The 72,089-nt window shown below is 38.8% G+C and overlaps 2 protein-coding genes across 3 annotated transcripts; one reads left to right on the top strand and one right to left on the bottom strand.

Moving 5' to 3' along the window:
* Positions 1 to 29,876: 29,876 nt before the first annotated feature.
* prdx2 (peroxiredoxin 2) lies at positions 29,877 to 35,956 on the bottom strand. 2 transcript variants are annotated; one of them, XM_039772617.1, is made up of 6 exons: positions 35,829 to 35,956; positions 34,521 to 34,638; positions 34,151 to 34,304; positions 33,557 to 33,679; positions 30,613 to 30,743; positions 29,877 to 30,249 (listed from the first exon to the last, which is right to left on the bottom strand). In XM_039772617.1, exons 2-6 carry the CDS (start codon positions 34,621 to 34,623, stop codon positions 30,164 to 30,166), a joined length of 597 nt encoding a protein of 198 aa, XP_039628551.1. In that variant the 5' UTR covers positions 34,624 to 34,638; positions 35,829 to 35,956; the 3' UTR covers positions 29,877 to 30,163. The 2 variants fall into 2 exon arrangements, with proteins under 2 accessions (XP_039628551.1, XP_039628552.1); XM_039772618.1 differs by having other exon boundaries at positions 35,836 to 35,932.
* A 2,181-nt stretch (positions 35,957 to 38,137) lies between these two features.
* Positions 38,138 to 70,601, top strand: rnaseh2a (ribonuclease H2, subunit A). Its single transcript, XM_039772616.1, has 9 exons — positions 38,138 to 38,218; positions 41,241 to 41,380; positions 45,307 to 45,378; positions 47,765 to 47,891; positions 49,715 to 49,802; positions 51,043 to 51,180; positions 52,628 to 52,712; positions 56,291 to 56,414; positions 70,124 to 70,601. Exons 2-9 carry the CDS (start codon positions 41,254 to 41,256, stop codon positions 70,275 to 70,277), a joined length of 915 nt encoding a protein of 304 aa, XP_039628550.1. The 5' UTR covers positions 38,138 to 38,218; positions 41,241 to 41,253; the 3' UTR covers positions 70,278 to 70,601.
* Positions 70,602 to 72,089: the final 1,488 nt, after the last annotated feature.

Genomic DNA, 72,089 nt, shown 5'->3' with positions numbered 1-72,089 from the left:
ACTGCACACCGATGATACTGGGCATGGGATTTGAATCCAGGATGGCAGACCTGAGAGGCAGCAGCACTAATCACTGTGCCACCCTGCAGCTGCTTAATCCAATTCAGGGACACAGAGGGGCGCAGACCCTTAGCATTAGGTATTAGTTAGTGGCCAGTTCTGGACAGGGTGGTAGACCACCACAAGTCCAGCTCATCTTGGAACTGTCAGCTAAGCAAACCTGCAGACGTACTGTAGGAGGAAAGCCATACAAAGAGGGAAAACATGCAGACTCCATACAGACAACAACCCGCCGTGGGATTTAAACGCAGAAACACCAACCACTGCGCCTCTCTAATTAATAAATGCAAAAGATTTCAACATTGCACAGCATATTTGACAGGTGACTTACAACATTTTTTGGCTGGCAAATTGATTTGCTCAAAGTCACACAGCGTCAGCAGCAGGATTTGAACCCACAGCCTCATGGGTAACAGCCCCAAACCTTAACCACTACACTAGATACTCGGTGTTACCCTGAGGGTAAGTTTAGCCTTTACAGAAGATCAACATAGAAATAAAACAATTCTAAACCGACACCATTTGAGTGTCTCTCCTTGGTCAGTCACACTCTGTTAAAGATGGTGACTGCAGCTCAAAAAACTGACACACCGTGGGACTGGAGGACAACAAGACAGAAAGTCAAAAGAAGACTCGGAAACGGTCAATCAAAACCAATATGCACTCTAACAAGAGTAGGTGAGGCTAAAACAATGTGTGGTGTGCCTTGGTTTAAGTGCTGAGGCCAGCGGGACTGCTCTAATATCGGAGGGCCGATTACTCCACAGCCGGAGACCCCTAGTGGTGCAGCAGTCTAACGTAGCCTCGACACTTCTTGAGACTGCGGGATTCAGTGTTTGGACACTAAAGTGTCGGTAAGGTAAGGGGAGGCTGAGCCATGTCGTAGAAAGGACCATTTTAACAGGAAGCCATCTTTAAAATTCTTGTGCCTTTCTTTCCCTTTGCCACCGACATGGGCTTTTGAGGGCACTGAAAACGTACTTTGTGTTAAATTAACTGGATATCATTTGAAATTAAGTATTTTAAAATATTTTTTGATTCATAACTGAATAGCACCAAGTTGAGTGACGTGTACGGTATGGAGTGGGTTCAAGATTCAAAAGCAATGCTCAGCTAACTTTTATTTTTACATGAGTCGCTAACATTCAGACGCACGCACAGATGACCAACCAAATATAAAGTATCAAGTCAAGTCAAGTTGGGGAGCATCCACTGGTACAGCACGTTCCCGCTCCCACTACACGACGAAACAGCTCGGGATCCTGGTTGGCAACCCCCCAGGCAGACACACGGTTCAGTCCCACCCTACGGAATTGACCCTCTATCTGCCGCAGCCAGGTGTAACGTGGGTGACTCCTTGGCCTGGTCCAGCCACTCGGGTCCCCAACAATGAGGATCTTACGAGCCGGATCACCCTTGGGTAATGGTTCCACATGGCTGTAGTGTTGTAATTGGCACTCCCTCACAATGCAGGTCATGTGCCTCATTCGGGACTTCGTGAGCAACACAAAGTCAGACCAACGGTACCCAAGGACCCTCTGAAGAGACACCAAAGGAGTCCAGTCTTCATCTCAAGTCACTGGGTAGCGGCCATGTCACACAACCATATAGCACGACAGGAAGCACCAGGACTCTAAAGACTTGGACCTTCGTCCTTTTGTAGATATTGGGAGCGCCACACACCGCTTTCCAGTGACCTCATGACCCCCCCATGCTCTCCCAATCTGTCTACTGACTTCATAGGAAGTCACCAGAGACATGAAGGTCACTTCTGAGGTAAGTAAACCTCTCAATGACGAGGTCTACACTCTCTCCGCAGACAGACACACTGCTGATGGCCGCGCCCAAGAGGACATTAAAGGCCTGGATCTATAAAATATACCACACAAAGAAACTTCTGCAGCTCATCGTCGTGTTCATCTCTCGCTCCACTTTCCACTCTCTCCTTTCTAACTGCCTGTTCATTATCCACTTTTAATTAACAGTCCAACAACTGGTAACACAGAACGCCCTAAAGAGTCTGGTGTCACAAACAGGAAACCAACAGACGAGGCCTCCCTCTTCCATAGGGACAGTCTCGTGAGCCCCCCAGGGCAATTAGCTATCTAGGCGGACTTGTTACGTTTGATTGTTATCTGGGAGGTGTCCCGGCCTCTCCTAATTGTTCTTCAGGGAGTTCCACACGCGTACCTTGAGTAAAGACTTCTTTCTTTTATCCTAAAAAAAAACAGACATTCAAAGACTGAAGCGCCACTCTTTAAACTCAACATTAAATGTTTCTACTTTCACATTATATACACTCCTGCGGTGGGCTGGTGCCCTGCCTGGGGTTTGTTTCCTGCCTTGTGCCCTGTGTTGGCCGGGATTGGCTCCAGCAGACCCCCGTGACCCGGTAGTTAGGATGTAGCGGGCTGGATAATGGATGGATTATTTACACTCCATGGCCACTTTTAGGTTCCTTCGGTTTTAAACCCAGATAGTTACTGTGGCTCCCTCTGCCTCTAAATAACAAAGTGACCCGCTTAAGAAGTTTTCTTTTTCGTCTGACCAAGACATACGAATATGGCATGATTATTGGTGCCACATGGGACGGTTCCAGCTGCCCTGGCAGGATTTCCTTGTATTACAGTCTAGAGTACAAGACAATAACCTGTAGCGGTGCTACTTGAATGTGAAACTGCAACTCCCAGCAGTCCCTGCAGTGGCTCTGATTGGTCTTCTGCTGAAGTGAATCTCAATTTCTGCTGTGAAAATGAAGGCACTTTCTAAATAAACAGGATTCTGAAAAATTAATTCCTGCATTTATTTCTAGTAGGATTGACTACAAAAAAGTTCGATCCTGCAAAAGTTCGCTGACGACACTGCTATCGTGGGATGCATCATGAGCGGGCAGGAGGAGGAGTATAGGAACCTCAATCGGTTACACGGCAAATTGATTAAAATGCGTATCAATAGACTCTGCTGACACAGTTGGTGGTGATGGTGTGGAAGATGAAGACATTAACTTACAATATCACGAAGAATATCGACAACCGTTAACACCGTCCGGTCTTCCATTACTGTTGATAGTAGGTCGTATCGTAATGTTATTGCGCAATTTATGTCTGAGTGATGGGCTATGCAATTGGACAAGATTAGTTGGATTGAAAATTGGTCGAACAATTCTGAAATTTTAACAGGCGACAAGAAAGGTCATGTAGTTCATCTTCAGGGGATAACTTCAGACACCAAAGGAGATCTCGATGTGCCATTCGTATTAAAACGTTTACAGTTTCCCGTTAGAATAGCTTTTACAATGACAATTAACAAATCACAGGGACAAATATTGAGTTGGTTTATTTATTAGAGAGAAAGAAACGAAATTCACTTGTGGGCTGTTCCATGTTGCGTTGTCACGATGGAAGTCCAAACACGGAATCAAAATTCAATGCGATCTTGAAGAAAAGTTCTTTCCAAATATTTTTTTAACTGAAGTTTTAAAGTAAAAGTGAAAATAAAGTGTATGTAACATTCCCCATGAAAAATAACAATCTCTTTAAATTGTATATCCGGTTAACCAAACCCGGGGGTTGGTGAGCGAAGCGAGCAGTGGGCAGAGCCCCCTAGTCTGTCCATAAATCAATTATTGAACTACGGCCAGTTGACAATATGGAGGTGAGGAGAGTCGACAGCATCAGCTATTTCAAGAGTGCATCACCTTCACCTAGAAAACTGAATTTTGATGCTTGTGATTATAGATTATCAAATCTTCCTAATCCTGGAAAGTAAACCCGTGAAGAGTCCAAAGTCAGTTGTAGGAAAGGAAAACATGAAGACCCAGTCACTCCCGACAGTTAAGTTTCTGTCATTCCCATCATCCATTCCAGAGCCTGAATAATCAAGTGTAGGATCACGCAGGCCAGAGCCTGTCCCAACTGCAATGGGTGGCAGGCCTCAAACCACAGACTCCGGAGTTGTAAATGAGCAGCTCTAACCACTCAAACTCAATGTCTTCATATCTTTACTGGGACATCAGAAATAATAAGGAAGCAAAGGTGCTGCAGAGGGTCGCCCTCCATAACCTTACCCTTTACACGGCCAGTTAAATTGCCATATAATGTACAGTTTTGTATAAAATAAACATTGATTTATGAACTAATCAGCCATCAATGAGAAAATAATATAAGATGGTAGGCAGCTAAGGTATAAAACCCTAAAGAGCATCAATAAACTGCCTACACAGTCATTCTCCATTGAATGTTTGCAGTGCCAACATAATCTCTCTATTATAAATGGAAATCCTGCAACGAGATGAGACTTTTAAGATGAGATTTTGTCAAGTCCTGCCAGATGAGACTTGGCCATGAGATTTTTTTTTCCAAGTCCCGCCCTCCTCTCAGCCACGCCCACGGTCCTCTCACCTCTCATTGGTGTGAATGCTTTTGTCAGACTCAGTCCCTGCTCTCTCAGCTCTTGTCAATTTTTATGTTTTCCTCACTTCAAGTTCCCAATTAAAGAAGACTCATTATGTCCAAAATTATTGAAGAATTAAATCCCAAAGAGTTATCAAGAAAAGAAATGAGTACACGGGCAATCCTAGCACCGAGAAATGATGAAGTCAAACGGATTAACGACAAAAATGTCAATCGATTACACGGCCAATTGTTTAAATGCGCACCAATAGACTCTGCTGACACAGTTGATGGTGATGGTGATGGTGTGGAAGATGAAAACAACTTACAATATCACGAAAAATATCGACAACCGTTAACACTATCTGGTCTTACAACGCACGAACTACCGTAGAAAGAAGGACGTATCTGAGAAAGATAATGTAGTTCATCTTCAGGGGATAACATGAGACACCAAAAGAGATCTCGATGTGCTAGTCGTATTAAAACGTTTACAGTTTAGCTTTGGCAAAGACAATTAATAAATCACAGGGACAAACATTCAAAAAAGTAATTTTATTTAATAGAGAGAAAGAAACGAAATTGAATCACGGGCAGTCATACGTTGAGTTGTTACGATGAAAGTCCAAACATGGAATCAAAATTCAATGCGATATTGAGGAAAAGTTAATTCCAAAAAATTGTTTTTACTGAAGTTTTAAGTAAGTTTAAAAATTATTTGCATGTAAATTTCAAACCCAAACAGAACGAAATCGTATTACACAACGAATAACTCTGATGCAACATGAAACATAATTTACTTTCAAATTGTTATGTTTTACTATTTTTTACTATGGTTAATTACTCAGTGTATTGTAAAATAGTTAGGTCTATTATGCATATGTAATAATTCCCATGAAAATAACAATCTGTTTAAATTCTACATCCCCAGTCCCCATACAAAGCGGCTAGCATGTAGCGCAGGCCCGGGGGTTGGCAAGCGAAGTGAGCAGGGGGTAGAGCCCCCTAGTCTATTTATATAAAAGTCAGTGTTTGTATGTATGTGTGTGTGTGTGTGTGTGTGTGCGCGTGCGTGCATGTGTGTGTGTGTGTGTGTTTGTGTGTGTGTTCCAGCATCACATCCGAACGCCTGGTGCGATTTTCATGAAACTTGGTCCACATGTTTCTCATTGAACACCTAAAAATACTGTAGGGTCAAGTCAACCCAAAACCACCACCTTCTGGGTTTGTGATCTTGTGGTTTTCTGTGCGTGTTATCATCCAGTTGACAATCTGAACAACCACCAGAGGGCGAACTGGTGGTGACTGTCAGCACTCTTTATGTCTGAGTGCCACTACTGCGCCCGCCTGTTGCTTTTGAAATTAAATCAAGTTGGCCCGTTCTGTTAAGATGCCCTCCAGATCAACACAAAGCTAAAGTTGAAGTATTACGTGTGTGAAGAGGAGGATGGACATGGCCATTATTGCAGAAAAGCAACTGAGCGGAATGATGGTGAAGATACAAAGAATGGGTTCACCTTGCTGAAAAATCCATCAATGATGTTACTGCATAGTTGTGTAGTGTCACTTTCATAGGGAACACAACTCACACTTTGACCTGCCACCACCTCTCTGGAGGCTGAAGTTATATTTTGAAATATTCTTTTACCTTTATCATTTTCTTTAAAGAGCCCAAGGAATAAAGAGCAGAGTGGGGGTTGCCTAGTCTTTTTTTCCATGTAGGTCTTCTTCATATGAATTCCCCTTTGTCTTCTCATTAAAGACTAAACGCAGGCCGTGTTGGGTCCCGAGTCAGGACAGCAGGAGGCCACAAGCCACAAGATACGCCCGTGACGTCAGACACGTAGCGTGAGAACACACCTTCTCTACCCCGTTTCCATTAACCCACAGCAGACCACTTGGGAAAACAAAACGACAGTTGTAAGCCGCTGACAGCCAGGCAGTCGGCAGACATGACGAGTCGTCACTGCTCAGTGGCGTCAAACGGCTCCCCGGTCTGAACTACTTCAAGACTGTATCATCTGCACATAGAAAATTGAATTTTTTTATGCTTATGATTATACATTATAAAAATCTTCCTAAATCAGTTTGAGAGTCACAGAGAGTGGAACCCATCCCAACACCACAGGACACAATGGAGGAAATTCAGACTGGGCAGATCTAGTGTGGCAAACGAAACAAATGTGTGTGTGTCTGGGGATGGAGGAGGACAACCAGAGCATCAGAAGGAAAAAACACAGAGACACAGAGAGAACATACAAACTCCACATGGGCAACAACCAGTGGGAGGGATTAGACTTGTGATGTGTGGATGAACAGGGCAGCTGCACGAGTCATTGTTCACTACTCTGATAGATAGATAGATAGATAGATAGATAGATAGATAGATAGATAGATGTGAAAGGCTATGATAGATAGATAGATAGATAGATAGATAGATAGATAGATGTGAAAGGCTATGATAGATAGATAGATAGATAGATAGATAGATAGATAGATAGATAGATAGACTTGAAAGGCACTATATAATAGATAGATAGATAGATAGATAGATAGATAGATAGATAGATAGATAGATAGATAGATAGATAGATAGATAGATAATCCCATTATTTCTGTACAAAGGATGTGACCTCCCCAGTAGGGGTTGCTCAAGACCCCATTTTCAGTCGTGTAAATCTGAGTGGCTTGTTTGATGTTCTCCATCCTGCAGGGGTCCTACCCGAACAGCACCAGGGATTAGGACCCTAGGAGGGCGTACCGTGGAGCACTGGGCTGTAGGAGCCATATCCTAAAACGCCGTCCTTCACTTGGTCTAGAGAGCCTGAAGTGGGAGGCTGCAGTTGGACCTTTGCTCCATTAACAGAAGGAAATCAAAAAGTGAGAAGGAGGAAATGTTCCTGTAGTGGATAGGTGGGTCAGCCAACCCATGGGGCAGTCAGGGTCTTTCTCCGTCTAGGTGGCCCCTGATAGCATAGTCTTGTGTTGTTTTAAGTTGATTTTGTCCTGCCTTATATGCACAGTATACACACATATAGATCCACATGTACAAATAAATATTAAACAGCGCATTCAGGAAGTATTCCTACCCTTTCCCTTTTGTCACACTGGCCGCCATTGCTTCATCCAGGAGAGCACTACATGTTGGTGGTGGTTGAAGTGGCTCCACACTCTCTATGAAAAGCACTTTGAGTAGTGAGAAAAGTGCTATATAAATGTAATGGATTATTATATTATTATTATTTTGCAAATTTATTAAAAATATCACAATTTTCTGACCCTTTACTCAGTACTTATCTGAAGAGCCCTTCGGCATCAGTTCCTGCCTGGCATCTTCTCAGGTCTGACATGATCTGCTTCACCCACCTGGATTTGGAGATTTTCTGCCATTCCTCTCTGCAAATTGTCACAAGCTCTACCAGGATGGATTTAGAACTGTTGCTGGTCAACTCTTTTCAGGTCATTCCAGAGAGTTCATTCAGAACATTTATAGAGTTCCAGTCCAGTGTTGTCTTTGGCTTGTGCTGCTGGAGGATGAATCTTCAGTCCTGTGTCAAGTCCGCAGTGCTCTGTTCAGGTTTTCAGGAAGGATATCTCTGTAATTTGCTCCATTGAGCTGTCACTTGACCACATTTAGTCCTTCAGTGTCTAATGCTGCCACCTCCATGCTTCTTCGTTGGAATGGCCAGTTGTGCAAGTGATGACCAGTGTCTGGTTTCTTCCAAACATGACACTTAGAACTGAGGTTAGTCTTGGTTTAATCAGACCAGAGCATCTTGTTTCTCACAGACTGTCTCGCACACTTTGGGTGTATTTCTTGCCAGCTCCAAGCAGGCTTTTTCATGTCTTTTACTGAGGACAGGAATCTGTCTGTCCTTTCTGCCACAAGGCCCAGATCAGTGGGGTGCTGAACTGGTGGTGTCGTACTTTTTGAAGTTTCTCCTGTCTCCACACAATGTTCTCCGGTACTGACCCGGAGTGACCACTGGGTTCTCATTTAGCTCTCCCACCACGGCCCTTCTGTCCCGATTGCTCAGTCTGGCCAGGTGGTCAGCCCTAGGATGAGTTGTGCTTGTTCCAAACTTCCTCCATCAAAGGCTACTTGGGAACCTTCAAAGCTACCTAATTATTTTGTAGCCTTCCACAGTTCTGTCTCTTGACCTAATCCTGTCTCTGAGCTCCGCAGGTAGTCCCTTTGACCTCAGATCTCGGTTTTTGTTCATCTGTGGGACCTTCTATAGACGGCTGTGTGCCTTCCCTAATCCTGTCCAATCAATTCAATTGGCCACGTGTGGACTCCAAACATCTCAATGATGATCAGAATTGGTTGCTCCTGAGCCAAATTCCGAGTGTCACAGCAAAGGTTCGAAATACTTGACAGTTTGATATTTTAGTTGTTTATATGTAATAGATTTGAAAAAAAAACCAACAAAAACAACTTGGATATCCTGTTTTCGCTTTGTCATTCTGGGATGTTAATTTTTTCCCCACATCTTGTAATACTTTATATATATATAAATCTATACTAATAAAAGGCAAAGCCCTCACTGACTGACTGACTCACTCACTGACTCACTGACTCATCACTAATTCTCCAACTTCCCGTGTAGGTAGAAGGCTGAAATTTGGCAGGATCATTACTTACAGCTTACTTACAAAAGTAAGAAGAAATTCTACGTGTAATGGTCATAAATGGAAGCTATTTTTCTCCATATAATGTAATGGAGTTGAGCTTGATGGCCGTGGGGGGCGGAATTTCATGTGACATCATCATGCCTCCCACATAATCACGTGAACTGACTGTCAACGCATTACGTAGAAAACCAGGAAGAGCTCCAAAAAGCGCTGAAGAAAACATGCATTATACAATTGAGAAGGCAGCAAAACAATAAGAAGCGAGCGAGTGACACATACTGTACAACCATATTCATGCCTGCAGCTACTTCAGAAACAAAGCACGGTGTAAAACTAAAGTTTAAATTAAGTTCATAGACAGGCTGCCGCTGGCATTTGTCATGCCCACGGCTAATGCGGGATACAAGTTTAATGAGAGGACGCAGGGTATAAACAACAGTTTCACGATCACTTTCTAACTAAGTTCAAATTGCTGGTCAAAGGCTGTGCTTATGCAAATTCCGAGAGACTGGGTTTGTGGGGGATTGACAGTTAAGGCGGGTGGGGGAGCCACGTAATCATCTCCCCTCCCATTCACCTCATTTCGCTCTGAGCTGAGCTCCGTGGCTAACGCCGTCTTCCGAAGCAACTTCGTCACACTACCACCAAATACTCACAGAAAAATCCACAAGTTAATACACACGCTGTCTCTAGAGTTTCTCGACACTGAATCCTCCAGGCACTACTTACAAAAGGTTACATTGACAATCGTGTTACGTTATTTTTAAAATGTTTCCTTTTCTTCTCGATTCATTTTACCCTCGCACCCCCTTGGTTTGACAAGAAATATGAAAAAATATGAGGTTAACACAGAAAAACAGATCACCAATTCAAGCTTTATGAATAATCGATTCGCTATCAATAATTGTTTTGGTAAAGCCATACTCAGTGTAATCCTCCTTCCATTTTATAATTTTTCCGTCACTAGCCATGATTAAATGAACGGTAAAAAAGTAAGAGCGAAGCGAGGGTGACTTATTCAGGCAGGCATATATATGACAGCAACACTCATGACAATGTCAATCATGTTACGTTATTATTAAAATGTTTCCTTTTCTTTTTCATTACTTCTTTAACACACTACTTCTCCGCTGCGTAGGCGCGGGTATTTTGCTATATATATAATATATGAATGACCTCCAAAGAGCGCTGAGACTTTTGATATCGTGAACGTATCTGCAAAAACTGGGGTCTCCTGCCCAGTGAAAGTCGAGCAGCCGCGCGCGCGCATAGCTGTGCCGGCCTTTGAGACGCTGACTGCGCTTCTGCCTTAAGTCAAAGTGAGCACTTTTAATTTTTTTCATCCTCCCCCTGAGCTATAGCCCAGACAAGTGCAAACACGGGACCCCTTTTCTACACTGCGACAAACTAATATTAAGGCGATTCGCAGTTTCTTTTGCACGTATACGATTATGAGGTCGTCAGCTCGGATTATGAAGACACGCACAGGAGTGGAGGACTGACAGTGCCATCCCAGCCGATTAATGGCAGGGATGTCTTACCAGTCTACACAAGACCCACCGTGACTGTCCCCAAAAGGCGCTCATATCGTCAGCGAACACATCTCTCTATACTATATAAAAGAAAAAGGCAAGTTTCCTTTCTTTACACCTTTTTTCCTTTTATCCCAAAACAAAGCCTTTCTCTCTTAACACTGCAGAGGACACAAAACTAATTTTCTTTAAATGCCGGTAAGGCACATTACCAGAGGCAGAAATTTGGACATTCACATAGAAAATGTAATTTTTATACCACAGCCGTCGTGTAGCGCCTTTCAAAAGGGATCAACTACCGAGAGATGATCCATATACATTTTAGCTGCTGTTAGTACTACTTACCTGTTCTGTTACACCGTCTTTAAAATGTAGTTTACCCGCAACCACTCCAGTAGTGCTCAATGTACCTGTACTTCTTAAAACGTTAATGTTTTACTGTTTAATAACTTAGACTACATTTTATTATTTTTCCCTTGCACTCAGTGACCAAAGCTATACACACACATATAGACACATACATATATATACACATACATATACCTGTGTGTAAGTTTTTATGTATGTGTATATATATATATATATATATATATATATATATATATATATATACACACACACACACACACACCCACCTATCTACATTGTATATATATACACACACACACATATATATATATATATAATTTGTGTGTGTGTATGTATGTATGTATGTGTGTGTATATATGATGTAGATAGGTATGTATATATATATATATATATATATATATATATACTCAAACCCATTATGACAGCAGCAATCCAAGCTGTGAGAAAACAGTAAAAAGGAGGCGTGTCAGACGTCGTGGTACATTTTCTGATGCAGCTCGATGTAAACAACTTTGTGACGCTGCCGCCAAATACAAAAAACAATTACTTTGACAATCATGTTACGTTATTTTTAAAATGTTTCCTTTTCTTTTTCATAACTTTTTTAACACACTACTTCTCCGCTGCAAAGCGCGGGTATTTTGCTAGTATATATATATATATACTGTATATATATATATATATACAGTATATACTAGGGGGCTTTGACCCCTGCTCGCTTTGCTCGCCAACCCCCCCGCCTGCACTACACACCAGCCACTTCACGTCTCTGCCACTCACGTTCACCAAACAACAAAACTTAATTCTCGTGAATACGCCTTTTCATTGGGAAGAAACACTACTTTACTGATGGCAACACAAATTAGACGATCTACAAGTCTCCGACACAAAGTTTAAAGCCAAACAATATCTACATACTTCTGTCATATCACTGATGTCCATATATTCGATCTCTTTTCATTTTTACCTTTTCATCAATATCGCATTGAATTTTGATTCCGTGTTTGGCGACAACGCAACGTATAACTGCCCGTGAGTGAATATCGTTTCTTTCTCTCTACAAGAACTGTGTCTGACAATAGCATTCACACAAATGACAAGTCTCCAACCAAGTCCACACAATATATTCAGTCTCTTTTCACTGTTCTGTTATTCCACTGTGTAATATTTTCCGTTTGTTAGCGCTAATTCGATCTTTACTATCATTTTTTGTGGCTCTCGAATTTTCGTACTTCCATTATCTCTAACCTACTCTGCATATGTACCACACCAACGTTTTTGCATTCTTTATGATGTTCTATTTTGTCATCTACTCTTTCAGGCCCGCACCTAGGAAATTCTGGGCCCCACGCAGCTGAAAAAGTTCGGGCCCCTTTCGTGTTTCAGATATGTCCGTATAAAAAAAAAAACTTGAAAGAGGGCAGGCCCCTGACAGGTGTCATGGTTGTCCCCCCTGCGGGCCTGACTCTTTGCCTTTTATTTCTGGCCCCAGGCGTAGTTAAATCTCTTGGCACAAAGTCTCGTCTCGCGGAACGTGAAAGTGTCTCTCTGAGAAATTCACGCCTCGTCTCTCTTCCCAAGATTTTTTTTTTATAATAGAGACGTGTTATATAAATGCAGACTTCAAACTTCTTTCTGAATTTTAGCCCGTCATGTTTTCTGATGGCGTCCTGTCCAGGATTTGTTCCTGCCTTGTGTCCTATTCTAACTGGGATAGGCTCCAGCAGACCCCCACGACCCTGTTTAGGACTAACCGGGTTAGAAAACGACTGAAAATGTTTTCTGATTTTGCATAAATGTTACTTCAAGCTTCTTTGCACTGTTACTGTGAGAGATGCTGACCCACATCTTCTAAATACACCATAAGTATTGAGACGCCTGCCTTTACTCACACATGAACTTTAATGACATCCCATTCTTATTAATATGGAGTCGGCCCACCCTTTGCAGCTCTAACAGCTCTCACGAGGTGTAGGGCGAGTGTGTTAATGGGAATCTGTGACCAGGAGAGCATTTGTGAGGTCAGGCACTGATGTTGGATGAGAAGGCCCGGCTCGTTTGCTCGCTCGCAGTCTCAGTTCTGTCGGGTTGAGGTCCGGGCTCCTCCATTTCTTTACAGACTTGCTGTGTGCACTGCTGTCTGTGCAGTCGTGTTGCCATCACCAACGCGTTCCCACAAAGCTGGGAGCCTGAAATTGTCCAAAATGGCGTTGTATGCTAAAAGCATTAAGAGTTCCTTTTACTTGAACCAAGGGGCCAAGCCCAACCCCACACCATAATCCCCCCTTCCACCAGCTTTACTTCACTTGGCACAATGCAGTCAGGCGAGTACCGCCAAACCCAGACTCGTCCATCAGATTGCGTGATTCGTCACTCCAGAGGACACGTCTGCACTGCCCTCGAGTTCAGTGGCATCTGGTGGGCTTTACACCACTGCATCTGACGCTTTGCGTTGCACTTGGTGACGTCAGGCTTGGCTGCAGCTGCTCGGCCATGGAGACCTCATTCATGCCATGAAGCTCTCTCTCTCTCTACACTGCACTGTTCTGTTCTTGAGCTTTTGGGGGTCGCTGCAGAAAGTTGGTGACTTCTGCCCACCTCAGCATGCGCTTGTCCCTGCTCTGTGACTTGACGTGGCCTACCACTTCGTGGCCGAGTCACTGTTGTTCCCAATTGCTTCCACTTTGTTATAACACCACTGACAGTTGACTGTGGAATATTTAGTAGCGAGGAAATGTCACAAATGGACTTATTGCACAGGTGGCATCCTATCAGGGGACCAGGCTTGAATTCACTGAGCTCTTGTCAGCGACCCATTCTTTCACAAATGTATGCCTAGGTGTTCAGGTTTATACACCTGTGGCCATGGAAGTGATTGAGACATCTGAATTCAATGATTTGGAGGGGGGTCCCGATACTTTTGGCAGTATCGTGTAGCTTCACTTATCCATAAATCCATTTTCTTCACCATATTCCCGTGCCTGCATCACTGACAATAGTGGCACAATCATTAGGGTGGCTGCTTCACAGTCCTAGGACATTGCATTCTAGCCTGGTCACTATCAAACCCGATGTGACATGTCATAATCCCTCTGTGTTTGTGTGGGTTTGCTTCCCACATCCCAAACGGTTGTGTCAGCCTTTTTATTCGTGTGTGTGTGTGTGTGTGCTTTGTAATTGACCAATGTCCCGTCTTGAGTTGGATCCTGCCATGTGCTTAGTGCTGTTGGGACAGGCTCTGTGTGCCCTTGATCATCCAAATAATTAACAGGGCTCAGTAAATATCAATTTGGAAGGGTCATAGGGGACTTCAGGCCCAACTGAACAGCAATGAGTACGAGGCAGGATAACACTCGATAGGGGGGCACCGATCCATGACAGGAAACGCAGACATGAAGCTAGCAGGTGGGAGGAGACCCGAGGCTCACAACCGAAACAAAATCCCCAAATCCACCCCCTCCCCGTAGATTTGGGTTTATCACAAAATAAACCTTTGCCACCAAACAAATTCAGCCCTGACCTTTCCAGTAAATAGTAAAGGTCAGGGTTCTCCTTCAAAGGCGAAAAGAAAAGAGAAGTTCAGCGAGCACACAGTGCCTCGCCTCTCGTGCTCCGCCGCCCTCATTTGTGGTTCGCAGGGACCACTTCTGAGTCACCTTTAAAAGTACAAAACTTTATTTGAGGGCATTGCAGTGGTGCAGTCTTGTAACACTCTAGTATTGCGGCTCCAATGTCCTTCAGATCTCCCGGTGTCGGCCTGGGTTTTCTGCCATCAGAGCTCTGAAGTGGTGCCTAATGATAAGGGCACTATGGACTGGTGCCATGTGTGTATGTGTGTGTGTGTGTGAGTAGACCTAGGTCTGGTTAACATCCTGCACCTCATGTTACAGGGATAGACTCCAACCCCATCATGACCCCCAAACTAATCTGAAAATGGCATTTCATTATTTAAGGGAGGTGTGGTACAGTGGCGAGGTGGTCATATCTGTAAAGTCCCGGGTTCAAATCCTAGCCTGATCAATGTCTGCTAAGACTCTGCACATTCTGATGGTGTCTACATGCGGTTTTCCTCCAACATCTACTAACAAGTGTGTGGTATGTTTGCTGGAAACTTACACATTTAAGTAGAAAATTGTTTATTATAATAAAAACGAGGGGGCTCTGCCCACTGCTCGCTTCGCTCACCCACCCCCGGGTTTGGTTAACCAGATATACAATTTAAAGAGATTGTCATTTTCATGGGAATTGTTACATATGCATTATTTTCACTTTTACTTCAAAACTTTAGTAAAAACAATATTTGGAATTAATTTTTCTTTAAGATCGCATTGAATTTTCATTCCGTGTTTGGACTTTCATCGTGACAACGTAACGTAAGGTAACTGCCTGTGAGTGAATATCATTTCTTTCTCTCTAATAAAATGACTTTTTTGAATGTTTGTCCATGCTCTTTCTTCTTCGCTTAGTCGCTGATGTGTCATCTACAACGTATAAAATTATTGTCCTGATAAAATTTATAAGAGCGCAGGAAGTGTGTCTGACAAAAGCATTCACACGACTGAGAGGTCAGATGACTGTGGTCTTGTTTGAAAATAGTTGTAAGTAGGGCGTCACTAGAAAGAATCTCATGTTAAAAGTCTCCGTCTCACAGGACTTCATACCGCGCCACCATTTTTGGAATCTTTTAATTCTCGCTGGCAACACGAATTAGACAATCTACAAGTGTCCGACTTAAAAGTACAAACCCAAACAATATATTCCATCTCTTTTTGCCATTCCGTTATTTCACCGAGTAATAATTTCCGTTTGTTTGCGCTGATGCGTTCTTTACTATCAGTTTTTTCAGACTTTCGAATTTTCACACTTCCATTATCTCTAACCTGCTGTTCATGTGTACCGCACCAACGTTTTTGAATTCTTTAAGATGTTTTAATTTGTCTTTGTCTTTTATTTCCAGCCTCAGCTGTGGTTAAATCTCTTGGCACAAAGCCTTGTCTCGCGGGACGTGAAAGTGTCCCTCTGAGAAAGTTGTGACTTTCTCAGAGAGTCACTTTCACGTCCCACGAGATGAGACTTTGTCACAAAAAAAGGATAGTAAAGATCACATCAGAGCAAACAAACAGAAATTATTATTCGGTGGAATAACGGAACAGTGATAAGAGATCGAATATATCGTTCGGATTTAAACTTTAAGTTGAAGATGTGTAGATCGTCTAATTCATGTTGCCATTAGGGAAAAGTAGCGTTCCTCCTTAATGAAGAGGCGTATTAGCGAGAATTCAAAGATTTTTCGTTTGATGAAAGTGAAATCCCGCTGGAGAAAATTTTAAGACTTTATGCAGAGCATTTTGGGAAAGTCCCGCCCACATTTAAAACATTTACAACCACGCACACGGTTCAGTCATTTCTCATTTGTGTGAATGCTATTGTCAGACACAGTTCATGTACAGAGAAAGAAACGATATTCACTCACGGGCAGTTATACGTTGTGTGATCACGATGTAAAACCAAACATGGAATCAAAATTCAATGCAATCTTGACGAAAAGGTAAAAGCGATAAGAGATTGAATATATGGACACAGGTGATATGACAGAAGGATGTAGATGTTGTTTGACTAAGTTGGAGACTTGTAGATCGTCTAATTCGTGTTGCCATCAGGGAAAAGTAGTGTTTCTTCCCAATGAAAAGGCGTATCCACAAGAATGAAAAGGTTCCTTGTTCGGTGAAAGTGAAATCCATACACGCGAGCAGCAGAGATGTGAATTGGCTGGCACATAGCGCAGGCCAGGGGGTTGGCAAGCGAAGCAAGTAGGGGCAGAACATTTCCAAAAAAGTTAGAAGCTACAGAGATGGTCAATCTCTTACTGGACCCAAGGGCAGACCAAAATAAACAGTAAAAGATAAACAAAAAAAAAAAATGAAACAATAAAGACTCCGCAGGGTCCTGGGCACGTTCTGCCTGTGAGGGCTTCTCTTCCTCATCCCAATCAGGTTTATCAAGTTAATTAACAACTTCAAAGTGGCACAATATGAGCTATCATGGAGCGATGGACTGGCACACCATCTTGGGTTGGTTCCTGCCTCGACTTGGTGTTGCTGGGATAGTCCCTGCCAGTCCCTAAACTAGATTAGTGGGTTAGAAAATGGAGAGATGCCCAAATGAATGCATCATTTTTTTTTTAATTCTAATAATTGCCAGAGTTCACACCAGGGTGGCACATCTTAATATCAACAGATGACTCAGTTATTGTTCGCCCTTCACACGCGGACAGTCACGTATCATTGTTAAGGTCATTATTGTCACGTGTGAAAATAGTGAAATTCTTCCTTTCCTGTGTTAATAAACATGTGACGCATTTCCACTCCCCAGCAGCATGATCAGAGAGAAGAGCTACCTCACCTCAAACCCTCCTTCTATACGTGAAAACAATCTCAGACAGACATGAAGTCAAGATTGATATACAAGAAGCGAATTCTGATTATGTAACTTTAAGTCACATTTACAGGACATCCATCAATCCTTTATCCAACCTGCTATATCCTAACTACAGGGTCACAGGGGTCTGCCGGAGCCAACCCTGGGCATAAGGCAGGAAACAAACCCCGGGCAGGGGGCATCAGCCCACCACAGGGCACACACACACTCTCTTAAGATCACCAAAGCACCTAACCTGCATGTCTTTGGACTGTGGGAGGAAACCCACGAAGACACAGGGAGAACATGCAAACTCCACGCAGGGAGGACCTGGGAAGCGAACCCGGGTCTCTTAACTGCGAGGCGGCAGCGCTACCCACTACACCACCATGCCGCTTTACAGGACATAATAAGTTCAACTTGGTATGTGTGAAGTGAATATTTAAAAAGTAAATTCAGAAGTGGGGCGATCGTTCCTTTTTACAGCTAAATACTTCTAAAACTGATGAGAATTTTAATGGTCCCCTCCGTCTCCGCCTGGCTATGACTTTAATCTGCATCCAGCCCTGCAAGGAGGCCCTTCAACGTACAGGAACACCCACAGGGGGTGGGTGGCAGAATTGGCACTCCAGCCATCGTTAAAAAAAACTCCCAGTGTTCCATTCCATCTGAACTAAGTGAGGTGCTGAGGTGTCACCTGTCACATGGCTGCACTCAGGTCCTAATCCGGGGTCCTAATCCTGAGGTAGTTTGTAATGTGATGGGTGCGACAGTGTGTTGCATCAGCGCCTGCTCCTAACGGTTAGGACCTAACCTCTCTCTCCTTCTCCTCCCAACAATTATAAAATGGATTCCAAAATTTTGGGGTAATGATTGCTAACAGCATGACTTTTGATCTAAATACAGAACAAATCAATAAAAGGAGGAAGAAATGTCTGTCCTTGCTAAAAAAAAAAAAAAAACTCATTTGTGCTGAAGTAGACAAAGCTGGGGTGGCACAGTATCGCAGTGGGTAGCGCTGCTGCCTCGCAGTAAGGAGACCTGGGTTCGCTTCCCGGGTCCTCCCTGCGTGGAGTTTGCATGTTCTCCCCATGTCTACGTGGGTTTACTCCCACAGTCCAAAGACATGCAGGTTAGGTGCATTGGCGATTCTAAATTGTCCCTGGTGTGTGGGGGTGTGTGTGTGCGCCCTGTGGTGGGCTGGCGCCCAGCCTGCGGTTTGCTCCTGTATTGCACCCTGTGTGCAATCTACCCAAGTAGGGCTCTTGTTCAGAAAGCAGACGCCACTTGGTTGTTTCACAATAATTAAGATTAGGTATAGAAGTAGGTTTTACATTTCTGTTATCATTTTAGCCCTAACATAGTGAATTAACATCAGGGAACTATTTTATCGACCTTAAGGTTAGTGTTTGGGCAAAGGGAAGGCCATCTCAAGTGGCGTCCGCTTTCTGAACAAGACCCCCAAGTAGTAGTAAATATCCAGCCTCCTTGTACTTGGCACTTCGTCGGACGGCTGGTGTCAAAAGTATCATCATATTAAACAAACAGACCACCGGCTTGATGTGCTGAGAAGTCCAAACACATTACAAATTACTTTGGAGCAATAATATAGAAATCTGGCAATGCATTGACTATCATGGACATGAGTATGATTTATGAATATGCAAATCTATACAATGAGTCTCTAGCCTGTATCTGGACTGAACTGGTTTAAAAGTGGGCAGTTAATGGGCCCCCAGTTATGCTGCTTTCCATAGTTGGTCTCCCCTTATTCATCTATCTATACAGTACAATCATTTGAAGTGCGAGTTTTATCCTGTTCAATTTCACAGCAGGGCGTGAGGCAGGGCCGCACCTTAAAAACCAGCAAATACAATAAATTCCAGCGCTAGCTAGTCTAATCACATCCACGTTACCCTTGTAGAGAAGTCATTCTGGCATTCCAGCCTCAGACATCCTTGATACAGAATGTATGTCTGCTCAGCAGAAATGTGCTGTGGGGGGGACGGGTGCGCAGTCTGGGGCTCCCAGCAGACATTCAGTTCCTTAAACCGCACACTGCTGAATTGGTTGGTGTGATGGGATGGTGGTGCTGAAGACAACCTGAAAAAGTGGCAGCTTGAGATGAGGGATGTGGGCAGCAGGAGAGGAGGGGACAGAATGTTTGAGGGGGACAGTCTGCCTGCAGTTTGCCAAGTTTTTCAATCTTCTTCACTCATCACTTCAATAATTCACTGTCTGTCTTAAGCAAGTCCACCCAAAGGACCAAAAGAGATTTACCACGTTCAAGCACGAATTAGGCACCACTTACTGGCTGAATTGTCCCTCTGTGTCACACAGATTAATAAGGAAGCATAGTATTTTTGATTGGAATCATTTGGGTGGGGCGGTACGGTGGCGCAGTGGGTAGCACTACTGCCTCGCAGTTAGGAGACTCGGGTTCACTTCTCGGGTCCTCTCTGAGTGGAGTTTGCATGTTATCCCCGTGTCTGCCTGTGTTTCCTCCCACAGTCCAAAGACATGCAGGTTAGTTGCACTGGTGGGCTGGCACCCTGCCTGGGTTTTTTTCCTGCCTTGTGCCCTGTGTTGGCTGGGATTGGCTCCAGTGGACCCCTGTGACCCTGTAGTTAGGATATAGCAGGTTGGATAATGGATGGATAGATTATTTGGGTGAGGAGGGCCACAGTAGCACAGCGGTTAGGACTGCTGCTTTATAACTATGGCAAACCAGTTGGGTTTTCTTCCATCACTAAAGACTTGTAGGTTAGGTTAACTGGTAACTTCAAATTGGCCTTAATGGGAGTGTGTGTGTGTGTGTGCGCATGTGCGCGTGATGTCCAGTTGAGGGTTTGTTCCTGCTTTAGCGCAATGCTGCCAGGATAGTCTCTGACCTCCCAAGACCCTGGACTTGGTGATGCAGATTTAAGAATGTTATGAATGTTAGATTAATCAGCAAATCTAAACTTGTCCAATACAAGTATTTTTAGCTGTGCCTGGTTAAGGACTGGCATCCACTCGGGGTTAGCTAATGCCTGATGCTAAAAGATGAGACACCAACCCATGCAATCCCGAGTGAGATAAAAAGGATCCAGTAATGAATGGATGCAACATACAATTAACTAATAAGCAAGGGAATCAAAAAACAGACAGCAACCAGGGCCAGGCAGTGTGACACTGGAACCCCAAAAACGGGAATGCCCAATGCAAAGATCAGGCTTTTCCGGAGTACAAGTATTCTCAACTAGTCTATCAGGTGTCCATTGTAACTCTTACTTGTATGTGCTAATCAACACATCTCCACCTTCCAGTGCCATGATTGGTAAGTATAACTGCCTGATCTCAAACATTTGGATTTCCTTACCTAACAAATCTCAAGACACAGTTTTCAACACTCATGTTCTACACAGACAGGTCCTACAATATTGTCATCCTGTATACAGTAAATATATACAAACAAACATTAAGATGATACAGTAAATATTTGGACATATTCTATCCGTTATATCATAGTATTACTGACTCAGGTGGCGCTGCAGTCCTTGTCCTCCTTGACCTGTCCGCTGCCTTTGACACCATTGACCACGAGATATTGCTGTTGCGGTTTCAACATCTTGTTGGGCTTAAAGGGGCTGCTCTTAACTGATTCAGGTCATATCTAACTGGTAGACACTTTTCAGTGACTTTAAATTCCTCTTAAATGTGGTGTTCCCTCAGGGATCCATTTTGGGCGCTGTCTTATTCTCTATATACCTTCACCCTATTGGAGCTCTTTTTAGGAAATGTAACATTTCTTTTCACTGCTATGCTGATGATACTCAGGTTTATATTCCTGTCTGCAACCCTGCAATAAATCAACTGCACAACTGTCTTTCTGAACTAGGATCCTGGATGGATTATAATTTTCTTGATCTGAATCAAAATAAAACGGAGGTGCTTATACTGGGTCCATCAGCTAAAGCCCAAATTGGTCTTGGACTTCTTGGCTCTTTTTCTGTGTTTTGCAAACCTCAAGTCCGCAATCTTGGTGTTATCTTTGACGGTAACCTTTTCTTTTGAGAAACAGGTTAATTCTGTAGTCAAGAGTTGCTTTTTCCTGCTTCGTCTTTTTGGGAAGATCAAGCCTTTTTTATCTGCTAGGTATCTTGAGAAAGCTACTCATGCTTTTATCTTTTCATGCCTTGATTACTGCAACTCGCTGTATTCTGATCCGCAGGTTACAGTTGGTCCAAAATGCTGCCGCTCGCTTCCTGGTTGGGGCAAGAAAGTCTGACTCTGTTTCTCCAATATTAGCTTCTTTACACTGGCTGCATGTCAGTTTTCAAATTGATTTTAAAATCTTGTTGCTAGTTTTTAAATCTTTACATGGGCTTGCTCCTGCCTATTTATCCAAATTGTGTGTTTTACACCAGCCATCTAGAGTGCTTAGAGCTTCTGGCCAGTTGTCTCTTGTTGTTCCTCATACCCTGTGTAAAACTAAGGGGGACAGCTGCTGCTCCTCGCCTGTGGAACTCTTTACCTCGTCACATAAAGGAGTCGTCTATAATTCAAAACGAGATTAAAGACTCAATTCTATTCACTTGCATTATGTGACCTTCAGTAACACTGATGGTTTCCTCAGTGTGGTTATGTAACATTACTTCTATTTATTTTATTTATGTTCATTTGTTTTATTTCTATGTTATGTTAATTGTATGCTTTTTCTTTTATTCTATTATTGTAAAATGCTTTGGCTAAAGGCATTCCTATGTTGTTTTAAATGTGCTATATAAATAAATTGACATTGACATATCATTACAGAAGGACTTGGACAGCATACAGGCTTGGGCAGATGAAATTTAACATCAAAAAATGTAAAGTATTAAGACATAGGAAGTCAAAATGTGAGGTTTGAATACACAATAGGCGGTTAGTAAATGGAGAGTCCACCTCATGAGAAGGATTTAAGAGTCGTCGTGGACCCTAAGGTGTCGACTTCCTGGCAGTGTTCAGAAGCCATTAAGAGGCTAACAGGTCATATAGCGCCTTGATGTGTGGAGTACAAGTCCATCCATCCACTTTCCAACCCGTTGAATCTGAACACAGGGTCACGGGGGTCTGCTGGAGCCAATCCCAGCCAACACAGGGCGCAAGGCAGGAACCAATCCTGGGCAGGGCGCCAACCCACCGCAGGGAGTACAAGTCACAGGAGGTTCTGCTCAAGCTTTATAACACACTGGTGAGGCCTCATCTGGTGTCCGGGGTGCAGTCTGGGTCTCCAGGCTACAAAAAGGACATAACAGCACAAGAAAAGGTCCAGAGAAGAATGACAGGGCTGATTCAGGGCTACAGGGGATGAGTGAATATTAAAAGAGCTGAGCCTTAAGAAGATGAAGAGGAGACCTGAGTGAAGTGTTTAAAATTATGAAGGGAATTAGTCCAGTGGATCGAGATGGTGACTTTAAAATGAGTTCATCAAGAACATGGGGACACAGTTGGAAACTTGTGAAGGGGAAATTTCACGCAAACATTATAGGAAGTTTTTCTTTACACAAAGAACAGTAGACAACTGGAATAAGAGACCAAGTAATGTCGTGGACAGTAAGACTTTAGGGATTTTCAAAACTCGACTTGATGTTTTTTTGGAAGAAATAAATGGAGAGGACTGGCGAGCTTTGTTGGGCTGAATGGCCTGTTCAAATTCCGGATTGTTCTAATGTTTTAATATTAAGATATTGCAGCTCTTATTCTCTGACCTATAAACTCAGTATCCTAATGTATTTGATGTGAGGCCCACCGCACCTATACACCATTACTTTTTTCCAGACCTTTCTGTCGATTCCTGTTTATAATGTAAGAAGACTTCTCTTATTATACATACAGTACATGGCACTCTCTCACAATGCCCACTCATGCGCACACCCTCAATCCCAACAGTTTAGAGGAGCCGATTAACAAAGCGAATCTCTATGGACAGTACAGTTCAATTATTGCCAAGTACATGGAGCCCAGTGAAACATGGGACCAACAATACATCACCCCTTATCAACACCATGACGTGGCAAGAATGACTAGTCAACTGTGGGTCTTATCCAAAAAAAAAAAAAAAAACTTTGTAAAGAGAACTGATAATCAAAAATGAACTTCTCAATGGCAAAAAGGAAAGGAACAACTAAGTGAGGTAATGAGTGGGGCAGAAGGACTTAATTTGCCTTTTATTTATTGGTGTTTGCTCCCTTTAAAAGAAAATCCAATGATAGGGGAGAACATAAAAACTCGAAGGAGACAACAATTGGGCGAGGGAATCAAACCCAGCACACTAGATGTGAGCAGCAGCACTAAGCACTACACCATCATGCTGCTTTTTCTCACTGAATACACAAAGTATAATTGCATTTACACTGACGAGAGACTAAAGTGAAACTTCACACCAGCTGTGAACAAGTGTGAACTCTAATGGATGGGCAACTCACCCAGGGGTGTTACCTTCCTTATGCCCAATGATCTCGGGGTAGGCACACATTTGACAAAGTATGACGATATTGCCTTGTGCCTTTTGTCAAAGGCCCCAAACAAAAACTATCCCCGAAACCTTCTCATCATTAAAGTTAAAATCTGTTCCACTTTTATGTATCTATAAACAGCAAGGTGAAATTCAGAGCAAGTCTGCACATCTTAACCTCTACTGATAACACAGGGAAAGGAGGAATGCAATTAAAAAGCTGCAACTCTGGCTTTCCAAGGCCTTCAAAGCACCCATTTAAGGATCAGCTGTGGTTCTTCACTGGGAAGAAAATAATAATAATAATAATACTGTGTGGAGTGGCTAAGCAAAGCCTGGCCACTGATCAGCCTGTCTGTCCAGCCACTAAGGCCCCAATTGCAGCCTGCAGCAGGCACACCCTGACCCCAGCGAATCCAAAAAGTGCTGCTTCATGATGAACACGTATTAAGCAGCAATTAGACGTGCACATGAGGGAGTTAACAGCAAGATTTGAACAGCTCCCACACATACACACCTTCCCACCCAGTGGGGGAAAAAAAGGTCAGCATGTAACCAGCTGCCCTAAGCCGCTGCGCCAGGCTTCCAGCCAAGTAAACGGCCGCAGCCCAGTCTCAAGTTCCTTTAGAGGTCACTGAGAGAGCTTCACCAAGAGATGTGTGCGTGTGATGCAACTCTTGAACTGATTCTGTAAAGTTGCATCGTTTGCAGAGACCCTGCATCATCACCCCATGAGTGGTCTGCACTTCGCACCGGGCTAGAGGTGAAGTAGCCTGAATCACTCAGCGTAATGACTGGAATAGACAGGGGCACACTCACCAAGATGGCATTTCCAAGAAACTCAGTGTGAAATCAAAAGAAGCCAAAACGATGCAGCCATTTTACTGAATGTTGCTTGAATAAACCAAGTCAAGTGGCCAGCATAAATTTAATTATGCTTCTTTAAATATGCTCAACTGGTAGCAATAAAATAATACAAAGGTGCTTCAAGAGCAGGATGGTGCAGTGATTAGCACATCTAGTTTGAAGCCCATGCCTGGTGAGTTTTCCCGTGCTTGCGCAGGTTTTCCTTCCAGATCCCCAAATACATGCAGTTTAGGTTAATCAATAATTAAGTTGCTTGAGTGGGTCCTATTTTCCTATTAGGATAGGCTCAGACCCCTGCTTGTCTAGGTAATGCCATTTATTCAAATACAGTTCTTTTAATGTCTCTTATGGAAAACTTGGCAACTCATTTAGGGGTTACCCAATGAGAAGGTTGTAAGGATTAAATCTCTATTCTTAAGATGAACAGTTTGCTACCTTAGCCAGTGAGTCATGGTGCCTGTAAATTTTCTTATGTAGCCCAAACAACTTAAAATGAAAGTATTTTGTTTTCTCTATTGAGCAACCAATGGATCGGCACACTGTTGAGGCTTAACTCCTATCTTGCATCCCTTACTTCCGAATTTGGGAATGTATGCATCTTGGTATGTTTCCAGAATTCTTCACACTCTTTATGTAGTTTGGGTGATTACATGCTCTGTCAGGGTCTTGTGCACCCATCACGGACAGTTCTTAAATGACAAAATGTCCAATAATGGATTTAATAAAAAGATGGGCAGATAACTAATTCACCTTCAAGGGAACTCAAAGCAAGAACAGTGTGGCCACCTAGTGGCTAAGGTGTCGCACTACATTAGCAGAACACTGCAGGTTTATTCACACAACCCAATACGGAGATGAGTCAAAGGACTGAATACTTTCAAAAAGTATCCCTCACTACATAACTTAAGAAGCTATAGCCTGAAACAATTTGTAAAGGAACCATCAGTTTTTTCCTAAATCTTCAAAAGGCAAATGTATGCTGACCCCAGTACCCCCCCCCCTTCCCCTCCCCAATGTCTCACAGCACACATTCTGTAATCTAATTCATCCCAGGCCCTTTGAAGAATATCATATTTGGCAGTTGACATGGCAGCCACAATGCATTCCTTCATTTTCTTAAATGCCAAAACATGGGGAAAATTAAGAGTAATTCTAGCACATGGTGCACACTAAATGTTGTTTAAATAATACATAATGAACACTTTTAAAAATGTATTTTAATTAAACAGTTTCAAGAATAGTTATGTTCAATGATGACTTTTTTTAAATGACTATAAAAGTAGTCAATAACAAACAATCCAATCTGCCGTAACCTAACACTTTCACTTAGCAGAAGGAGTCAGGATTGTGGTTAGTGCTGCTGTCTCACAAGTACAGAATTTCGGATCCAAATCCCCCAGGTGGTTACGGATTGTGTGGAGCTTGCATGTATTGCCTGTCTCTGTGGGTCTTTCTCAGGGGACACTTTAGGGCGTAGGAGGGAAAAAAAAAAAAAGGCGAGGGTGCACCAGTGATTCTAAAAATTGGCTCTGAATGTCATTAGCCATCCAGTGTTGGTTTCTGTCTCGTACCCAATGCTCCTGGAATAATGAACCCTAAAACTGTATTAAGTGGGTTTTTTAATTTAGCAGAAACCTGTTTTTAAAAAAACAAATTATAATATATTTGAGTGATTAGAAAGAGGAAAGTTGACAAGAAACAAAAATAAATACATTTAAAGAACAGGACATGCATTTCAAAAATGTTGGATTTGAAGTAAATGTGTTTTAGCAGTTTAGTGAACTTTATCACAACTGGAGCAGTTGACTCTTTTGATAACCTTGGTTACCAGTGTGTCACTCCATGCCTCCAAGTGTTTGTGGATAGTGCTCAGTATAAAAGGTGCCCTATAAACACCATTAAAAGCCACGGCTGAGTGAATCACCTAAATTGAGAAGCTTCCACTTATAAACCTTTACAACTCAATTTACTCAGGAAAGAAAGATGCTATGTACATTACAGACTACAGCACAAGCACATCATTCTGCCTCTTCAAACAAAACACAATTGTGCCACACACCCCAAGCACCAATTTCTGACTGCAATTGTATTATCTCCGCACACTAACACAATGTCAATACTGTGGCACTGCTGGACTTCCACTTTCAGTACCTGATGAGTGGTGACTAGCGTGAACCCTGCAAAATGGCCGCTTTGATATTCCCAATTTCCACCAGTTCAAGTCTCTCAAATATCTCACTTTGAGTATTTAAAACAAAATACATTTCACATTGTTTCCACAAATTATACTTCTAAACATGACACCTTGAAATTGTAATATAGTTTTACTAGAAGAGGATATTTGAAGCCTTAAAACTACCCAGAGTAAAGTCAATTTATGTTAGCTGGGTAATAGCCATGTGTCTCAAGTATAATCTTCTCTGGGTGTTAAGTTTGGATTTTGTTATTTAATGACACTTAAACCATCTGTCAATTATTTTAGCTTCCCAAGTCAGTACCAATCACAAGAAACTAAGCACAGCTAGGTCAGGGCACATTCTTATACACACACCCACCGTGAGTGGCCAGAAATCATTTTAGGGCCCTGTCCGTCTGAGTTTCATGTCCTCAAACAGAGAGGCTGACCACACAATTAGGGCCTTAGAGGCAGCAAGCACCTCCTTACCCAGCTGGGCTGAAGGGAATTTCCCAAATCTAGCAGACCATCTGAATTCTGTCTACAAGTGTGGGGTTGTTATTTTATACACCACGGTCTCCTTTATTTCAGCCTCACTGCTCCTCATCATACTCACTCTTCCATTATGTGATCCCAGATGTGGATGTCTTAGGAGATAAAGGGGAGAGAGCCAGGGCCTAAAGTGATTTTTCAATCCGAAGATGCCAATTAAACCCCAGGACAAGGAGAAAACTGGAACCACCACAGGGAATGTGCCAGTCCGTGTGGCTGCACACACATGGGAGAAACAAACCATTTTCACAAGAGGCAGTGCCTAGGCAGACTTTAAACTCGTTATACTAGTGGTGTATGGCAGTAGCACAAACCACTGTGCTAGCATGACTCCATTATTTGCATTCATTTTACTTGTAATTTTATTACATTCATCTTAAGAGATACTACTTTTTTCTAAACAGTACCTTTAGTCAACATCTGCACGGACCAGCTAAAACTTCATGTGCCTGTGATTTGAAAGTCACTTTGGATACAAACACCTGGTAAGTAAATAAAAGCAATTGAAAGTTGCGTCAAATAGAGGATATAAAATTCAGTTAGAAGTAAAACATGCAAATAATAAATTTGCATTAAGGAAATTGAGCAATTTGCAGTTAAATGCAGCTTTAAACTTACTGTAGAGGTAAAAGATGTCCTAAATTGATTATGCAGTGCCCTCTAGTGATCTTTGGGCAAATAACACCACCAATCTACTAGGAAACTTCATCTTCAGTTTTTCAATTGATCAGTAACCATTTAAAGCAATCAATTATAAATGTGAAATTGAACATCAAACAGAAACATTTGTCATCCCATTCAAAGTTGTTTCCTCTCGAGGGACTAGGCCTAGATGAGAAAAATGTTTTACTTTCTTCCTTGATAATTAAAAAAAAATGCAGTAAGATTAACAGTCCTGTAAAGATGGAGCATTAAAATATTTGGGACAGAAAACTGAACAAATCCACCTGCTCTTGACGAGATACCAGTGAGAACTGATTAAAATGATTTATACATAGGTTTTCAAAGGCTGATAATATAAAAATATTGTACAAAAATACTTAAAGGTGGTGCAGAGGTTAGCTTTACTGCCTCACAAACACAGCATCCTGGTTTTCCTCCTATTCCCAAATATGGGCTTGAGGTATATAGAGTGTAAATTCTAAATTTGATTCTGTGATAGAATGGTACACAAACCACACACTTTTGTGCCTTCCCTTCAGCCATTAGATTCAAAGGCAAAGACCAGGAAGAAACACTCGACATGCCTCTGGCACCACCTTGGACTCGACCCCTTCCAGTCCTTTACATTGAAAGGACCAACTGAACAAGAAGTCATTTTGGACCACAAGTCCTTGAATGCACTACAGTGTGACCTATGAAGCAAATTCCATTAACATTTTCAAGCCTAAAGTTCAGCCATTACATGGGATTCCTCTAGTTCTTCAGCCTTTGTTTTGTCTATCACTTTGTTTCATGCCCCCAGAAAACATAAAGGGGAATGTTTTTAACACTATCCATTCTTTTAAGAGGCTCCAGGACACTCTACTTTGAGGGTACAGTTAACACTGCAGCTGAAAGTCTCTCATTTCTCATGTTTAGCATATATCTAATTTTTGAACAGTTCAAATTTATTTTGCAAGTGAACTCTTGTACTAATGTGCACTGCAGTCACAAACTAAAAGCAGGTTTGTGAAAGACGTGACCTAATAAAACCTCCATTAACACCAATAGTCTGCAGAGTTTTCTGTGCATTACAACTGCAAATTAATCTGCTCATAATAAAGAAAGTAGACAGGGGCTAATGCTTTGAGTGCAGTTGCCATAAATGTAAATACAAACCTGTTTACAGAGGAGCCAGTACTGATGGGAAACTTGATGTAGAGGGATTTGTTGCAAACCAGATGCTGGACAATTTCAGAAAGTTTATATAAATAACTGAACAATTTTCAATGTATATTTACATGACTCAAACAAGGAAACACACTTGCAATTACACCAATTCTGCCCAAAAATATGTAGCAACTGGGCCGTATTGGTTGGTGACAGGCGTAGAGTACCACACAATATCCAACCTTTTTGGCATTGGAAAGTCAGGGCATAGCAATGGACTATGCAAGGCCTTGCATTATTATCTGATGTCAGATGACATCAGAATGCTCCAGGTACTTGACCTTCAGGATGTCCAGCTGGCTAGTGGAAGATTCTATACAATTCCAATTCAAGTACCGGTACACGTCATATTCAAGTCACGTCTTTTCAGATTTGCATTTGTAATGAGGGATAAAGAATAATTACTTTTGTGAACAGTGAAACCCACAAAAACATCCCAAATTGAGCATTTTGAAACAGATTCTCGCTAATAAAAATCGTTCAAAGTAATTACTTAAATGAAGCAGAAGGGAAAATAAACACCATGATCACATCACACTAGACTTTAATTCTTAAGCACCAACAGTTGAAAAAGTTAATACTGCATAACATTTCTTAACTAGTTTTTGTAAACTTTGCTTTCTAAGTGCTTCAGCAATACACAAAATAGTAAGCTTATTGAACTAACGGATGGGCATAAGAATCAAGAAAAACCCCTTGATCACACCCTGGGAATTAACAGTGATCTGCCTACTATAGTGAATTAATCTGGAACTATTCAGTGCTTTACATCAAAAAGCAGCTTTTGATCGATTTCAACAGAAGACTACAAAAATTAGCTCTGTTTGGAAAAATATTCCTTGCTCTTCTGAACATCAGGAATAATAGTGTCACTTCCAGGTTTCCAACCAGCAGGGCACACTATATATATATAAAAAAAAAACAAAAACAAAAAAAACAGTAAGCATTAAGGAATCACATCTGTCAGAGGAATTAGACTCCTAAGCATTGTTTCCACTAAAAGAAGACAAGAAAAACACCCAAAAACTTGAAACCATCTATTTTGAACACTAAATATTAATCACAAACCTATTTCCCTCAAAATCTACACCAACATGGTCATACACACACTATGTAAATAGACAAAAGTAGTCAAGTCTCAGAGGGACTAGACAATGATTTAAATCTGACCCTGGAACCTTAACTAAGCAGCACTACAAATTATGCTACAACACAGTCCTAAACACGTGGAAACACTTGTAAAAGCATAAATTTACTTTTTACCTTCGCCGTGCTTATCTGTATGTTGGAAAGCTTGCACTAGCCGAAGTGTCTCATCCACAGAACGTCCCACTGGCAAGTCATTAATTGTGATTTGTCGAAGAATGCCCTTTTCATCTATCACAAAAAGGCCCCTAAACATCAGGATGAGAAAAAAAGTTTCCCCTTGGTAATTCAACCCAAATTAAAGAAAAAGAGCAAGAAAAAAAAATCTAAATCTAAAAGCAGATCTGCTTTCGCCAATAAACTGTTCATGCAAACAAATTCTACTTCAAGCTCCCACAACAATTTCAAGTTTCTTATGTATAAGCACTGAATTTACCCAAAAGATTGCCGCTTTAATACCAATGCTAAGAGGGGTCAACATGTACAGGTTTATTCTGGATTACTAAAAAGCCATGTTTACCAGTTACTTTAATGATCCTGTTGTGCAAATGAAAAGATTCCTTGTTCTCTGCGCATTGATAAAATCCTCTATTGTTTCAAGTATTGCAGATTTGTTAGCTATCTGCATGAACAAACCACTTTAGGTCATGCCACAATAGTCTGCTCTGGCCAGTTCTATATTTAAATATCCCTACATCAATTGCAGGCATGTGAAGATTGCTCATGCTGAAAGACTTGTTTTTGAGATAAGCTTCTAGATATGGACAGAGGACCTTTTGGAATATTTTGGCACAGCTTCAAAATCCCAGTTCCTCCTACAGTGAAATGTCACATTACCAGTGAGCATTAAAGCAAGTCAAAAACCACAGCACTTCAATAAGAAAGCTTGGCTGTGAGGAAAGATTATTCAGTAAAAACAATACATTTTCCCATAGACTTGATTTTTGGAAGAATATTTTTAAACATGTGAAGCTAGCAATTTGTTAGCAACAATGATTACCTATTCAAATAATTTTAAATAAAACTCTATACACGTTCAGAAAGAATTTGTGGCTTTGGGGACAAAGGTTGGCTATTAATACTGTACACAAATTTTTTTTTTTTTTTTAAATCCGATCATCTTTCCTGCAAGGCTGGGTGACACTGACCAACTCCACTCACTAGTATAGCAATATTAAACTCAAATAAGTTTAAGAAAATGGGTAAATAATTTCTAGGGCATATTATCTAACAGACTAAATGTTTCAACATCCTTTATATCAAAGTGCAGTTAACAAACAAGGGTTTAAAAAAAAAAAAATCCACAGTAAGCACTTCTAATGCAGAAATGGTATATATACTTGAAACAGTGCAGCACAGCGGAACAGAAGTGAGACCAGGGCTCATGTCCCAGGTCAACCCTGCAAGAAGTTTTTATGTTCTCTCCATGTCTGTGTGGGTTTTCTCCAGGTGCTCCAGTTTCCTACCACAGTCCAATAGTGATGCTACATTGGCAATGGTCTATTCATGTGTGTAAATGTTTTTCCCTATGATGGACTGGTTGCCCTGTTCAGGCATTGTCCCCACCCACCGCACCCCCAAAAAAAAGCACATAGCTGCAATAGTAAAAAGTGACCCAAAATTTAAATATACTACATGTAGAAGTTAACCGAGTCCTTTTGAGGGGCAGTGTGTCAGTGGCAAGGAACAAATGTATATACACGCACATACACACAGTTCCATCCAAAATTATTGCAGAGCTGAGTAAGATGGGTAAAGGATTATACAAATCCACCTTTTTGTGAACTTTGATCTTACAATAAAAAAGTGGGAGAAAATCTGACATTTAAACAAATTATGCGAAAACAATCCCTCGTCAAGAAATTATATCTAACTTTTCTCAGGTAAATCAGAGGGTGCAGGAAGTTGCCAAGTAGTGAACTGTGGCATCCTGTGTCATGGAGTATAAATTAGGTGAAAAAAAGGCCACATTTCCTTATTTATTCATTAATATGGAAAAGATGAGGGAAAAGTGTTTTGACCCTAATAAGTCAGGGAAATAGCGACTCCCCTGAAAACACCCATATCAACACTTAGGGAAATATTTAAAAAGATCAAAATCATCTGGAGCTGTCTCTAACTAGCCTGGAAGAGGACCCAAGTGCCAATAGACACTGCAATGAGGATGGTAGGAGTTTCAATAAATAAATAAATAAATAAAATAAACTACCTTTCTTTCTGGTTTACTTTGATCAACCTTGGAGTATTTTTGTGGTGGATTAAGTACTGAACAAACATTCACTAAGATTTTAAACATGGTCATTTTAACTTACAAAATAAAAGCAACTCTTGTAGATTCTAGAGCCCAAGGTAGAAATTTTTGGGTTGTGCTAATAAGAGGCTGAAAGAAATCCTAAACTGAAAGAATAAGTAAGCTCCATAGTGTCTAAAACAGGGATTGACCCCAGATTCCTGGCACTGCTCCAAAGAACAGATAATTCCACACAACTAGGTTTTCCATGGAGACAAGTCTTGACAGAACAGTAAGATCACAGATTAACTGATAAATGATTTATTTCTGTATAAATTGAGGAATAATAGTCTTAATATTGAACTTTATAATTATCCAGAGCTATTCAATAAACCTGTGAAAGGCTACCCATCCCATTCATTTAGTATGCAAAATGAGGTCTGCAAAATATTCACATTAGCAAGTTCCAGAATTCAGGCACAAGAGCAAGTGTTAACTGCACATAAAGCCATAGGCACTCTAGCTTTACAGCAAGGGACTGTTGAATTGCTTAAAATAGTTAAAAATAACATTTTGATCATTTTGTTTAGCTGGTATAGTATATCCTACATGTTACTCACATTCTAAAATACAAATTAACACAAAAACATGAGTAAAGTTGAGTCCAAACTTAGTGTGCACACTCTACCTATACAACAGGCATATTAGATAACTTGAAAATATGGGTGCACCCAACCCAACCCCCCAAACCCGGAGTAGAAAATGGACCTCAAGTGAGAAGAATCTGTAAACAGTAGTCACAGTGTAAAATATTTCTGCGGAAAGAAGCACCTGTAAGCAATGCCTTCATCTTCTTTCAGTACCCCATAATCCAGACAGATTTTTTTTGTCAGGTCTGCAACCAAAGGAATGCTCATAGGTCCTAAACCACCTTCTTTACGGCCAACATTAATCCTGGAAGAAAAGGATTGTTTCTTAAGTTTGATTTTGAACCATCAATGAAAATGAAAACAGAATACTGGTCTTGTTACATGTTTATAGGTGAAACATTTTCCAGAAATATTTAATCAACTCAGGGCTACACATCTAATAAAATATGTTACAATAAGAAAGGTGCAAGAACCCCAATCACTTGCATAATGAGCTATATAATGGTTTATCATTGCACTTTTCCCCAGTAAATTCAGAAAATACTCTATGGCAGCTTCATAAAAGACAGATAAATGTGCAGTTGAGAGTCAATGCATTTCAGATAAGCCTATCTTACTGTAAGAAAGTGGTGTTAGGACAGAAAGATAAAACCCAGGCGGAAGGGGTGGGGGAGTGTGTGGGGGCAAGCATGAAGGGTGTCCCAAGAGTAGACAGCCTTTTACTCCTCCTGCCCTGATGTCCAAATAACCTACAAAAAGTAATTCAAGTCCTTACCAAGCAAGGTGACTGAACTGAGAGTCTATTGACACACCAATGACCTCACAGTTGATTTTGTGGAAGTCCTGCACATGATCACTGAAAGCCACAATCTCAGTGGGACAGACAAAAGTGAAGTCCAGTGGATAGAAGAACAAAACCACATATTTTCCTAAACAACAAATTTGAAAGAGATTCACTTGTACTTATTTATATAAGTTAATTTTACACTTTTACACATGTACTTAATCTAAATCTTCAATACCAAAGCCCGTTCTAGAAGCACTGGGCACCAAGGAAGATTATAACATTTCAATTCACAATTCATTTTTCCAAAGCAATATGCACGGCTGAAATGAACACTCTCCCCACACCTACAACCGATTACCTCTGTAGTCAGAAAGTTTGATGTTCTTGAACTGGCTGTCTACTACTGCTGTAGCCTCAAAGTCAGGGGCTGGCTTCCCAATTTTGGCATTTCCAGCAGACATGGTGGCAAAAATAACCTAAAAAAAATATATACAGAGATAATGTCAGCTGGAACACACTTTCACACACAAACATACCCTCTTAAAAGTAATGGGATTAGGATTTCTTGGACGGGTCACACGCAAGTCAAAAAGGAGAAAGAATGGACCAATTTAAAAAAAAAAAAAAAATCTTTTCATGTTAAAAACAAGTTCCAGCTAAACTGTCCAGAGAAACTCTTGACACTTCAAAAAAAAAGAAAATGTCATTATGAATATAATTTTGATAAATATTTAGCCCTTTTTAGCCCTCTGGATACATTTACAAACCCTTAGTACAACTACTGAGTAGTGAATAAAACATAAGTATGATTTCAGTTCTTTCTCTACAACATTAAAGCAAGCATTTTAATGTTAACAGTGAATAAGAATATTCATGTAGAATTTAAAAAATATGGGGGATTAGAAAGCATTTATTACTACTTTATAGCAGGGATGCCTAAATCCCCTTTTTCATTCTAACCCATACCTCATTTATACATTAAACGTTTGTATTAGAGCTACACAGATTGGCAGACAAGACACCAATTTTATAGGTGGGCAAAAAAGCCACAAACACAAAATATTTGAACGCCTTAAAGAGCATATTTTCTGGGAAAAAAAAGAAAGACAAAAAAGATACAGAATGTGTAACAGTGGGCTGCCGAAAAGGGACTACATGAAAAAGCCGAAAACGACTCTCTATGGCCCTTACTTCCAAATCGGCTTTCAAACGACTGCTAAAATGGTAATAAATACAGGAAACGCTAGAGACTAGAAAGCATATAACTAACTTACTCAAACTAAAAGAAAACAAAACTGTCAACGTAGAAGATGTACGTGCTGAAGAGTCGGTCGTAGCACACCAAAGATGAGCATTGGCAGAACAGCAATGAAACACTTCACTCAGCGCTTTTTTCTTTTTTAAAGCAATAAAAGCATAAATACCATTTATGCAGTACGATGGAGTACCGTAACACCACTATGTAAAATGAACTTTTAAATACGGAGGTCGTCTAGTGAAATGGAGGTCTGACCCACCTCCCCCGAAGCTCAACGAGTCCCAAACAAAACTCGTTAGGAAATGCGTCGACTTTGTTCTTGTGAAAGACTCGCTAAAACATAACAAACCACGGTGTGCTTGTTGCCACACTCATTCAATAAACGCTCTATTCTTAATTTGAACTAACCTGTTACCTCCGTCAGTCCCGTTACAGACACCTCCACAATCAACAGCCAACCTCGTATTATCTCGCGCGCTCTATTAGACGCGCCGCCGACTTCCTGTGCGTGATTTATATCGTGCGCACCTTCCCGCCAGCCACCGTAACACTAGCGCGCATGCGTGTCGTTCAGGCGTCTCCTTAATGCCTACAAACATGGCGTAATATAGCGTAATCAGCTGCACCAGCAACACAAAGGATCTTTTTATAAATGTTAAATGGCCAGTCATAAAAACAACATAACATTGAGACATTCCATTCTTTTGAAACAATATGAAACATTTAAGAATCTATATTCAAATTTGATTGATATGTGATTATTTAAAAAGATTTTTCTTCTGAAAACATCAGTCAAGTCAAGTTGGGGAGCATGCACTGGTACAGCGCGTTGCTGAATCCACTACACGGCGAAATAACTCTGGATCTCAGTTTGCAACCCCCCAGGCAGACACACGGTCCAGTCTCACCCTCTGTAAATGACCCTCTATCTGCCGCAGCCAGGTGTTATGTTGGTGACCTCTTGGCCTGGTCCAGCCACTCGGGTCCCCAACAATGAGGATCTTATGAGCCGGGAAACGCGCCACATGGCTGTAGTGCCGTAACTGACACTCCCTCACAATGCAGGTCATGTGCCGCATTTGGGACTCCATGAGCGACCACTCATTCAACACAAAGTCAAACCAATGGTACCCAAGGATTTTCCAGAGAGACACAGTACCAAATGAGTCCAGTCTTCATCTCAGGTCACTGGATAGCGTCCATGTCTCATAACCATATAGCAAGACAGGAGGCAACGGGACTCTAAAGACTTGGACCTTCGTCCTTTTGCATAGATATCGGGAGCGCCACACACCCATTTCCAGCGACCTCATGACCCCCCCATGCTCTCCCATTCCGTCTACTGACTTCATAGGAAGAGTCACCAGAGACATGAATGTCACTGCCAAGGTGAAAACATAGCAGTTGTATAAATAAACTTGAACAAATTTATTAGTACTAGGGAGTTGTACCCTGTTAGCCATTATGAATGTAGAGAAAAGCCAAGCAAAATGACACCTTTTATTGGCTAACTAAAGAGATAACAATATGCAAGCTTTCAAGGCAACTCAGGCCACATCACATCAGATTACATCTCGCCTGAAGAAGGGGCCTGAGTTGCCGAGAAAGCTTGCATATTGTAATCTCTTTAGTTAGCCAATAAAAGGTGTCATTTTGCTTGACTTCTCACTACAAATTTATTATGATGAGTGGAATTTCCAGGGGACCCCAAATGTAAAACCAAGGGGGACAGGGCCTTTGCGGCTGCTGCCCCTCGCATGTGGAACTCTCTGCCTCATCATATTCAGGAGTCATCTACAATTGAACTGTTCAAAACAGGATTAAAAACTCACTTCTATTCACTTGCATTCAGTGACCTTCAGTAATACTGATGGTTTCCTCTTTGTGATCATATAACATTATTTCTATTTATTATCTATCTTATTTTATGTTCATATATTTTATTACTATTTATGTTTTATTGTTTTTCTTTTTCTTTTATTCTATTATTGTAAAGCATTTTGCCTGCAGCATTACTATGTCGTTATAATGTGCTATGTAAATAAATTGACATTGTCATTGACATTGACAAAGGATAATTCAAGCACACGCAATAAATAAAATGACACTTAGCAAATTACCTGACAGATTCAAATTTGTCACATGGCTGACATTGTTGAATTTGTCATCTGCAGATGCCCTCCACTGTGTGTGCTGCATCACACAATTCTTTAATTTTGTGCTATAGCTCTCTAAGCGTTGCAGGTTTTACAAAAGATATTTTGAGCTTCACATAACAACACATGTAAAAAGTGCAGCATGTGCAATTTAAGATGTACTTTGTACCAGTTTTTAGCTCACAAGAGTTTACTAAAATATTTATTGTAATATTGGATTGCTTGGGTTTGGAAATTGAGACGATGAATGGGTGAAGACCCTTTACTTGTTGACCAAACCGTCTTGGGTATAATACGACAATTTGGAGATTTTCTGATGGTTGGCAAATTGATATCTATCTGTGAACACAATAACTGCACGGCGAGCTCAAACTACAACTCCCAAGATCCTCTGCGCCAGAATAAAAATATAAATATGCTTTCTTAAACTTTTATTTTAGTAAATGCTATAAACTTAATTTGCTACAAAGCTATTATTCCTAATGGCGCTTTCAATCACATGTATAAGAATGTAAAGCGAATCCCGCGTTATCAAAAGTCAAAGTTCAGGGGTCAAAGTAGCTTTTGGCGCGCGCTGGATACAAACACACCGCCGGAGTGACGTCCAGGTGGTGTTGTTACGTACAGTATTTGCAACCAAAGGTATTTGCTTTTACTTTTTCCAAGTATGAATAAACAACGTTGCATTTTTTTTTATATATGTAAAGTATCAAAACAAACTGTATGCTTATTTCAGTATTTATTTATCTATTGAAACTTTCCGTAGTTACCAAGTTATCATTAAAATCTGAGACGTTTCCTTAGTTAAAATCAGAATTCACTTTATTTGCCACAGCTACACTAATGTGTACTAGGGATTAGTCTTGGTAGTTTTGATACAACATACAAGGACAACACAGAATACTAAAGATACATATAAAAGATGAAATATGATGCAGTTTACAAGGGCCGCATGAATTGTAAACAAATAATATTGAATATAAAAAAAGCATTCGGTAACATTTTCGGTCAGCTAACCCAGCCTTGGGTCCCGAGTTTGTTTATTTGACAAACTTAGAAACGACGAGGCGGCGTACTGGAAGCCCTAAATATCAGGTAAAAATAAATACACTTGTCAAATTTAAGTTTTGCGTTTTGCAATGACTTTGGATGTATGAAACCTAAAGGCGTTTATTTGTCAGTGGTGTGCATCTTTGCTCAGTCTGAATGAATGTCTCAAATGGAGTTAATTTAGTTTTATTGCTTTTTCATTCTGCATATTTTACAATCGCCATTTGCAGTATGCTGACCCATTCTGGCGACGCCACTTTCATCTGAGCTCTGTATTTTTTATACATGGGCCAGAGTAACTCCCAATTAACTTCGGCTGCTTGTGTTCACGCATTCTGATAAACAACGAGAATATAGGAACATCGCACAGCGGGCACCTAAACTTGGAGTAACACCAAGGTTCAAGCATCATAAGCTGGCAGCGCTGCTACACTGTTGTCCTGAACGAATGTTGACTAATCCAGTTCATTAAGGGTCATACCAGCTGCTGGTTTTCAGGTCACAGCGGCCTGCATGTAGACCTTGTTTGTTGGGGGTCCTAAAAAATTAAATTGATTTTGATAGACACAGCATGGACTCGGTTACAGTCAATCCATGCCTTTTATGAACCCACTTATCCAGGACAGCGTTGCAAGGCAGCTGGAGCCAATCCCAGCAATCACAGGATACAAGGCATCAGTCCATCTCCGGGACAGCACACACAATTCAAATGCAATGAACTGCTCCCATTACTAAACATCAACCTAACTTTGTCATATTTTAAAAATGAGGCGTAATTATAAAAATAAAAAAATACCAATCTTAAACACATTGCACACCCTTTTCATTGGTTTTTCCTTTAGTATTTCTTTAGCACAAAACTGTTGACTTTGTGTAAACCTTCTAAGCAGTGGAGTGGCGTGCTTTCAGCTGCCGGCATTTCACAGCTTGTTAAATCTGTATGCAGCATAGTGAAACACAAATAGCTTTTGACTTTAGGTGCACTGAATGACATTTTGCCAGTTTGATGTAGGTAATGGCTTTTTTGTGTTTTGATAAACTTGCTATACTTCTACTACGTGGTGCAGCTTTTGTTTCTGTAGGTTCATCTGATGCCTTACTTAGCAAAAACTCAGTTTAAATAACTGTTTTTGCACATGCGCCAGTCATTATCTTTGCCTTTGTGTGCATTTCTGTTTCTAATGGACTGACACATGTGTTTTGCACTTTATATAGAAAAGTTAATAACTTTTCCCAACAACATAGCATAGTTTAGAGCAAACTGTCAGGTCCACACATAAAATGATATTCTTGGAATTCACTATCAGAATTGTGTTTCAGAATCACAGACATCAGAAACTTGTTATTTACTAACCGGTACATAAAAAGTAGTCAATTATTTTTGTAAGTTTTGGAATTCCCAATAGGGACCCTCTCTTGTATTGGAGCCCCAGTTCTGCATATATTACGAGAACCCATAAATCTGACTCTGGTCAGTACAAATTAAGTATTTGCATAGATTTAATTTTCAAAAAAGAATTTCAGTTATGTTTTGAGAAATGAAATTGATCTTAACCTTATTACTAGTATATCATCATGTGCCTTATACTGACCATTACATCAGTCAATTAATTTTTATTCATAAACAATTGATCTGGTGACCCATCTGATGTTGGTTTCTGCTTTGTGTCCTTAACTGAAGTTTATGGCACTGGCTCCATAAAATTGAGTTATGTGGGTTAAAAATAATTAAAAAAATTGCCCAATGCTCTATTTCAATAAACCAAGTTGTTAATATCACACCAGTATAAAATACAAATCAAACAACTGCAAATAATTAACAGAACACCAGAGTCATGTTTTTGACCAAGTGAATGGTCTCAGGTGGAATGTCCGTTTTAGACTGCAATAGAGAAGAAATTGGTCTTTATCTGTACTGTTCATGAGATGTGCCAAAAGATAAAAGCAAATGGAAATATTTACAGGTAAAAAAAATAATAATACATTTTATTTATTTGTAGGTGCCTTTCTAAACACTCAAGGACACTGAACAATAGACAAAACACAGATTATAAACAAAAGTTACAATCGGACAGAGCAATTGTAATCAAAGGAAAACCAGGGTGTCAGATTTTCATACTTTAGGTGTGTTATTCACAAAGAGAGCAGTTTGCTAGCTTCGCTTTGTATAAATAATTTTGCAGGGCACTTTAATAACTGTCAGTGACACCTGCCAGTCGTCTGTTATCCTTATTCGCATCCGTATGATAAGGTGTTTATAACTTGCTTAATATTTAGTTTTGACAGACCTTTTGGAAAAACAAAAAGATTTGCTTTATTTCACATTTTTATTTAGAAAAATCATGGATTGTATAGGTGTGGACTTTATGGCAATACTGCTCTTAAAAGATACAACTTAAATACAGTAAATTTTATGCCTGGCAGATTTTTTAGATCATTACTCTTGGATAAGTATGAAAATAGTTACAAAAAAGTTTGCTTAAACATTTTGTTTCACATAATATAACTGGGCAGTTTAGGTTGATGGGTTCTTTTTTTAGTATTTGTAGATTATACCTGGGCTTTTCCGAGCTCCAGATTTGTTGAATTCATTAGAACACTTTGATCTTTCCAGGGCATTAGCTAACATGGATCTCACTAAATTCGAAGAAGATAACTCCAAAAGCTGTCGTTTGGCATCTGCAATACCTGAAGTGTGCAAAACTACAGATTGCTGTCTGGGAATTGATGAAGCAGGCCGAGGACCTGTGCTTGGTAAATATGTTCATTCTCTTTGTGTGCTGCTTCTTGGCTTTTATTTACTTGTTTGAATCAAAATGGAGCACTATAACAAAAAATATAGCCATTTTTTTTTGGAGTTGACCTTGAAATGTAAGATAAGCATCCAATGAACTTTGACCATTGAAGTGTTAATTTTGTTCATTGCATTCAGTGGGGGTCAGGACCCTGTTTATGACACGTTTTATGCTCTTATATTCTGTTATTACCAGGAAAGAAATACCGTTAAATGAAATCTTGCAGTTCTAAGAGGTTTTGATGTGATAAAACATTTCTTTGAGTCCTTCACCAAGAGGCGGGGTCAGGCAAGGACAGTGTTTCACAGTGTGCTAATGGAGTTTAGGTATAGAAAAGATGTTTAAATCACAGTTCAGGGTCTTGTCAAGAGTGTTTTTTATACAAAAGCTTCCACAAACTATTGTTGTGGCAGTGGCATCTGTTTAACAAATGAGAGGAGACCATTCAGTCTATGAGGCTTGTTTAGTTCCCTATTATCTTAGTTTCTCCAGTCTCCTTGGGGCAGTTTTTAAAATTAGTCTTAAGGTATGTATCTATCTATCGATCAATCGATCGTGCCTTTCACATCTGTCTGTCTGCTGTATGTCTGAATCTCTTTATTTATTTACATGTTGATATATTTGTATTGCAATTTATTGCATTTATATTGCCGTTTCTTTTTTAATAGTTGGTATCTGCAGTATTTATTTGATTGTTACTGCATATTTCTGTATCACTGGGTTTAGCAACAAATACTTTTCATTGTACTATAAGGTATAGTAATATTGGATTGAATTTGAAGGTGAAGCTTTTTAGACCATTTTAATAAGTATGCTGCTTTATTTTTGTGAAGATGACTGGTTGCTTTCATAATAAAATAGTTTTTGGTGGATTTCTCCTGCATGGGTGACTAAATGAAAAGGATAATGAAAAACTAATAACAGGGCGTTTTTACATCTGAGCAGTGAAGGCTGCCTAGGCAGTTAGGGTGGAGTTTTAAGGCTTGCTCTGTTATCTCATGCAAAGTATGGCCATAGTGGGCAAAATAAAAACATTGCTATCTTACAGCTGTGAGACGTGCACAGGATAAGAGGCGTTGGGACGTTGCTCTTGATAAATAATGAGAAAAATTCCTTATCTCCATTTTTAATCTTCAGTTCAGTTAATTGTTCTATAGTACTCTTTATTTCACAAAGACTTGCACATATTTACAGGTATACTGCATCAACATTAAATTAAAAAACATACAATATTTATATACATAACTACACAAATTTAATTAAACACACAGTAAAAGCTATCTCAATGATTAACATAAATCATGACAATATATGACATTCATGTTAATATATTTATAAAATCACTATTTTTTTTTTTTGAAGTATCTGTGTAATGCAAAATAAAACTTCATGTGACGATAAAGACTTTATAAACCTATACAGTAATTGCATTCCTTCTTTAGTATATATAATGTTTTGCTCTTTGTATGGTGCTGAATTTTCTAGTCTTGAATCCCTAGTGTCTCAGCATTTTGCGTTTTTCCTTATAAGGATCAATTTTTGCTTATTCTAACAGTTCTGCTGCTTGTTTGAATTCCATCCATATCGTTCAAGATGGTGTGCATCAAGTGTGTTAAACTCAATTACTTGAGGGCTTCAATTGTTGAAGGTTTTTACACTAGTTGGTTTCTTGATTAGAACCTAATTCTTGATTTTAATGAAACTTGATTGTTTTCTTGTGCTTGAGTTTTTTATAAAGTAGACAGTGTATTTTAGAGAGTTTTATCGAAATCTTTTGTGGACTAAAGCAGAGTAGTACTTTTAATTGTTACACTTTTTATAGATTATTACATTCTTGATATGCTATTGTGACAGATTCTGTCTGAATATATTATACCTACTGTTTCACTGACACCTTTATCTAAGGTGACTTACGACATTTGAGAGTTACAGTTGGTTACATTTCTTTTGTTTTTTCAATTGGACCTCAGACAGGTGAAGAAAATTGCTTGTGGTCACACAGAGTAGTGGGATTTGAACTCACAACCTCAGGGTTTGAAGTCCTAAGCGTTAACTACTACGCCAGATTCCCTGCACCATATATGCCATGCTAACTGGTTAATTGTTCATTATCTAGTTTTTTGTATCTCATTATTATTTGGCAAAAAGTGCAGAAAAAAGAAGCAGTTTTTAGACTTAATAAAGTTGTTTAAGAGTAAAAACAGCAGAGGCCATTATTGGGACTAAACTGCCATCACTCAAACTCTTGTATAAGACTCGCTGTGTGAGAAGGACCAAAAACATTCTCAAGGACAAAACTCATCCTGGAAATTCTTTGTTTGAGCTCCTCCCGTCAGGAAGACGCTTTAGGTCAATCCATGTACGCACAAACAGACTGAAAATAGCTTTTTCCCATTTGCCATAAACTTTCTCAACTCTGAATCTCTTCAGTTTGAGATCATTTTTAATTGAATATGTGCAATAAGCTATATTGACAATGTGCAATATACTAATGTAATACAATATATAACATGTAATGTAAAATTAACATTTGCAATAACAATTTATGCTGCTGTACTTTGAGCAATAATAATTTGCTTTGGTTATTTGATCACTTAACACTGTATACGATATGTTTGGAATTATTTGACTTTTTTTTAAATGCACCTTTGGGCTGTCACAAAAAGTAATTTCATTGTATTACACAACAACAATGAACTGTTTAAACTTGAAGAGAAGCTTTTAAAGGTTTAGAATCTCAATAGATGATTAAACTGAAATAAGTTTTAAAAAGGCTCCCATAAATGACATTGATTGGCTTCAATCTAAGGAAGTGGCTAGAAAACCAGCAGCCACTGTAGCTTTGTAGGAATTGTATATGACACTGCAGATATTGGATGCAAAACTGATATTTCTCCCTAGGAACAAATGATTTGTCATGGTGTGTGTGTGAGACTGTTGCACTCAGCCCTTATTTAATACATTTTGCATTGAATGTGCATTTCAAACCAATTTCCACGATAGTAAAAGGAAGGTTTTGGAGAAAGAATTCTTAAAATCATTTAATCCAATTCAGGGTCATTGAGAATTGAGATTATAGAATTCATACAATTTTTGTGATTAACAGCAGCAGACACCTTAACATTCTGATGTAGGAGATGAGTTGATTAATGAACTTCTGTGTGCATGTGAAGACATTTTTCTACCAGTTTTCCTTGTTTTTTCTGTGGTCTAGCAAGTTAATAAACAAAATAGTATAAGCTATTGATAACACAATTATTAAGGAAGGTGAATATATGTATATCTATAAAATAACACAAAAGATAATGAACAAACAGCACAAAACATAAAATCTTGGATAATCTTGATTCTGTTTATAAGTGCAGGTTTTCTTGTTTTTTCTCCAGCTTAACCAAAGTATTTTTTTTTTTTCTGTCCTCCCTACATCTGACTTCATCACCAGACTCCTCTTTAGAGACTTACATCATGATATTTTATATAAGGACGCTACTCTTCTACTTGATATTTATCTCTTTATTAAGATCGTATAGCTTTATTAATTGTGTTTCTTTGTTATTTATTCTTTAATGTTTTTTTTATTCAAATAAATGGATCCATCTATCATCAAGTGCCAGTATTTTGTTGCTGCATATGTTAGTTCTGGACGTCTTATCTGTGGGCACAAAACCAGAAAATGAAGTCATGAGACATGAAGTACAAGCCTAATATTGAATGTACAGTATTTGTTTATTTTAATTAAGTGAATCTGATTTACTGAATTTGGTGCAAAATTGAATTTATCAGTCCAGGATGAAAAATATTATTCTAAGGTGTGGATTAAAGGTTTGCCAACTTCTGCATAAAACTCAATGGTTTTTATTATTTTTTTTGTTAATTTTTCTTTAGGGCCTATGGTTTATGGCATATGCTTCTGTCCCATATCTATGAAAAAGGATTTGGAAAATTTGAAGGTTGCAGGTAATATAATTAGGATGAAGAAGACCTCTACAACCTGTTTATATAATTCATATTTTGTTTTTTGAATGTTGTCACAATTAAGTATTCAATCATTTTCATCTCCACAAATTCCAGGGTCACAGTGAAATGTAGTATAAAATTGTAATGCTGTTCTCTGAATTCATATTTAATTTTGAATTTGGGTGCAAAATTAGGGAGAAGTCCAACAAAATGACCCCTTTTATGGGATAGCTAAAAAGATTACAATATGCAAGGTTTTGAGGCAACTCGGGTCCCTTCTTCATTCAAGATGTAATTAAATTGTAAATTACAAAATGTAAATTACGTCTCGCCTGAAGAAGAGGCCTGAGTTGCCTCAAAACCTTGCATATTGTAATCTTTTTAGTTAGCCAATAAAAGGTGTCGTTTTGCTTGACTTCTCACTACATTCATAATGGCTAACATGGTACAACACTCTAGTACTGGTGCAAAATTATAATTTGTTCAAATGCCAAAGGTGAGTTTTGTTTATCCCTGTTCAGGCAATCAGTTATTTGATTTGCACCCCACATACAGTGCATCCAGAAAGTATTCACAGCGCATCACTTTTTCCACATTTTGTTTTGTTACATCCTTATTCTAAAATGGATTAAATTCATTTTTTTCCTCAGAATTCTACACACAACACCCCATAATGAGAACGTGAAAAAAGTTTACTTAAGATTTTTGCAAATTTATTAAAAATATAAAAACTGAGAAATCACATGTACATAAGTATTCACAGCCTTTGCTCAATACTTTGTTGATGCACCTTTGGCAGCAATTCCAGCCTCAAATCTTTTTGAATATGATACCACAAGCTTGGCACACCTATCCTTGGCCAGTTTCGCCCATTCCTCTTTGCAGCACCTCTCAAGCTCCATCAGGTTGGATGGGAAGCGTCGGTGCACAGCCATTTTAAGATCTCTCCAGAGATGTTCAATCGGATTCAAGTCTGGGCTCTGGCTGGGCCACTCAAGGACATTCACAGAGTTGTCCTGAAGCCACTCCTTTGATATCTTGGCTGTGTGCTTAGGGTCGTTGTCCTGCTGAAAGATGAACCGTTGCCCCAGTCTGAAGTCAAGAGCGCTCTGGCGCAGGTTTTCATCCAGGATGTCTCTGTACATTGCTGCAGTCATCATTCCCTTTATCCTGAGTAGTCTCCCAGTTCCTGCCGCTGAAAAAAATACCCACAGCATGATGCTGCCACGATCATGCTTCACTGTAGGTATGGTATTTGCCTGGTGATGAGCAGTGCCTGGTTTTCTCCAAACGTGACGCCTGGCATTCACACCAAAGAGTTCAATCTTTGTCTCATCAGACCAGAGAATTTTGTTTCTCATGGTCTGAGGGTCCTTCAGGTGCCTTTTGGCAAACTCCAGGTGGGCTGCCATGTGCCTTTTACTAAGGAGTGGCTTCCGTCTGGCCACTCTACCATACAGGCCTGATTGGTGGATTGCTGCAGAGATGGTTGTCCTTCTGGAAGGTTCTCCTCTCTCCACAGAGGACCTCTGGAGCTCTGACAGAGTGACCATTGGGTTCTTGGTCACCTCCCTGACTAAGGCCCTTCTCCCCCGATCGCTCAGTTTAGATGGCCGGCCAGCTCTAGGAAGAGTCCTGGTGGTTTCAAACTTCTTCCACTTACGAATGATGGAGGCCACTGTGCTCATTGGGACCTTCAAAGTAGCAGAAATTTTTCTGTAACCTCCCCCAGATTTGTGCCTCGAGACAATCCTGTCTCAGAAGTCTACAGACAATTCCTTTGACTTCATGCTTGGTTTGTGCTCTGACATGAACTGTCAACTGTAGGACCTTCTATAGACAGATGTGTGCCTTTCCAAATCCTGTCCAATCAACTGAATTTACCACAGGTGGACTCCAATTAAGCTGCAGAAACATCTCAAGGATGATCAGGGGAAACAGGATGCACCTGAGCTCAATTTTGAGCTTCATGGCAAAGGCTGTGAATACTTATGTACATGTGCTTTCTCAGTTTTTTTATTTTTAATAAATTTGCAAAAACCTCAAGTAAACTTTTTTCACATTGTCATTATGGGTTGTTGTGTGTAGAATTCTGAGGAAAAATAAATTTAATCCATTTTGGAAAAAGGCTGTAACATAACAAAATGTGGAAAAAGTGATGCTCTGTGAATACTTTCCGGATGCACTGTATGTGAAAAATGTGTTTATTATTGCAAATGTAGGAATAGTTCCAAGAGGCCACCTCAAAAAAAGCTTAAGAAGTTAGCAAAGCTTTTGAGAAGTGCTGATGTGCCAGTATTTCTCTTTTTAACACACAGATGTTTTGTTTTAATCTGAGACCATTTCACCTTTTTTAAATGACATTTTATGTTCCTCTCAAATTCAGATTCAAAGACACTGTCTGAAGATGAGAGGGAGAAACTCTTTGCAAAGCTGAGTGAGGCAAACAGTTATATAGGATGGGCCATACAGATCTTGTCTCCCAACAGCATTTCGACAAGCATGTTGCAGAGGTGATTTGTTTTGTGATGTCATGTTCATTCAATTTAAAATGTTCTGTTGACTACTAATTTTACCTCTTGTTCAGTGTTTCTTTTCTATATCTTCTGTTGAACACTGCTATCAGTGTGGCATAGTTGTTTTAGGTATAGCGCTGATTTATTTTAACACAAGCATTTTTAAAAAAACATGAAGAAATAACTTCTTGGTTTATTTTTTGGAAAACGGAGTGCAAGTCACCCCAGTGCATGTATCTCTAGCATTCCCTGATGTTATGTTGATGTTCTTACATTTGCATTATTTGAGATAACGATCAATATGGGACCTTAATGTTCATTTTAGTTTTTGCAGAATTCTGAAAGATTTTAGCCATTTTCGTAAGGTATTCATATATATACTGTAAGTCTATTCACTGTTCATTCAAATGCTTTATTTCCTTTAAGTCCATCCATCCATTATCCAACCCGCTTTATCCTAACTACAGGGTCACGGGGGGTCTGCTGGAGCCAATCCCAGCCAACACCGGGCACAAGGTAGGAAACAAACCCCGGGCAGGGTGCCAGCCCACCGCAGGGCACGAACACACACACACACCAAGCACACACTAGGGACAATTTAAAATCGCCAATGCACCTAACCTGCATGCCTTTGGACTGTGGGAGGAAACCGGAGCACCCAGCGGAAACCCATGCAGACGCGGGGAGAACATGCAAACTCCACACAGGGTCTCCTAACTGCGAGGCAGCAGCGCTACCCACTGCGTCACCGTGCTACCCCTAGTTAGACCTCCGTGTTCACATTAACAGTTTTTGTCTTAATTTTTAATAACTGGAACATAAGGACCTCAGTACCCAACACATTTTTAATCTTTGTGAGCTTCTAATCAGAGGTTAATTTTATCCTGTAGCTACAATGCTTGCCTAATTACCCCTTTTTTTTAAATTTTCTGATCTCAATACTTGAGATTTAAAAATAACCTGGACTGCCTTTAAATGTTTCATTTAAGCACTGCCATTTTAATCTGTCACATAGGTGATATTGCTTAGGATTTTGTTCAGTTATTTCTGCTTAAATACTGTTGTTTCTTACAATTGAACCAATTTGTAATACATGGGTACAATTGTATATTCTGGTATTAATAATGTAAGCCTAATTTTCTTGTAAACAAATTTGCTGTGTTTTACAATTATTTCAGCATAATAAAAGTAAGCATATGTAATCAATTTACAAGGCGCTTACTACAGCCCTATTTGTTTTATGCTATTGGGATTCTGCTTTATTAATGCTAACATTTGAAAATTAAAGAAACAAGACTTAACTAAAAAAGTGTATCAGATGTAGAGGTGTGCCTGTTCTTAAAGAGTGACCCCACCATTTTTTAAATACATCTAGTATTTGGCAGTAGATAATATAGAAGCCTAAAACAAAAAGAATTTCATTTCAATGGCAGATGTAGCCACTGAATCCAAGCTTGGCAGGAGTAAAACCCAGTTTGAGCTCCCTGCTGTTATACTTACACATTATCTTTTAATCACCTTGCCAATTGACATTAATTTTGTATAGTCATACATTGTCATCTTTATTTAATAATAGTGCAATGTTTAGGATTTAGTTATACAGTATGATTTATTTATGTTTTGTGTTTAGCATATACTTTATTTTTGTGTTTCAATGTTAACAGTAATCTTAGCTGTTAAATAGTAGAGCAAAATGTAAATTAACTGAATTGAATCTTCTTCTTAGAACTTGAAATTCAGTCATTATTACTTATGATTATTAAAATATGAACTTTATATATCAGCCTAATTTTAATGTTGTTACTGTTCATTCTTCTTAGAGCAAAGTATAACTTGAATGCAATTTCTCATGATACTGCTATTGGACTGGTTCAGTATGCATTGGATTGTGGAGTGCAACTTAAAGAAGTGAGCGCATGATTTTTTATATTATCTTGTGCTATGAAAAGATTGTCTGATTATTTGTTAGCTATGCATTTGGATATTGTTTGAGTGAATTCAGTAAAACTTGGTGTTTTTTTTTTTTTTCTTTTCACACAGAGCAAGGTCATGACTCATGGGCTAGTTTTTGATATAAAGGTCACATTTTCTACCTCAATGTAAAAATGTCAAAATTAAAACATTATTAAAATAAAAAAATCATCATTCCCATTTTATAGTGTTTTAAATGTACTTTTGCCATAATGGCTTAACTTTGAAATGTTTTAAGGTTAGTTATGATGAAGAAGCTGATTTTTGAATGTTAATATGAGAGGTTCAGCCCAGTTTGATTGGCTTATAATAAAAAAAAAAAAAACACAAGTTTAATTGAGCACAGTTTTCATTGTAATCAAAAGTTAGATTTTGTAAAGAAGGGGCAATTATTTTGGTATTTTAAGAAGTGTTGTTTATGAATGATGCTATTGAACCATAAAGGGGAACGAACATCAGCTTCAAATTTCTTTGTAGAATAAATGTACTTGCTAGCATTTATTTCACAAAAGGTGTAAGATTTTGACTATTCTGAAATATTTCTGCCATTAAACATTACATTTCATTAAGGTAACTCGACTAGTTTCAAGTATTGGGGAAAAAAAAGAGCTGGATTGAATTCCCAAACATTTGGCTAAAGGTTTTTTTTTTTTTTCTTCACAATTTCACAGCAGGCTTGTTCACAGGAAGAATTTGGTTTTACTGTGTTTTACACTTGTGCTTCTTTTCATTCTTCCTCTTTGCCTATAAGCTCTAGTAAGCTGTCTGTTTTCAGTCTGTCACAGAATATAGTGCCACATATTTACAGGTACAGTTTTGAAGGGTATTGCAGATTTACTGGTTATTTTAAGAATTAAGTGTATAATATTACTTTCTTAGCCTTAATGAGTCTGTTTATTGTCTCAGTTTTTCTCCATCTCCATGTTATTTTTTTTCTCTGCTCACATTTTTATTTTTTTTTCTACCTCTTTTGAAGACATTCTTTATTTTTGTATGCCTCTTTTTACTTACCTTTTACTGTAAAGCTCCTCTATTACTCCTCTCTGACACTTTTCTTTCTTTTTCCTATTCCATGTTTTTTCCATCATTACGAGGCCATTTGTAGCTGATCCAGATGACCATTGAGAGACAGATGTTTCCAGCTTATAACACCATCAACCTTATTTTTTCTCTGCAGGTATTCGTTGATACAGTGGGACCGGCAGAAAAATATCAAGAAAAGCTCTCAAAAATATTTCCTGGTGTGGATGTCACTGTAAAAGCCAAGGCTGATGCTCTCTTTCCAGTTGTTAGTGCAGCTAGTATTTGTGCCAAAGTAAGTGCATGTGTTTTCTGTCAAGTCATAGAATTTATTCCATTGAGGTAGAACCCCAATTCAAGAACCAACTGTAAAATAGCCAACTTGTTAACAGATCATTATGATCTTTTACTTTATGCATTTTTAAGATAGTTTCATCTTTACAATCCAGACGTACATTTTTGTTTTTATTTCTGTCCCTAAAATATTCAGTATATATTCATGGTATTTGATCCTTAAGAAATGGTATACTGAAGAATTGTATCTTTTCAACAGCATTTTTCTAAAGGTAGCCTTTCACAGAGACATTTCTTTCACTGCATGCAAGTCAAATGTCTTTGCTAGAATAAATATAACTCTGTTTTCTATCACTTCCCTCCTAGTATAGATACATTATTACAAAAGGCACACCATTAATAATGGAAATTTGTCAGAAATGTGCCATTACTGCCACACCTTTTAGATAATTTCAACCAGCAAAAGGATCTCACAAACAGGTTTTCCAATGATGATTTTCCAGTCAACCTTACATAAAATGCACTTTACTACACTTTGTGCCAGACGTTGCCCTTTTCAGTTGAAAAAAAAAATATATATATTAAATACATATCTCTAAAGTTATAATATTATCAAATTTGTTTAATCATGTTCACATGGATTAGAGGATTTATTTCAAGTTAGACTGTCATAAATACACCCAGGATTAATCCTCTTCTGTTGTAGGTGTCTTCAAGCTCCCTGCTTCTCTTTAAATGTATGCTAACATCATTCATTACTATATTAAAATGAAAGTTAATTAATAAAATGCCTTTATTTAATTATTTACAGCATTTCATTTTGGCGTGCAATAAGCCTTTCTATGCTCCCAGCAGGTGTCAGTGTTGTTCTGACTGCTTGATGTTGATTTTTGTAAAGCGATGGAAAGGCTTTCAATTTATTTTTCATTTAATTAAATATTTTTTTTTGTAGTTCTCCTCTGTATTTACAAGGCTTAGATTTAAAAATACAAAATGGTGACATAAATGTATGAAAGCTAAGCAACATTTAAGCATACATTTGTGCTAAAATATGTATGATGAATTAAAATCCATACTGGCCTTGACTTCTCCCAACAGAAAATTTAGAAACTTTAATTTGTTGCATTGACTAAGCTAAAGTTTAGGATTATAAAAGAAATCAAGGTGACTAGAGATAAGGTCATTTGAAACCAAGGTGTTTGAAGAAAACACAAAATAACAAAGTAAACCACTCAAGGGTTAACAGTCCTTTGAAAAAAAGCATTAGAATTAATTTCTAACTAACTGTAGGCACTCAACACCTTTAGGTTATTCTTTTGTAGCACATGCTAGTTTCCATAAGTGGCGCTTTATCACATAACAGCCTGGTGTTGTGTCTGCCATCAGTGATTGTATAGCCTCTCAATCACTCTAACATCTCATTCATGTCTACATTTATTATACTCTAGGTTGCTCGAGATCGTGTGGTGAAATCCTGGAAGTTTATAGAAGATTTAGATGTGGACGTGGAATATGGCTCGGGTTACCCAAATGGTTGGTATTACTTTGTCATCTATACTAATAAAAGGCAAAGCCCTCACTGACTGACTCACTCACTCACTCATTACTAATTCTCCAACTTCCTGTGTAGGTTGAAGGCTAAAATTTGGCAGGCTCATTCCTTACAACTTACTTACAAAAGTTAAGCAGGTTTCATTTCGAAATTCTACGCGTAACGGTCGACAACGTCCGCCATGTTGAACTTTCTTATTTATGGCCCCATCTTCACGAAATTTGGTAGGCGGCTTCCCTGCGCTAACCAAAACCAATGTACGTACTTATTTCGGTGGTATGACGCCACTGTCGGCAGCCATATTGAACTTTTCAGAAGTCTTTGTTACTTATTGGCCCATCTTCAAGAAATTTGGTACGCGGTTTCCCAACCCTAACTGAATCCCACTTACATACATATATACGTCCATAGCCTGCAGCTCGGTCACCGTGTGAAGGCGTTGGGTCCCCCATCCCAACGCCTCCCACGTTGTTGGCTGCCTGCCTATATAGGGCCGTCCGTCGCTCCGGTCTCTACATTCCCTTTCTTGTTTCGCCACGGGATTCATGTCTCCCTGCTGATAACTACAGCCTTTTTATTTAATCCACAGCTTCTCCGCTGTTTTATTGTTCGTTTATTACGATTATAGTTATTGTGTAGGTATTTTAGACTTACTTTACATTGTTCAGGTACCCATTTCCATTATCCTTTCAACCATACCCCTATTACCATGTCTATTGAGGTGATCACCATCGATCAAAGAACTGTCACTTACCGAGTTGTTTCCATGCTCGGAGATGGCACCTGCCTTTTCCATTCTCTGTGTTACATATTGCATGACCATATCAGGCTCACTCTTGATATCCGGAGGAACATTGTGTCTTATGTATTGAATGACTGGGACAGTTTCAAGGTGTGGACTGATGACGGTACAGGAGATAATTAGACTACACAGGAGCACTAGAAGAGTGAAATGGTTAAGCCCTTCACCTATGGATCTGCATGTGAGTTGATGGCTGCCACTGAATTGTTCGGTTGTCCCTTTCAAGTGTACCGAAATGGCCAAATATTTTACACCTTTGGACAACTGCCAATGCCTCTTAAACATCTTAGATTCACAGGTGACAATTTCAGTAGTGGACACTTTGATGTTTATGATTGTTTAAACTCTCAAAAGCTGGATGTGATTTTATCGATGAAACCGGTTGTATGCTTACAACGCTTGACAGATGCCGAATGTCACTTTAACACAAGTCCTGCAAATACTGTCGTAATTGAAACAAACCATGAAACTCAAACCGATTGTGACAGCAGCAATCCAAGCTGTGAGATTTGAAACAAGATTACTTTTCACATGGCCAACTGTACGTTACATGTTCAAGAGTAAGCTCACGGAACAGCTTGGTCATATTACACCCGGAGGGCCGAAATGACAATGTGGTATACAAAGAGATCCTTAACAAATAATTATTGTTAAATTTTCCCTCAGTTTAAAAAGATTTCATTTTCTTCTTAATAAAAATTTTAAGGCAGTACTTGGCCGCTGCGAAGCGTGGGTATTTTGCTAGTTATTACTATGCTTTGCCATAATGCACTCTTTGAGTAGAAAAGAAAGCTTTGTTATATTCAAATGAAGCTTGGAAAAATGGATAGAGAAAACAACATACAACACACAGAAATAACTCTTTGTTTCAAAATGTTTAATATTATTCAGCAATGTTTTACAAAAAGTTCCTCTTAAGGATTTAACATCTTTATTAACGTTATGGACATATCAAAGCATAACACTGTAATAAAGGATACCAATACAAAGACAAAGTTAGTAATTAAAAATAGGAATACAAAAAGGATTGTGTTGAGATAGGGTAGTGCAACGTACGCCATTATTACCTCACAGTATTTGGACCCTAGTTGGATTCAAAAATGCTTTCAGTAGTTCATAAAATAAACTGTTTCTACATATAGGTTTACCCCAATCACTTTGTTTCCCTGTCAATGTCCAGTGATATTTTAATTGTATGTATATAAAATAAAAAATCACCATTTTCCTTTATCAGAAAACAGTAAGTGAACAAATCTGTCTTTGCCAGGAGATACATCTAATACAGTATATAGTGGATTCAGAAAGTATTCAGACTCACTTTTTTCACATTTTTCTATGTTGTAGTCTTGTGCTAAAATCATTTAAATATTTTTTTCTTCACATCAAGACATACTTGATACCTCTGGATGATATAATGAGGGTTTTAGTGTATAAGGAGAAAACATAATCAAAGATTTTATTGGTCAAAATGTACAATGCAGTGTGATATGCTGTCAGTGCAAACATGCATCATGACCCTTGTGAATGTATGCTGGGATTATTACAACTGGCAATGTTCTGAGCAATCTTTGCTTTTCTACTCATAATTTAATTTGAAGATGTAAATTTAGTAGTATATATTTGTTTTTATTTATTTTGGATAAATTGTTATTTCTTTTCTCTCTATTATAATAAAAAAATCCTGAGACGAGACGTGACTTTTTCAGAGAGATACTTTCATGTCCCGCGAGACAAGACTTTGTGCCAAGAGATTTAACCACACTGGAAACAAAAGACAAAGAATAGATGACAAAGTAGAATGTTAGAAAAGAATTCAAAAACGTTGGTGCGATACACATGCAGAGCAGATTAGAGATTATGAAAGTGCTAAAGTCTGAAAGTCTCAAAAAAAAGATACTAAAGATCGCATTAACGCAAACAAATGGAAATTATTACTCGGTGAAATAATGAAACCGCAAAAAGAGATCAAATGTATTGTTCACATTTAAACTTTAAGTCAGAGACTTGTAGATCGTCTAATTTTTGTGTTGCCATCAGGGAAAAGTAGTGTTTCTTCACAATGAAGAGGTGTATCTGTGAGAATTAAAAGATTTCTTGTTTGGTGAAAGTGAAATCCACACATGCGAGCGGCAGAGACGCGAAGTGGCTGGCATGTAGTGTAGGCCAGAGGGGCTGACGAGCAAAGCCCCCTAGTACATAAAGGAAAAGTGTTTATTTTATTTATATGAAATACTGTACAAATACATTATAATTTTTAAACTAAAAAAATAACAGAATAGGTTTAGTTTGTGTGGAAGTAAAACCAGCAGAAATTTTTAATTTATACTATGGGTTCCTTCTTATTCTAAGAACAATGGTCTCATTGTTTTTCAGGATCATAGCTAAAAATGTTTTTATTTGGCAATTACAGTTTTTTACTTTTGCAAATAATGTACCATATCTAGAAATGATCCATTCATCTTTGTCTGCACCTGCTTATTCTTTGCTTGTTCATTTTAAATCTGTTCATCGTAGATGTTATTGTTATTTACTTTCTTAGTTCAATAATGTGTCATCCAGTTGTTTGTTTCCAAAATCTCAGAAGTTCCTGTATGTCATGACTGCAAACACTTCCTGTATGATTATGAAACAGTATTTTTCATTATTGGTAGTTTACCTTGAAATACATTTTCCACTTTATTTTTTCAATTATACAGTACAGTACTTATTTCCATGTGCAGTTTAAACATTTAAATGTTCAATTTTTCTATTTTGTAGATCCCAAAACTAAAGAGTGGTTGGCTAAATACATGGATCCAGTGTTTGGGTATCCTCAGTTCGTTCGTTTCAGCTGGAGCACTGCACAGTCAATTCTGGACAGCAAAGCAGTGCCAGTGCACTGGTAAGTTTAACAAGGAGTTTAATCATGAGATTTGTTATTGATTGTTTACTGGTATATTAGCTTGGACTAAATGAGCTTTACAATAGTAATCCTAGATCTTAATGTTTCTAGTTTTAACTGATGTTGTTAAATCATTAAAAGGAAGAATGTTTTAATTTGTAAACTGGCAGAACCTTATGGAATTTTTTTAAAATGGTGTCATTTGGTTAATCGGTGTTACAGATGTTGACAGATTAATTACAGTTCTCACATTAATTAATGATTCTATTATCTTGGATTCCATTCTTTAACAATCTGTCCCATGTTTTCTCCCTTCATTACTTATTATTTATTCCAAGATATATGTACTTTACCCAGCTTTATAGCTTTCTTTTCTTTTTCCTTATTTGATTTAAAAAGAAAAGATTTTGTGTCATTGCAAAGGAGAATGCACTGTAAGCCACTAAGAATGTAGATGTACTTATGAGAAGATGTTAGGCCAGCCTTGAAGAAGCTGAACACTACATGTGCAGTCAGATATCTTTCATACTTTTCATGCTTTCTTTTTGTCTTACTACGCCACACCAAAACTGGCATTTTACACCACATATATTATTTATGGGAGCTTCTTGCTATCAAAAGGATGTTTCTTTTCTAAAGAGATTAGATTATTAGGTATTTTTTTTTTGAGACAGTACAACATGAAAAACATATAATTATACTAATTCCTATGAGATTTGCTGCTATATTACAAGACTATTTTGTTTATTTTTTTTTTCTATAACCACAAAGCTTGATCAGAAGCCACTAAAATTGGAGCATGCCAAATTAGAAATTCCATATATACCCTTGGGCGAATTTCTGCTTGAATGCAAATCCCCATTCATCAAGAATAACCTTTTAGTGACTTTGTAGAGTTTTATTGGTTTGTAAAACACATTAAGAAAATCCTGTATATAATGTGCATGTTTGATTTCTCTGCACTGATACATTTTTTTTTTAGTTTGTTTCACCCATTATGAATTCTTGGCATCCTTGTGTACTGATTGAATATTAAGTATTAAATCTGTTCTTTTTCATTCATGCCCCTTATATGAAAGCTTACAAATTTTCTTTTTCCAAAATCTTCATACAACAAATACTTTTTAATAAATTCATATCATTTGTAGAGTGGATATCAATTCTATACACTGTTAATTTCATGTTGTTTTTAACATAAAGCCTGAAATTAAGAGTAATCCTGTCAAACCTTTATTTTCAATAAGATGTGTTTAGTGAACAATATTTAAATGAATGAAAAAAGTCAAATTTTTAGAAAAAATACTTAACTTTCATTGTCTTAATTGCATGTGTGTTTCCATTGTTTTTATTGGGAGTTGGAATTATGCTCAGATTTAACCATATCATGTACAGAGTAGTGCTGGATAGATACAGAAATTTTGGCTTTGGTATCAATACCAGCTTTCAGACCCTCTGTACCAGTAACAAAGCAAAAGAACAGATAACTCCCCCCAACTCTCCAGCCTCGCTGTTGTGCTACAGTTATGTCAGTACAAGGAGCATTTCCGCTTACAGTATGCAGTGCATTGAAGCAAGTTTGTCCTGCCTGAAGTGTCCAGTAGATTAAAGTAGGAATTGGGTCATGGAGTCCACATTGTTTTGAAACATGTTGTTCCTCTGTGAAGCTTCCCCTGTTCAGTAATTTATGCATCAAATAGCTTGGGTTGGTTTATGTGTTGACTCACATTTACTTCCGATACTGAAAGTACAAAAATGCAGGTACTGTATTGTTTTAAAAATGATTTTTTGTTAATTATTCAGTACAGTTATATCATGCAACCCTAGTACAGAAACCATTTGCATTCATTTGGTGTCAACTGAAGTCAGTCTGATGAGCCCTAAATAAAGTGAAGGTGCGTAGTGCCAAGATAACCATTATTCCGAAGCGGCTACAAAAATATCTATGGAACCTTATTCCCAACAAGGTACATATCAGTAAATAGGCACACAAAGTTTCGATAACTTTGCAAATATCATGGACCCTATCTAGAGCAGCATTACGAAGCAGCATCCCTGCAGTACTGATGAATGAGCAAGAATGCAGCTCATCAGGAAAGCTACCAAGAATTCAACAGCAGCCTTAAAAGAGAGGCAGGAAATTGTGACAGCAATTTGCTTATTAGAGCTATTGTGTGTATTTACCACAAGTTTGAGATGTGAAGTAGAGTGAACAGTCTTCCTCAATCAAGTGGGAAATTGTCTTATGATCTGATGAGACCAAAGTAAAACTTTATGGCCTCAATTCCTAAATATGTGTATTGTAACGCTAACTCCGTTCACTCCTGAAAGATCACAGTACATTTTGTCAAGCAGTGTGGTAGCAGTGTCTAGTGGGGATAGAAGCTGTTGAGTGTATGGAGTGGAAAATGAGTAACTCTAAATATCAAGATAGCCCAAAATCTTCTGCCCTCCTCCAGAAAGCAGAACCTAAAAAGAGAATCGCACCTTTCAACGCAACAGTCTGAAGCACAAAACTCACCCAAGACAATCCTTCAGAAAATGTATTAATTCCCCCACGGAAGATTTCCACACAATTTAACTGAGATTAACCACTTCTCCAATAAAGTGTAGAATTAAAGCAGAGATTAAAAGGTGAAATGAATGAAGTGTTTAAAATTATTAAAGGAATTTGTCCAGTGGAGCGAGGCTTTTATTTTAAAATGAGTTCAAAATGAACACGGGGACAAAGTTGGGAAATTGTTAAGGTAAATCTTACACAAATGTTAGGAAGTTGTTCTTCATACAGAGAACCATTGATATGTGAATTACCAAGTAGTGAGGTAGATTGTTTGCCTTTAAGGACCTTCAAAACTCGACTTTGTTATTTATGAGGACTTTGTTGGATAGGATTGGTATTTGTTTGGTTTTTTTTTTTTTTTGGTTTTTTTTTTAACTGAATGACCCATTTTTTCTGAAAATGTTTCTAATATTTTAAAGTTGAGGTGAATTGCTGTTGGAATCAAAGCAAAAGGCGCTTCCATAAATTATTCATTAGTATGCATCCAAAGCATTTAATTTTTTCTTTTAGTTAATTTAAGTGTTTTTTGCTCACAAAATCTATTTATGTTTTACTTAAATAGTGTTAGGTATAAGACCTTATTAGTCTGTCATTTTAATTTTTGCATATAGTACAAAAGTTGAAATTACAATAAGAGTGTATAGATTTGTGATATTCACTGTATATTGGAACAATAGGTCAAAATTAATTCTATGGTTAAAAGTTAGAAAAGTAATTTGTTTTTTCATAGGGTTTGTTCTGTTTTGTGAGGCTCTGGGAATTTTTTGCACAGAAATGCATTTTGATGCTGTAGACAATCAAATTTATTTTTTTCAGTGAATGCCTTCCTGACTGATCTTTCATACATTACTTGATTTGCTAGTTCCTGGTTCATTTTATCATGTTAATCTATGTATTCAGGTCACAGATACTTTTACAGAATTTATTCATAGTGTTGGTGGCTGGGTCAGCAGTGCAGTAGGAGCATAAGGAAAAAAAGGCAATTCTCTGCAAAATGTTGTGCTTCATTTCCATGTAATGAGATGCTTGCAATAGGAAAAGTAGAGGTGTATAGTAAAAAAAATGCTATTTGTATATTTTAAAAATGTACTTATATCTGATTATATTGGTGTATGGATATATACACCAAGTATAATCATATTTTCCTTCGTGTATGGATTTTTAGCAGTCTCTTTTCTTGACTTTAAATTTGAAATCCAGATAAGTTTGACTGCTTATTCCGGGAGCAATGCAGACACAACCTTGACACAGGTATTATGCATGTAGAGCTTAGTGATGGTTCTTCATCTTTGTTTTGAACATGAATGAAACACTAAATGTCATTATAAAGATATTTTATCAAATTGAAAGGAATTCAAATGTCCAGTGGCACTGTGAAAGGAGAGGTGACATCAGGAGTGCTACTGTAACAGAGGAATACAGAACAGCCAGATGATCAAACTTCCTTTATGGGAGAGTGAATGGCTTAAATTGACACCCATGGTAAAACAGCACCAAATGGTTTCATTATAGCAGTATGTAATAGCAATGAAAAAATGTTTGTCTTAGCACCCAACCATTCATTTTTTTTTTTTTTTTAACCACCTGCTGAGCAGGATTGCTGGAACCGACCCCAGCAAGCATTGGGTACAAGACGGGAAGAATCCCTAAACAGGATTCCAGTCCATCACAGGGTAAAGATGTTTATAAAAATGTGCAATAAAGGGAACATACAGAAATATTCAAGCATACCTGTTAGTACTCATGACTGAAAAAAATCAAACCAGTACCAAGTGCAGCCGGAAGAGTGGTGTATTAGTACAGTATGTTCTGTGCATGTGGTATTCTTTGGCCTTACCATACTCTGGTTTGTTCTTAACTGTTAAAGATACTACACAGACTCTCTAGTTGTATACGGTTGAGGAGGAAAGGTCTTATTTGAGCTGTTTCTCAGTACATTGATCATCTTTTTTTAAACAATATGTCATCCCAGTGAGAGAGATCCACACCATGCATTTTGCTCAACACAAATGTTTTAAGTGCTTGCATCTTTCCAGTTGACGTTTCTTCAAAAAAAAAAAACTCAATGCATTTTATATCTGTGAAAATAGAGAATTAGGCTCAGAGCCTTCGACTTCTGTCTTTTTGCACCAACGCCTCCACTAACATGTTTTATCTATACTGCCAGCTGGGCTTTGATGGAAAAAAAATGGACCTACATCTTACACCCACCACTTAATTTGTCTTGTTTATGAGGTCTGACAAGCTGTTCCTTGACATGAGGGTTGAGGGATGGTGAAGGCAGAATGAAAAAATATATTTGCATGATTTTTACTTACTGAATTTGAAATAAAAATAGAAAAATAATACATAATGACATTTAACACCCATTTTAATTGCTTATTTGAGGTGAGGCCCTCATTTACTATAAATGAGTTATCTTTATTTGCTTTTACATTATAGTAGATACAGCAATTATAAAATGGTCAATGTATTTTTGTGCATTCCTTTGTTTTGTTGTGATCAATACAACTTTTAGGTGTTACTGGAAGTCTGTAAACCAAGCTGTCCTCGGGAGATACAGTGCTCAGTAGAAATGCAGAACAAACAATTGTAGTTTACCACCGTTTTTTAAAACTTACTTGTGATATTAGCAAGATGTGAAATAAATCAAGGTATGCCACTGAAAAGTGTTAATGTTCTCATAAGCACATTCAAGATTAGTGGTGAATACTCATACTTGTTTATGAGTAAATTAGTGAGCAAACTATAGTATGTGACACTCTTTGTTTAATCTTCAATTATCTCATTGGTCTGGAGGTAACACCCTGAAGTTTAAAGCATAAGATAGCTTAATGCATGACAAAAAAAGAGTGTAGGAATTTGTAAAAGTTGGGGATAAGTTAGTATTTTTCCAATATCATACTTTTCATATCTGCTGCTCAGTTGTCTGGTTGTCAAGACCAAGAAGAAAACACAGATATGGTTATGGTATGATACCAGGGAAAGCATCTAGACACAACATGGGTTTTAAATAAGTTCTTGACTTGAGGTTCTTCTACAAGGGCTCATGGATTGAAATTTTGGGATTTTTTAGGCATAATAGTATATGTTTTATTCTAAAAACACAATGTTTTTAGAAAGACTCCGAAAGGCTACCTGAAGCATAGTGGGAATTATTGCCTTCAGCAGTAATAAAGTGATTGAATCTGCAAACAAAACTTCAGCTATGGGTGACATGTTAAGGATTGCTAAATTTAACTGTTGAAATATTTTTAAATGAAACAAACATGTTAAGGAGACATTTAATATAAAAACATGCAGAAGAGCCCTTTTACATAATTACATTTTTCATTGACATCAGACTTTGCTGTTTGGCAGTTACTGAAATGTAGGAGATGTGGTTGTTAAGGAGTGTGGAAAGTGAATAAGGAAACAAGTGCTTTTACTGTGCATGTCTGCCTGTTCTTGGCAGCACTGATCTTTGCACTCAACCTGTTTTGCTGTAAATATCCTGAATGAGTAAATTCTGTTCTCTGGAGGTGGAATGTGTTTTTGCTTTTTATACCCATCTCTGACGACATATTTGCTAAACACCGTTGGCAATCAAGAAGTTGTGTGTATTATTTCCAAAATATTTGTATTATCCATCTGAGAGACTTAAAAATGAAGCTTAACTTAGCAAATGTTGTAAATTCACTTGAAATGACATTCAAGGCTGTCTTGCAGCAGCCGCCTTGATTACAGAATGCACACTAAGGTCAAATAATATATATTCCTGTTAGTATTGCATACAGTATCTGAAATTGTCAGACTTTTCATTTAGCAGCCTTAATCGAGGTCAGTATATCACACAGGAAGTTTTAACATTTCCTAGTTTATTGCAGCATAAACATTTGAGACTAGTCATACAAACCACTGGAGTGCCTGTGATGGTGTACTGTATTTATGGAAAGGCACCTTATGAAATTAGCGTGGTTGAGTTGGATGAAAATATTGTGCTTTAAAAGACTTATGAAAATGCAAATGGTGTATATTTCTTCTTTCACATTCCTGCCTGTATCAATGGACTACAGTGTCATGTTATTATAAAACTTATTTTCACTAAGGATAATGATTGCCTATATCATTATGGTTAACCAGCTAAACCCAATCACTGTATTTGTCCCTTATGCAGACATGTCCAATTCCTCAAAAGTTAGTTCTTGCATAACTCATTTTGTACATTATTTCCAGTTTTAACTACAGGTACTTAGTTTTGCTTTCATTACAAATGTAAGAAGCATGTATGGTGGATTTTGATTTCTTGTTCCTTTACATATGCGTAACATTCTCAAGCCAACTTAAAGCAGCTTGAAGTCACGGGTTTTTGGAGCTTGTCTTGGAACATGGCAGAAAACCAGCCTGGACATGATGCCAGTCCATAGCAGGGGTCACTTACAATTTGAAGACACCAGTTTGTTTAACTTACACATTTTTAGGAAATCAGACTACTGCATATGGAGGCAGGTGAGGTGAAAGGCAAAAGGTTGTTCATCTTTACTTCATGTGACCTAGAAACATCATCTCATTCTGCAGTTAAGTGCCCCTTATTGTTGTTGCTATATGTCTCTTTTCAGAAACACTTTTTTCAAAAGATGAGATTGTGACATGTGACAATGATGACAAACTGTTATGAAAGGTAATCGCAATAGTGTTTGTGTTACTGGCTTTCCAAAAGTGTGTGATGGTAAAACAGCTACACTAGACCAGTGCATCACAATTTGAACAGATAGTCATTTACTGTGTTTTCCATTGAAAGAACAGTAAGATCAGGTTCTTTGAAGCAGTCCTCCTTTTTTATTTTAAAACTGGGTGTCAGCATCATCATGTAATCACATGTTTTTTTTTTTGACCCTGTAATTACCAGAATGTAGAATATACAGTTAAAACAAAAAGTATTTTTTCTCAGCAAACAAAAGTGGATGCTCTTGTAGTGACTTGATGCCCAGAATGATGTCAAGGAGGGTAGGACATGTGTAATATATTAGTAAATAGCCTAAACACAAAGAACAAAATAAACCAGACATAACAATTCTCTGGACCTATTAGCTCAATGTGGTGGCACCCCACTCACCTGTAGCTTGTCTGTCTGTCTGTCTAAATATCCTGGCCTCTGTTTGTTTCATCAGTTGAGCATTTGATGAAGCTCACCTCAATACTCTGTACACGTTGAAGCTGTGAGCTTGAAAATGCTTTAAGGTTCATCTCTGAGTCACTTCCAGCCAAACCACAGAACCATTTCCAGAAATGTGGAAACTACAGGTATACTTTTTCACATCACCACCTTACTGGCAATCCTGCTAGAGGCCTCTGTTGTTCAGCAGTAACGAGGCTTCAGTTCTCTTTGACACTCTATATCTCCGAAGCAGCCGTCCTGCTGGATTATTTCTTAAGTGAGCATCTCAGTCCCTGCTCTCCTATCCTGGGACTGTGTGATGCCCACTAAAACTGTGGAGCTCATTTAACCTTTCCCAACCCGTCCATGACTGCTCTCTCTGTCTGACTCTCTCTTTTTGAAGAGATTCAGTAGCATTTGCTAAGGTAATAATACATATTTCTGTGCAGGCTGCATCTCCCTCTCTATTTTCTGCATGCCTACAACTAAAGCCTTTGCGGGGTATCCTGTACAGTAATAGGTATAATGGGACACTTTTACCCAACTGGCATAATGACATACAGTGTCATTGACAGAACATGTTTCTGTCTTCCAGGGCCTTGTTGGGCCTTACTCCTGTCCAATGGTACCTTTTCATGCTTACAGTCTCTTGTCCATTTTGCCTTCCATCACATGTCAAATCATTTTTGTCATTTATCACTAAAATTAAAATATCTGCAAAAAAGGATATTTTTTCCCACAATTATTGAATTAATGCACTGCAAGAAATAATATTAAGATTAATGGAAATCATTTCTAAGCAGTGAATAAGAATGTTTTTCATATTATGCTTGCTAAATATGTGTATTGTCGGTACTCTAAAGCACAGGAAGTAGTTTGGGAAATCGAACTGTGGCATAGTACGAAGTTTATTGTAGATATCTTTGTTGAGAACAATGTTTTAATTAGACAGGTAATTATTTTAGTTAAGAATATTGAATTATCAAATTCTTAAGACCTCAAATGACATTAGAGAAAGGGTACTGCGACATTATAGGGCAATGATTGTCTACTTAGGGTGTAACCAAGATAGAAAATGTGAGCAAAAAGTCACACTCCCTCATACAACATTTACAAGCAATGCGAGCTCAAAGCTTCAGAGACCTGTATTTGATTCTTACATTGGTCAGTATATGGATTTTTCACTCCTCCCTATTTCTGCTTGGGTTTTCTCTGTGTACTGTACACTGGGTTCCTCCTACATGTTAAACATATGCAATTTATAATTTGGTTAATTGTTGATTATGAACTGCCCTATAATTTGTGGTCAACGTATCACTGTGACGATGTAGGTTCAGGCTCCACACTCCCATTGCTGTTGGAAGCACTTGAACCCAACACCGTCGATAATGTAACCGAGTGAGCTAGTCAATGGAGGCAAATTACTGAGCAAGGGGAAGGTAGAAAAGTGCAACAGTGCTTTTATTAAAAACAGTCAACAAAACAAGTGTTCCATAAATAGTGCAGTTTCAATTCAAATTCTTCATCAAATAATCCATAAAAGAATGTGGGGGATAAAACCAATAAATAGAAAAAAAAACACATCCTTAAAACCAGAGATTAAAATCTTCTCTTGGAAGCAGTCTTAAAAACAACAAACAAGGCTCCGTGCTTATTTTCTGTTAGCGTCTCACCTGCTTATCCCGTTTGGGCCAAGCAGCAGGCAAGACGCTCTTTGCAGCTGCCCTCTTCTAGACACACACACGAGACTGGAGACCTCCCGATCCCTGGCTCCGGTATGGCACTCATCCCAGTCCCGGAGAACTTGGTTTCCACCAACGGCCAGGTCGCTCACGTTGGGGATTCCCACCACCAAGTCTCCCGACTTCCGCTGCCTTTCAATGCCTCTCTGCGGCCAGTCGCCTTCCCTGGTCACTCCCGCTACCTGATCGCTCAGCGGGAGCGACATCAACACAAACACCTGGGTGTCGGCCTAACACCCAGCTTCCACGCAGCTGTCCACGAGCGCTCGATCGCGCGCTCACCAGACTCGCGCACCACCTGCTTCCTCTCCTGCTCCCGGTAACCTCCGTCCTCTCCTTTCCTTTTTTTCTCTCTCCATTTTTTTTCCCCCCCACAACCGACTCGTGCTTCTTTTTAAAACGTGAGGGGCCATCACAGCTGTAGCATTAGCCACGGGAGCAATCACAAATGTGGGCAGTTCCTCACCTGTGCACACGGTGAGAAACGCCCACATCGACGACTGCCCCGCGGCTCGCTACAACATCGCCCCCCTCACGAAGCCGCCTCGGGTGCGGTGATTATTTAAAATGAATGGCCTTTTCTCAACGAGCTGTGGACCCATAACACCACAATCACGTCTTTGCTACGTGTAATGGACTGGCATTTTGTTGAGAGTTAATTGCTACTTTGGACCAAATGCTGTCAGGTTAGGCCATATCTTCTCTTGGTCCTGTAATGAAAACCAAAGCTTTAGAAAATGGATGGACAATTCTACTCGGAGCTCTTTGTCTGATAATAAAGCAAAAAAAAAGCATCTTTCTTGCTGTAATTTTAATTTTTCCATAATATTTTGTAAATTGGTTCCTAGGGGAATAGGCTCCAGCGCTTGTGCCCCTGAATTGGATTAAGTGGGTTCAAGAATGTTTACATTAATGTTTTATTATGCATTGTCTGTCTTTATTTACAAATCATGTAATCCTTCAGGATCAAACACTTAAGTACAAGAGTCAAGTTTTATACAACTGTAAAAATTGAAAATACAGTCAAATGTAGGTTTCTGAAATAGGAAATTTAATTTGATGAGGCATAGGTTGTCAAGTCTGCATGCACTACATTTACAAGCTAAAGGGCAATGGAGAATAAAGACACTGAAAAATTAAGTGCATAAAGTAAGCAGGTACATTTACTTGACAGTTGATCGAGCTGCCCTATGGGACATCCTGAGGGTTCGTGGAATCCCATCAAGGTTGCTGGATATCATGGCCGGCCTGTACACTGGTACTGTGAGTGTTGTACAGAGTGGAGGCAGCACAGTTGATTGTGGAGTTTGTCAGGGGTGTGTTCTGCTCCTACTCTGTTCAATGCTTGTATGGACTGGGTGTTGGGCAAGATTGTGGGGTCCAGCAGCTGTGGGGCATCTTGACTTTGCCGACGATGCTGTGATCTTCGTGGAGTCAATGGAGGCTCTGATCAGGGCACTTGAGAGACTGAGCGAGGAGTCAGAGTGTCTGGGCTTGCGAGGGTCCTGATAAAAACCAAGATCTAGGCCTTTAATGACCTCTTGGGCAAGGCCATCAGCATTGTGTCTGTCTGAAGAGAGAGTGTCGACCTTGTTGAGAGGTTTACTTACCTCTGCAGTGACATTCTTGTCTCTGGTGACTTTTCCTATGAAGTCAGTAGGCAGATTGGAAGGGCGTGGTCATGAGGTTGCTGGAAAGGGGTGTGTGGCGCACCTGATATCTATGCAAAAGGACAATGGTCCAAGTCTTTAGAGTCCTGGTGCTTCCTGTCTTGCTATACGGTTATGAAACATGGACGCTATCCAGTGACGTGAGACGAAGACTGGACTCCTTCGGTACTGTGTCTCTCCGGAAAATCCTTGGGTACTGTTGGTTTGACTTTGTGTTGCTCATGGAGTCCTGAGTGAGGCAAATTACCTGCATTGTGAGGGAGCGTCAGTTATGGCTCTATAGCCATGTGGCGCGTTTCCTTGAGGGTGATCCGGCTTGTAAGATCCTCATTGTTGGGGACCCGAGTGGCTGGACCAGGCCAAGGGGTCACCCATGTAACACCTGGCTGTGGCAGATAGAGGGTCATTTCTGGAGGGTGGAACTGGACCACGTGTCTGCCTGGTGGGTTGCCAACTGGGATCCTGAGTCATTTCATTGTGTAGTGGGTGCGGCAACACACTGTACCAGTGCATGCTCCCCAACTTGACTTGATATTTATATATACTTTTTATAGAGCATCTCTGTGGGCTTCTATATGTATTATACGTGTTGTATGTATTGCATGGTGTTTTGTTTTTTAAAGAATGTCATTTTTATAAATCTGCACAGTGATGTGATGTTCTCAGCGGTAAGACACTGTATCAAAAAGATTGAATTATTCATAGAACAATTGATATGAAGTCCATACGTTCAACTTTTGTTTGCCATTTAAAACTAGTATGTTTGAAATCTAATTCATATTATTTTTTTGTAAAAAATGCAAAAAAAAAATCCTGTTTGAAAATGAAGTGATACTCAGAAATATGAAGAGAGATTGCAATCATTAAATTTTACCAACTAACCCTGTATTTACAAAAGTAATACTGCTTTACACAAAATGTCTCAAATGTTGATAACCTGTACAGTTTTGGGGATAAAATTATTTGTTTGTGCTCTCTGGTCCCAGTTTGTGCGGCTGCCTTAGAGGTGAGAGAAAATTGAACTTGTGTTGGGTGGAATCCTATAATACAGTACAGGCTGTATTACATCTGTTTAGCGTAGATTTCTATAGTTAAGTTAATACTGTATATTAAGTTAGTTAAGTAATTCATTGCCAATTAAGTATCATTGATTTATTAAGATTTCAGGGATTGTTTTATTTTCATGTGGTTGTGTTATGCTAGCAGTGATATCATGGCTAAAGAAGTAAATGGGAAACATAGTTGCTCCCATATGCAGAAAAGTGTCTCTGCTTTCATTAACTTGCAACTCAGGGTTGGGGAAGTTGAGCAAGATATGATGTTTGGAACACACTGCTGACGGGTGAGAAAGTGGTGTCAATTTAAGCACTTTTTCTAAATGAGTCTCTTTCAGTTAATTGTTCAGACTTTTCTCCTCTCTTGAATTTATTTTATATTTGTTCTGATGGAACTCTCATACTGTGCTTCCAAAGAATAACATGGTACACAATTTACAGCTGTCCATCTCACAGTTCACTAGCTGTAATTTAGATAAATTACATACTGTACTGTATTTTTTGGTTTAATTATAGAAGAGGGAACATGGTGAGGCTGGAGACGAGTGGAGGAGAAAGTCTGGATAAAAAAATAAATAAAAACAGCTAGCAATAATTTAGAGAATGATTTTGTATTTAAAGATCTTTTATAAAAATATTTTCTGTCAATTTGTGTGTTTTGTTTTTTATATTAAAAATTATGGCATGGCAATAGAATGTGTAAAATTTGGTTGGGTTATTTAATTAATTAGCCTATTAAGTTAACTAATCTAATTAATTAATTAGATCCAAAACTCCAAAAGGTCTTCATTCTTGGTATTAGATTGTCTCATGTTTTCATTAGAACTAGTATGATAATTAGGCCACAGTGAAGTTTGAACTTACCTGTTTACTTTATTAAATCAGTTGTTTCAATGTGGATACAATAGTAAGCTCCAGTAAGCAATTTACTAATGGTTGCATTACTTTAGTACTTCACTAAACATCTTGTTGATTTACTTCACAAATGCTGCTGTTGACTCTTCCCCAGGTACAATCTAAATTTGCTTGTGATGTGTGCTTTAATTTCCAATTGCAGGTTAGGTGAGACTCGTCATTTGCAGGGCCTGTTTCAGAAAGTTCAATATAACCCCAAGTTCTCTTTCTTTCTAATTCACCTTTATCAAGAAAGTAATCCTATAGAATAAGTACTGGAACAAAGCAATCCACTATATAGTGAAGCAGTTGATTATCAATCGCATAGGATTATTAATTGGAAATAATCATCTTTTTACAATTCATTTTAGACAGTTTTAGGTCAAACAAGTAGACTGATTGAAAAGGTAATTCTATACCTTTTTAAAAGACAGGCAACTACTTCAGACTGATGATATTTGCAGTGAAGGCCTGGAGTTCTATTATAAGTTGTATTATACATTATTAGTTACATGTCCGCTACTTGGCCCGTACTGACTATAATTCAGATAATAATAAAAAAAAAAATTTATTGTTTTGTGCGGGCCTTCTATCCTTTAATGCTGTGAATCCGTGTCTCACATTCATAATAATTAACAATATTTCTGTTTTCAGGGATGATGATGAAGAGAATGGAGAGAAAGCTGCAGCCAAACAAAACTGCCAGTCAGTGTTGTCCTATTTCGCAAGGAAGAAATCTGGTGACACAAAGAGGGAGCCGCACCGCTACTTCACTGAGAGGAAGCTGGAGACTGTATCCAGTTTATAACGGGGGCTAGTGCAGAGGTGCCATACTTACGCAACAGCTGGCTATGTTAGCCATATCCAAGTTCCAACTTTGATCATTGACCATGGGCTTGATCCATGAGGAGACCTTGTTCTGCTGATGTTGGAGTTTTCATTTCTTGTATCTTTTAAAAATGTTTTTAAAGGATGTCTTGTTCCTTTAAAGTACATAAATAAAAGATACCTCTGAGTTCATCATCAAATCGGATATTGACCCTTTAGTGCTAGTTACATATATATATCAGAAAACACATTAACTTCAAATGAAGTAATTCTTCCCAAGTTTAATAAAATGCTTATTTTTAAGCATTATCAAAAAAATCTGAACATTTTGACATTGGCCTCTTTAAACAAATTTTCTTTTAAATAATAACCATTTCAATTTTTTTATGCCTAACCTTCTTTCAGAATGTTTTTTTCTGCCTATTTTCTTATTTTTTTCTGTACTGAACTTTTTAGCATCTGAATTTCAGTGAGGCCTTTGAGGATCTGGAGCAACTGATGAAGCCTGGAGGTGACTGCTTAATTGATCTAAAGTGTCTGTAATGTACAAGTGTAGGTTCTTTAGTGAATCTTTACATATTGATAATTTAATTTTTTTAAATTAATATGTGATGCTTAATAAAAAAAATGCAATGAAACAGAACTATGCTATGTCATATTAGATTTGTGTGATTTATTGTAGGTAGATTAATGCTCACTGTAACTTACCATGTAGAACAGAAGTGCTTCCAGGTCATCATCTATTACAGATCTGGTACCGCAGTGTACACTGGATGTCTTTTTCCAGTCAGTTGATATATTCCAGTTTGAAGAATTTATCTGAATTATTTGAGGTCAGTGGTTTTTTGTTTTGTTTGTTTTTTTTAAACAATTGCTTCACCACATTGCTAAGTCACTGTCTCCTATGTTAATCATGTGAAGATAATTATGAAATGATATCAGTTAGTTACAACACTTCATATTACAGAAAAAATGATTATCACATTATTGAAAATTTTACATGAATTAAAAGTATAGAACACAGCAACTGTAGAATTTAAATGCTTCTGTGAGTTCACGTAAGTCCCCAGTAGTCAGGAAGAGCACAAAAATAGTTGTTATGAACATAAAGAAGTGATAGCATCTAAATTTGGCTGACTGGTTCTAGTGCACTTATGTTGATTTGAGGAAGGAGGTTAACTTCAGGCTTGTCTCTAATGGTGTTTTCGCATATCCTGGAGATATGTTCAGACATTACTAAACAGAAACTGTGGTTCAAAAGGTCCCTCATATCTGGCTTAGAGTAGAAACAGTTACAACACACAATGTATCAGACTCTTAATTCTATATTCTATATTTTTGAGGCTCCCAGAATCTATGCATTCAATCCAGCCAGTATAGAATGTGTGGTGTTTTTCAAGGCTTCTCTGATCAAGACAGTCAGAAAACCTTGGTACACAAGGGCTGCAGTAGCTGCAGGGTTTGTTGCTTGCAGACTCATTATCAGAGATACAGTAGATGGATGTCTAAAACTGAATTATGTTCTATTTTTTTTAACCAGTTTTGAGTTGTGTCTAGCAATAAAGTGGTCAAGTTAGAATGAGGGCACAAATAATCACAAGCTCGGAAGTGGGAAAAACATTGTTGAAACCATCCTTTCTCAAAAAAGGGAGGGTTAGGTTGATAGGCATTTTAGATTTGTGCTAAGATATTCTTCACATGTTGTGTGAAACCATTAGGCACTTTGGAAGGCATAAAAAAAAGAATCTAATTATCAGGCAATGTTTGAGGACCAGGTGTGTGTACACATTTT

Source organism: Polypterus senegalus, chromosome 12 (assembly GCF_016835505.1).
Source record: "Polypterus senegalus isolate Bchr_013 chromosome 12, ASM1683550v1, whole genome shotgun sequence".
Lineage (NCBI taxonomy): Eukaryota > Metazoa > Chordata > Cladistia > Polypteriformes > Polypteridae > Polypterus > Polypterus senegalus.
This window is presented reverse-complemented; position numbering and strand designations above follow the sequence as displayed.

Coding starts and splice junctions, on each gene's coding strand:
- prdx2 (XM_039772617.1), bottom strand. CDS start 34,623: ATGTCTGCTGGAAATGCCAAAATTGGGAAGCCAGCCCCTGACTTTGAG. Junction 34,305..34,520: donor CAAACTTTCTGACTACAGAG/GTAATCGGTTGT, acceptor TTTGTTGTTTAG/GAAAATATGTGGTTTTGTTC. Junction 30,250..30,612: donor TACAGATAAGCACGGCGAAG/GTAAAAAGTAAA, acceptor ATATATATATAG/TGTGCCCTGCTGGTTGGAAA.
- rnaseh2a (XM_039772616.1), top strand. CDS start 41,254: ATGGATCTCACTAAATTCGAAGAAGATAACTCCAAAAGCTGTCGTTTG. Junction 45,379..47,764: donor GGAAAATTTGAAGGTTGCAG/GTAATATAATTA, acceptor TCTCAAATTCAG/ATTCAAAGACACTGTCTGAA. Junction 51,181..52,627: donor CAGCTAGTATTTGTGCCAAA/GTAAGTGCATGT, acceptor ATTATACTCTAG/GTTGCTCGAGATCGTGTGGT.